The 72,089-nt window shown below is 31.3% G+C and overlaps 6 protein-coding genes and 1 long non-coding RNA gene across 13 annotated transcripts in view; 2 read left to right on the plus strand and 5 right to left on the minus strand.

Annotated features, from left to right (window-relative positions):
- The window catches only part of LOC126838060 (odorant receptor coreceptor), a 14,008-nt gene extending 12,336 nt beyond the window's left edge, over positions 1-1,672 (minus strand). For 3 of the 4 annotated variants that reach the window (XM_050572167.1, XM_050572182.1, XM_050572190.1), the window contains exon 1: positions 829-894. In XM_050572167.1, coding sequence (XP_050428124.1) covers positions 829-848 — 20 coding nt within the window. In that variant the 5' untranslated portion in view covers positions 849-894. Of the gene's footprint in view, positions 1-828; positions 895-1,538 lie in introns of those variants that run through there. The other variant, XM_050572175.1, reaches the window with a different exon arrangement.
- An 8,729-nt stretch (positions 1,673-10,401) lies between these two features.
- On the minus strand, positions 10,402-16,179 carry LOC126839934 (specificity protein transcription factor 3-like). Its single transcript, XM_050575405.1, has 11 exons — positions 15,635-16,179; positions 13,839-14,054; positions 13,623-13,767; positions 13,157-13,548; positions 12,954-13,074; positions 12,291-12,388; positions 12,051-12,207; positions 11,812-11,983; positions 11,554-11,722; positions 11,347-11,466; positions 10,402-10,978 (listed from the first exon to the last, which is right to left on the minus strand). The coding sequence occupies exons 1-11, from the start codon at positions 15,725-15,727 to the stop codon at positions 10,817-10,819; spliced, it is 1,845 nt and encodes a 614-aa protein (XP_050431362.1). The 5' UTR covers positions 15,728-16,179; the 3' UTR covers positions 10,402-10,816.
- A 10,393-nt stretch (positions 16,180-26,572) lies between these two features.
- On the minus strand, positions 26,573-28,668 carry LOC126844799 (uncharacterized). Of its 2 annotated transcripts, XR_007686625.1 has the most exons (3): positions 28,245-28,536; positions 28,103-28,171; positions 26,573-27,028 (listed from the first exon to the last, which is right to left on the minus strand). XR_007686625.1 is itself a non-coding variant. In XM_050583214.1 (2 exons), exons 1-2 carry the CDS (start codon positions 28,618-28,620, stop codon positions 26,655-26,657), a joined length of 417 nt encoding a protein of 138 aa, XP_050439171.1. In that variant the 5' UTR covers positions 28,621-28,668; the 3' UTR covers positions 26,573-26,654. The 2 variants fall into 2 exon arrangements, 1 of the variants encoding a protein (XP_050439171.1); XM_050583214.1 differs by lacking the exons at positions 28,103-28,171; positions 28,245-28,536 and adding an exon at positions 28,578-28,668.
- Positions 28,669-28,991: 323 nt separating this feature from the next.
- Positions 28,992-32,436, plus strand: LOC126847354 (uncharacterized). The gene is made up of 3 exons (XR_007687055.1): positions 28,992-29,092; positions 31,672-31,727; positions 32,267-32,436. It is a non-coding gene; the product is annotated as an uncharacterized LOC126847354 (long non-coding RNA).
- LOC126847353 (chromatin complexes subunit BAP18) lies at positions 30,929-32,934 on the minus strand. Its single transcript, XM_050587501.1, has 4 exons — positions 32,620-32,934; positions 32,422-32,519; positions 31,961-32,059; positions 30,929-31,690 (listed from the first exon to the last, which is right to left on the minus strand). The coding sequence occupies exons 1-4, from the start codon at positions 32,644-32,646 to the stop codon at positions 31,444-31,446; spliced, it is 471 nt and encodes a 156-aa protein (XP_050443458.1). The 5' UTR covers positions 32,647-32,934; the 3' UTR covers positions 30,929-31,443.
- A 426-nt stretch (positions 32,935-33,360) lies between these two features.
- On the plus strand, positions 33,361-47,929 carry LOC126847351 (spectrin alpha chain). Of its 2 annotated transcripts, XM_050587499.1 has the most exons (39): positions 33,361-33,571; positions 35,079-35,239; positions 35,329-35,424; positions 35,529-35,664; positions 35,825-35,955; positions 36,081-36,269; positions 36,335-36,523; positions 36,643-36,981; positions 37,069-37,305; positions 37,701-37,889; positions 37,968-38,123; positions 38,396-38,528; positions 38,594-38,778; positions 38,898-39,050; positions 39,134-39,293; positions 39,372-39,577; positions 39,650-39,877; positions 39,957-40,091; positions 40,179-40,442; positions 40,535-40,726; positions 40,792-41,028; positions 41,094-41,375; positions 41,527-41,568; positions 42,876-43,024; positions 43,113-43,308; positions 43,369-43,767; positions 43,856-44,111; positions 44,350-44,545; positions 44,621-44,807; positions 44,871-45,001; positions 45,074-45,278; positions 45,347-45,551; positions 45,635-45,755; positions 45,856-46,075; positions 46,148-46,410; positions 46,483-46,537; positions 46,607-46,985; positions 47,085-47,251; positions 47,350-47,929. In XM_050587499.1, the coding sequence occupies exons 2-39, from the start codon at positions 35,090-35,092 to the stop codon at positions 47,476-47,478; spliced, it is 7,287 nt and encodes a 2,428-aa protein (XP_050443456.1). In that variant the 5' UTR covers positions 33,361-33,571; positions 35,079-35,089; the 3' UTR covers positions 47,479-47,929. The 2 variants fall into 2 exon arrangements, with proteins under 2 accessions (XP_050443456.1, XP_050443457.1); XM_050587500.1 differs by lacking the exon at positions 41,527-41,568.
- Positions 47,930-48,024: 95 nt separating this feature from the next.
- LOC126843940 (iron-sulfur protein NUBPL) lies at positions 48,025-49,795 on the minus strand. 2 transcript variants are annotated; one of them, XM_050581760.1, is made up of 8 exons: positions 49,604-49,795; positions 49,322-49,487; positions 49,130-49,255; positions 49,011-49,050; positions 48,773-48,957; positions 48,523-48,711; positions 48,364-48,461; positions 48,025-48,287 (listed from the first exon to the last, which is right to left on the minus strand). In XM_050581760.1, exons 2-8 carry the CDS (start codon positions 49,419-49,421, stop codon positions 48,204-48,206), a joined length of 822 nt encoding a protein of 273 aa, XP_050437717.1. In that variant the 5' UTR covers positions 49,422-49,487; positions 49,604-49,795; the 3' UTR covers positions 48,025-48,203. The 2 variants fall into 2 exon arrangements, with proteins under 2 accessions (XP_050437717.1, XP_050437709.1); XM_050581752.1 differs by having other exon boundaries at positions 49,563-49,795.
- Positions 49,796-72,089: the final 22,294 nt, after the last annotated feature.

Consider the following 72,089-nt stretch of genomic DNA (forward strand, 5'->3'; position numbering starts at 1 on the left):
ATTGATTGCGAACACCAAATACCGACATCTATAATGTAGTGGCGACACTGATTAAAATACTAATTTTATTATAGACAGGTTTGTAACTACGTCACATGACAGCAAAAATTTGTATTTTATTCTTAGTCTTTTAAACATAAGAGTTGCAAATTGTGTTAAAATAAATAATAATAATTGAAAATGTATTGGACATAGTAATGTCTTAGTATATAAAGAAACTTGTCAATTTATAATTTATTTTTATTTTTTTGTATAAGTGATAATTAAAAATTGTAATTACATTTCCTTACATTAACCACAACTACTATAATAATGTGCGTTTCTTGTAAATTACCACTGCCCCTATGTATTCTCACTTAATTATTCTATAAGCTGTTCTATTCTCCTTAGCTAACAACAATTGTGATAATTTGATGTTTTAAGTTTTGCATAACCATTTTCTTTTTCTTTGCCTAATCACATTTGACAAGTCACAAGAGTGGAACATCCGTGCTCTTTTACAGCAATATGATCTATCCGTAACCAGCTGACCTAACCATGTTAACTCTATCAACTTCAGTGAAATTACTTCACCTTCGTTTTCTGTAAATTCTGTACTTTTACAACACTTATTAATAACGTTAATGTTTAACACATACTTATATTAATCACAATAACTGCCGGTAATTAGTGTTCGTAATTTTTAAAAAAAATTAAATATTAAACGTTAAATTTATAAGGCCGAAGAGAATATCAACACTAGAATAACATACAGTGTTTTTAAAAACAATCTATTGACTTTGTCCTTGATTTTTTTTTTTGTGCTTCTTATTTAAACAGATTATTAACCTTGTACAACAATTAAACATCTTGACTATTACTAGTAGAGATTCGCCTAAGTAGCATTTTTTTAAATGCATTTTTAAATGAATTCATTCGAAGGCCGACCTTTTGTTTTCGGTAAGCTTTGCGTTGATCAATGGACGATAACCGATTTTCTCGCTGTGTGGAAATCGTTCATTAACCGACATAGTTTATAAAACATAATTTGTATAAAAAAAATGCTTGGCCTTTTGATGAATGAAAATCCGTTAACCGTGTCAAGGTCGAGAGAATTTCTAAACTTAGCTCCCACAAAGTTTTAATTAAAAACCAGAGGGTTTTTTTTTAAATTGCGATTAAACATTTTGATAATACCAACTCAATTAAACAGACAACGCGAAAGTTTAATGAAACCCGACGATTTCATTGACAAATGATAATGAAAGTTTTATTGTATTTAAAAAAAAAAATGAATGACAAGTTAGCTTTAAATCTTTTTTAAACTGCATTGGTATAATAAATTCTAATTGAACTCGATTTTGCAGTCTTATCTGCAACGCGCCAACCACTCGAGTCCATTCAGTAAGTGTGTATTCAAGTAAAAAACTCAAAAGTTATTTGCTAATTAATCAGATTGAAATTCCAACGTAGGTAGGTATAATATTATGAGCTTAAGTGCTTAACTGTGTCTAAACAATTTAAATCAACTCGAAGACTTTTTCATTTTTTAGTCTTACCTTTTTCTGTATGTCTTACACGCCGAAACTACCAAACACACGTAGTGAAACACTTAAAAATGTTTGCAGAGCAAGACCTTGTATCCATGTACAGTTCTATTTGACGTTCCACACCAACTTCTTAGCAAGCTTCAAAGATACTGAACCGTAAACACAATCAGAAAATGTGTGACCCATAGTGGTCGTACTGGGTCAAACAATGGGAGGATCTTTTTGCCATGACCTACCTGTTTGGGGGATGATACCGTTTTAAATATTAAAGTCATTTATACACCGTAACTTTTTTTTTTCTCAAAAGACTATACCTGTATATTTTTTATTGCATTTATGAGAAAATTCCCACGGCCCTACGGAAACGGCGACGTTTCTCCTATTGTAATAATAGGTTCGGATACAGAAAATTAGCTGAAGAAATCAATATTATTTACTTATGTACACGGTGAAATTAGTAACCAACCCTCAACGCTCAACACGAAGGTACAGGACAAAAGTCCACGTGAACTAGGTTAGATAATAATAATATTATGTGGATCTTATTTGAAATTTGGCGCTCAAACGGAGTTCAGGGCCGAAGCAGTTGCCACCCCTGAATGTCAGGCAACCAAAATCGGTTTTAATTATTCATCGCTGTTGGATATACATTATGATATTATATTATATGACAATTAAAACACCTACTTATTAATTACGTGACATTCGTTTGCTTAATAGTCTATATTTACCTTGTCGAAACCTTTTATTTGGACTATTATAAAATATATAAGTAAAAGGAATTTTCCCAATTCTTCAAACAAATATCATTGCCCGATTACAAAGTTGGTACTTGTTTCAAACAAGTTGATAAAAAAAATGTATTAAAAAATAATCACTTACCTGTAAATAAGTTGTGAAAAACCAAACTTCCACAACGCATATGAATAAATTAAACATAGAATACGTTTTGCGAGTGTCAATTACATGCACACTGTGCGCTACTTCATAATTTAGAATAAGAGTCTGTGGTGTCAATATTTTTATCTCTTATCAGCTTTTAATCCCTCATCAATTAACTTCCTTATCACTATTAAATCTCTTATAAAATAAACTTTTAAAAAAACAATAATGATCAAAAATTATAAATGGTAAAAATTGGTATTTTTATAAATAATAATGAAAAGGGGTTGCCATACACTTTAACTAGTATATAACATAACTATAATTATAATAGCGGTTATAGATTTAAAACAATCCTCGATTTAAATGATATTAAAATGATAAATGATCTAATGGTATTTAATTGTATAAGTATATAATAATACATATAATTACCTATCGTGGTAATAAATATAAATGTTTGAAAATTGTAAGATATTGTGAAACATCATAGCCAATTATGTTTTCAAAAAGAAATCTACCAAATCGCAACTGATTTCTTATTTCAAAATAATGAGCGTCTTGCTTTAAGTTGGATACCTACCTACCCTCTCTGTGTATAAGATATTGGATGCTCTGAATACCGATATCGATTCAAATAGCAAAATGTTTTACACGTTTCTTTAATAGAATCTACAATTGATTGACCAAAAACGTAGATGACTATTTAAGACCAATGACCATATTACTATATATGCCGTTTCGAGCTCTTGCCGTAGGCAGTAAATCTGTAAAGCGTACTATGTAGTTTCATAATCTCGCAATAATATAATAATAATAATAATGATTAATGATAATTAAAAATCAATAAATCATTATGACTATGACAGTTTGAAGCAATGATAATGCTGTTATTCACTGTAGGAGTGGACTAGTTCCGCGTTCAAGAATCGTGCCAAGGTGTTTACTGTTGACATAATAGTAGTATGTAATATTATAATATTGTTATGAAAAACATAATATTATGACAGCCAACAAGGAAATTAGAAGCTGTCAATCATTATAGTGTTATAAATTAATTACCGGGAGGAGAAGAACTATAAAGTTTGCCTAAAATGTAAAAATATAGTTTGGGTTTTTTTATAAAGAAACATAAATTAATTTACGAAAATAATAGTGGTCACTTTTTTTTATATTGTATACAGTATTTTATTATAATATTCCATATTTTAAATAATATGAAAGATTATTCGAATTTGTTTTTTTTTATTATTATTATAGGCCGCGATAACACAGCTCTGTTGTCGAGACAATAAAATTATTTGTCATTACATGTACTCAAAAATAATAATATAATATATAATTAAGTATCATAATATAATTTTATCATAATATAAAATGAATAGGGCGAAGTGCGTCGCATTATTATGATGAAATTAATAACACGTCCATTTAATAATTTTCTAGAAAAAAACAACCAATTTTTATAGTAATTTTTTAATTATCTTTGTAACGCATTAACATCACACGATTCAACATGTTGAATTAAAATTAAATGAACCGTTAATATTTAGTATTAACCTATCTTTAATTGGAGTTCTAAGTCGAAAGTATGAACTAATGTTGACCATTGAAATGTATTTTCAGATTAATTCGTACAACCTTTAAGGTATTATTTTTAACATATACAATTTGTTTTATTTTCGTTTTTCCTATCTAGCAAAAACACCAATTAAAAATAAAAAAACCATAGGTATCCTCTGCCGAAAAATTATAAATAACTGAAAAGAAAGATAACAGATACAAAAACTATTTTATACTTTCAATTGAACGTGTACAAATACGGTATAAATATTTTATTCTTATTTTTAATTATCAATGAATATAACTATATTACTCATGTAAAAGCCACTTTGATGGTAAAAAATGGTTTAGATGTGACAAACTTGTAAGATTTTAGCTGGTCCGATTTCAATTCTATAAAAAGAGATAACAATTAAAATATACATAAATACGCGTGACAATTGTACAGCAAATTATGCTGTGATCTAATAGTATTATATAAGTATAGCTTATGGTGCAGAAATATACTTCTAAATATTAAATTATGAAAGCCTAATTTTGGAAGTATTGTATTTTATGGCGATTTTCCTTAATTCCTGTTATCTTATTGTTATTTTAGTCGGATTAATAATATATTTTTTTCAATTAAAACTTCGACTTTTTAATTAAAAAAGTATTTGTGCAATTAACATGCCTGCCGAATTAAGACAACGGCAGAATTTGACAAGTCCCCAAATTTTGTAGTTATTCTTAAAGTTAAATTGAACTTTATAATATGACCTAAGTACGATTTTATTGGGGATTATTTTGCTAACGCGCCTATATAATATCAAAAAATATGCGGTTTCTTTATAATTAGAAAATTATTTAGTGTTATGTAAAAAAAATTCTATTGGTTCAACACTGACCGAATTAGGAAAAAGGTCTTAAGTCCAAAAATTACAAAAACGGGGTTAAATACATTAAAAAGGAATAAATTGTTTTTTTTCTCGTGTAAAAGTATTTTATACAACATTTTATGTGAATTGTAAAAGTCATTAAAATACAAATGTTTTTCTCGAGTTTTATTCAAAGTTTAAATTTCATTTACAAAATTATTTTGAACATAAAAACCTTTTACCCGAGCTCCAATTACTTAATTATTAGCTATTTATTATATAAATGTTCTTGACCCAAAAAATACCACAACTTTAAATAGATTTTTTTCAGTTCTGTGAATTTGTAAAAGCTCTCGTGCCTTGCATACTTAAATTATTAAGCATTCTGAATTATTAGGTGTAAAAAATATAACCCGCCAGTAGTGGTCACAAGAAATTCCCAAATAATAACGTTATTATATAAATAATATAACGTTATTATTTTTATTTTACTCGACTTTTTTTTTATTATTATAAAATGCGAATCAATTAAGTTTATTAAATAAATTAGTTCCACAATGTTGTAGCTTGTTACAGAGCAGACTACCAATAAAATGACTAAATATAGGTGACCAGTGCTGCAGCCTGTAAAAAACATAAAAACTTAAGATAAATAAAATGTCAATATTTTATTTTATGTTTACCATTGTTTACTGTTAAACTGTTAGAAAACTTGTTATTTTCATTTGTCTACTGTTATTTGTTACTATTTTGAAATTTATGTTCATTTAAAGCTGTTAACGCTTAGTTTTTTATTTTCAGACTTTCAAGAAAATAATTTATATATTTATATGTTTTATTATTTTATACATTGTTATTTGATGCATTTAAACAACATTTTTTAGCTAAGGTTTAATAAAAAAAAACATATTTCGACCAGACAAAATCTGGTCAATATTGTCCAGGAAAGATTTTGACCAGACAAGAGCCCAACCCTTCAGTTGGAATTATAATGTATAGTTCATATTATATTTTTACACTATTGGCTCACAAATATTTTATTATTCGTGTGGCGTTTAAATTGAAGTGGTCGAAAAGAGAAAAGAGGTCGTTATCGGGTTTGGCCAAACGGGGATGCAATTCGTATGGAAATTAAGGTCTTACCCCTGGCCTGGGTTCGCAACTAGTATGCTTTATCACACACAGCGTTATTGATCTACATTTAATGCAATTTTGAACTGTGTCAGAACTCGGGTCGAATATAAATGTTACATTAAAAATATTATACAGGTTACGGTCAGGTCAAACCCGTCACCATTGTGCAGCTGCAATTGTATAGATTATAGGGGATGAAGTCCCTCGCTCCCCTCGTGTACAACTGTATGCTTTCAATGTGTATTTAATTTACCTATATACTTAAATATTAAACACAAAGGTACATTAAAATAAATAGTAGACTCTGAAATGTAATTAGGAAAAAATTTAAGGTCTCGCCATCCAATTTGACCTAGATCTACCAGCTGTTAACAGATGTGGGATACTCTGGTCAGAGTGCTGAAAATTATGGCAAAATGATTAACATTAAAAAAAAAATAAAACCAAACAAACAATTATCTGCTGAAAAACATTATGTACATTACACAACATCTAGCAAAATAATATACATTATTGGTTTTATTTTAACACCGTTTGTGGGCGATCGGAATTTTTTCAACGCATTATATAGACAAATAATTATATAATTAACGTTTTTTTAACGCACAAATTTGGCGAATCTCCGAGACCTTGAAAACCTGTTAACTGTCATGCGATTATATTATAAACCTATGTAGAAATTATGAGTCGGCCCCATAGCGTGGGACGACAAAGACGAGGTACACATTGATGTACACGAAAAGTTCTATTTATACAGACTACATTACGAACTAAGTTTTAGCTTCGATGCAAAGCAGAGATGCTATAGGTTTTACCATGACGTGGGCTTTTTAATACTGGACCAAAGTCCTTCGAGTAGCAATTCTATAAATCACACATTTCATCTAGCTGGTACTTTGGGGGGGGGGGGGGTGTAAACGTTTTGGGGTGGAGTTTTTAATTTTGTTGAATCAAGTTAACCTCAGTGTTTTCCAGTTTTAAATAACTAATGTAAGTTTTTGATTGGACGTTATGAAGACATCGTGTGAAAATTGCATCTATTGCGGTTCCTGACATAGTTGTCGGAGTTTTTGGATCATTATTTATTGATAAATTGACTTTTCACGCAAAAATTGTTTTAATGGTTCTAATCTATCCTATGAAAAATGAACATTAAAGCCTCCACTCAGAATCATAGTGACGCGGTCGCATGATTTTATTCACTTTTATCGCTTTCAAATTAACGCTCTGATGCTTATTTGTAAATACGCAGCACCTCAATTTAATACTTTCTAACTTTGCTGGTTTACACTGTGCTTGGTTTGGACTGTCCTGGCTTGAAAATACTAACTGCTGGTTTGCATCGAAGCGTTTATTCGAAAGTGATTTTATCACTTTCAGATTTAAAAATTCCTGTAAATCTGTGACCTACCCGTCCCCACCATTCCGCGACAACACTGTTCTGGCTTTTTTTTTAAATAAATATTTACATAAAAGGATTTTAAAGTTAAACGGAAACTATTTTTGGACAAAATCGCATGTCACAATAACGGTAACAGATAAAAAAAAACATTGTGTTGGTATATTTTTAATTGCTCGACTAAACATTTTATTAATTGTGATAACTTATCACTGTTAACATATCAGTTATCATAAATCTATAAAATATACTATAATATATTTATTATTTTTTTATACTCAAAGATCCAATTTTTAACCAATACCTATCGTTCGGAGAATACGACGACGATTATTTAAATATATATAATATGAATATTTAAATGTATTATTAATTATATTGAAAACAAGCAGAACGTTTATTGTTTGACATTGACCTTTATGTGCAGGTACAATTAAAAAAACCTTGTCCGCCTACCACACGAACAATATACAAACCGTTTAAATGAAATATCAAGCACAATATATTATAATCACAATAATATTGAGGTGGCCAATTAAAAATTGAGTGACCAGATTGTTATGTAAAATGCGTGAAATAATATTTATAAATCTATTGTGAACCCAAACCGACGGTTCGCAGACAAACTTTCAGAGTTTTGACATAAAAACAATGTACAAAACTGGAGTAGGTATATAATATATAATTATTTGTACCTATATAACAAATAACAATGTAATATTATTATTCACATTTCGGCATAGTCACTACCCGTCAGTTGTGTGTTTACATTAAGTTGCCGTCAACGAGTGGGATTCATATAATATATATATATATATTTATATATTATATAAATACTAGGTATAGATATTTTTTTAATTAGATTAAAACAGATTTAAGTTATTTTAAGTAACTCAGGAATCCGGTTAAGCCTCTCAAGTCTTAATTCCAGTACGACGAAAACAAAACAAACAAATATATACAGGGTGATCGTGTTATCGTGAACCACTCAATATCTCTTTGGATTTAAAAAGAAATGATTTTTTTTTTTTGCAGTTCTTATACAACGTGATCTCAATTTTTCACAATTTTAATTAATTTTCAAAAGTCGCTATCAAAAAAACTAAATTAGGACGGGGTAAAACAAAAAAGATTGTGAAATATTGAGATCACGTTGTACAAAAATATAGTGGGGAAAAAATCAAATTTCTCATTAAAGCCAATCAGATATTGAGTGGTTCACGATAAAATGATCACCCTGTATTGTATGTATGTATACTTTTTATTTATTCGAAATAAGTTATTTTAAAATCTCTAATAAGCACAAACAATATATACATTTTTGGTGACAAGTAAAATACAATGACAGGACGGGGGTTGGGTGTCTAGTGAATACCACTTCAAACACAAAAAGTATATACTATGATTTATTTATTTTTAAATAAAAAAACATTGTTTATACATATACAGTAACTATAATATTATAATTAGTAATAAACATAAGAAGGGAAAATTATAAATATGTTTCGACGTTAAAAATCGTGACCGACCCAAATTAGCTCTGCAAATTATAAGTATTACAAAAACATTTGAAATGTGCTAAAAGTGCTAAGCCTGAACCGTAACCTCCTGGTGACCTTCTCCAGTGTCAAGTCTGATGGGGTTTTTATAAGCATCAATACTAATGCTTTACACCGGGGCGTTCCGGTTTGTCGATAATAATAACTACGAAGAACTGTTGGCGGAGTCGCCAAAAATTTGTTTATTACAATATTACAAGTAGGTACTACTGAAATTATTATTAATAACATTATGTGGTAGACGAATGGTAGTTAACACCGAGACCTTGGAAACCGAGTGTTGCAGCTTCTAGTCTGACAGATAATCCGTTTCTAAAGAAAGAAAAATACTTGCAATTAATCACAAAAAAAAGATCCACAGCGTGTTGCATTAAAGTTTATTCTCAAAATTCAATAAACCAAACAAACTGCCATTTTTTTGGGGGGGAGGGGTCCTATGCTAACGGCGCCGTTTTTATTTCACTTTTTCATTCAAAGTTTTAGAGATTTAGGTCTGAATATTAGAACGAAGGTAGATTCTTAAGGGACCCCCCCCCCTAAAAAAAATAAAAAGGGGAAATTACCCTTTGGCCGTAGCCAGCCGTGCGAGTATTTTTTGCCACCAAGGACAACTACTTCCTATGCAGTTATTTTTTGACCTCATTTTCATATTAAAAAATAACGTAGTAAGTCAATTATGGGTTGTATTGTTTTATTGATTTATATGGTTAAAGGTATAATATTTAAGAACTATGAATACCGCGTTTACTAAAAAATCAATGAACAAATAGAAGAAACAATAAAATAAGTTATAAGTTCAATTTCTTTAATAATGAAGTCGTTTACTGTTAATGTAATTTTCCGGCTACTGCTCATAGAAAACTATATATTTGATCAAAGAATACCTTTATACATATTTTATTACCTAAATTCCAAACACTTTTTTAACAATATTTGCCACAACTATAAAATTCGTTTAAAAAAAAAAAAATTATCAAACAGCCTATATTGTACCCATCAATGACATAAATACTACAAAACAGTTTTTTTTTTTATGAATAATTCAATTTGATACAATACGCCACAAAATAAACAGCTACTTTAATAATAATATACATTGACTACCAGTTTAGACCAAAGTCTAATTTCAACAGTCTTAAACGTTTTCTTTGTACTATTATACTAAACGAATACACAGCGTAAAAAATATTTACCTTATTGTCATGTACGGGTTAAATTAGTATACCGCAACAAATTGTGTAATAACATTTTGTTCGAAAAGAATGTCCAAACACGACGGTTTGGTCAGTTTTCTTTAGATACAAAGTACATTTCTACTTGTAATAAACTACAAAAAAAAAAAAACAATACATCCAATTGGCAAGCTTATTTATTTTTTAAAAACTATATTTTATTATAAAATTGTTAGATTTCTCTTAAATTATATTTAAATTGAATTACTTAATTAATTTGATTATAACTTATGGAATATGTTCGTATAAAAACAGTACACATAATTGTCGAAATGTAAAACATTATAGAAAATATATTATTATAACTATACACAAGGAAGTAACAATGATTAGTGTATAACATAGGCACAAATATTAGGCTAAGAAGGGTAACAATATTTGTAATGGAGTACAAAAATTTAAAAATAATTTATACATGAAATACAATTATATATATATATACACACACACACACATACATCCATATTACACATAATATGTCTTAAAATAAAACATAATAATGATTAAAAAAAAAAGAGGCACTACAATAATACAGTAAAATTATAAAACAATAAAAGTTATAACAGAGTAAATGCAACGCAAACAAAATAATTAAAGCAACGTCGATTCTTGTCGACAACCGTTTTGCGTTGTACACACACACACGTTGGCGTACAACCGATTACACGGTTTCATCGTGCAAAATAATCATTTTATTTTCACAAGACGACGAACTGTCTTCGTCCTCTGGATCTAAAATAATACTATCCATGTGTTGTTCTTTTTGATCCATATCGTCGTCGACCTCTGAATCTTGTTTCGAGATGACTCCGTTGTTACTCTCCTAAACGCACCAGTTTAAAAAAAAAAATATTTATGTTAAAATGTATTTAAATATATTTTTTTATTCTACTAAGTAATAAAAGAAAATTCAATTTTTACAGCATCTACTCTTAATGAACCCAAAACTCGACAAAGGCAAATTTTGGAATATTTTAAAAATAACAAAAGAAAGATGGCGTTTGTGGAAAAAAATGGTCTAAAGGAACGCGTTAAATTTGTGCGAGAACCTAAACGCGTTAATTTCGAGAGAAAAAAATGAGTGTGAACGGGTTAGTTAATTTTGGCATTGAACGTGTTTAACCTTTTAGTGAACGCTCCAAGTGCAAAGTCAAAAGTCAAATTAATTTAATACACAAATGTTGTTCATACCAGTAATTTTTGTTTCTGATGAGTTCTCACGTGCTTTTGCAAATGGTCACTACGCATAAACCGTTTGGGACACTCTGTGCACTGGAATCTCTTTTCTCCTGTATGCGTTCTGTTGTGTCTCTGTAATCAACCGTCGCCAATGGTTAATAAATCACAAATTTAAATGGGGTTTTCTTTCTTTAACAAATGTATAAGTCATTTGTGTACCTGTAGTTCGTCAGATCGAGTGAATCGTTTGCCACAGTGTTGCCAATTACAAACAAATGGTCTTTCGCCGGTGTGCCATCTCAAATGGGCTCGCAAGTGAGACGTCTTACCGTACATTTTGTTACAACCGGGTACATGACAAATATGTACTCTTTTGCCGGCGCCATTACTATAAAATTTCAAATTTTACTTTATTATAATAGATGTATTATTATAATATATTATAAACAATTAATATTGTTTTTTTTTTTTACAAACCGTTTCTCGCCGTCGCAACAGTTTGGACAAGTACAGGCAACTCTTCTTGTCCGTGGCTTTTCTTCACCCGGAGAATCGTACTCCGTACTCGCGCTCCCGTCTTGGAACACTGTTCCTGAGATAGGAATTATTTGCCACTTCTGGTCTAAATTTTCTATCGGCTGTCCAGAAGCTAAAACAACAAATTAAAAAACATCAATCATTGTCGCCCACGAGTTACAGACAACACAAATACTTACAGGCATTAATAACTTGTATATTTTGCAAGCCGGGTGGTAACGTTTGCGTTGCGTTTGTGGTATTTTGCTGTGCTCCGAGGGAAGTTATGATTTGAACCGTTCCGATCCCGGGTATATTTACGGTCTGCGGTTGGTTTGTGTTTTGAGCTGCTGGCATCTGTCAATATGAAAAATTATTAGTAAAAAATACCCTTGTTAAAAGTTCCAACACTATTGATGGTGAAAATGAAGCAATCTTACCTGAACGACATTGTTTCCTCTTATAGTAACACCATTGTTATTTTGTAAAAATTGAGGAATATTATTTGCAGGTATCACCGTAAGTTGTTGATGGTTGTCTAAAATAAAAACAGAACATTAGGCAAGAGAAAAAAACTTCAAACTATAAGCCCAATTTTCTAACATAAAAACTCAACTGAGCAGAATGATTTTTACTCGGGTCACGATTGTTTTAGAGCAAAAAAACAAATAATTGAAGATTACAAAATTTTGGAGACAATGACGGATCCATTTAACGAAATAATCCTTAGGAAAGTTATTACTATTTTTAAAAATTTGTCTTTTTTCAATATCAAGTATACTTTAACTAATGAATATATTGAAAAAAGGATACGTCATTTACTTAAAAATGCCATCATGTTTCGATTTGGTAATTGGTATTTCTGTTCTTCTAAGACCTTCCCAGATCGAGTAAATCGCATTCTGCGTAGCTTTGTTTAGGTTAGTAAAATAGTTAAAAATGTTACCCATGATGGTCAGATAGAATAATTGGTTACCAATAAAGAGTCATCATGACTAGTATAGACTAATGAATAAACATAACTGTTTTCGCTTAAAATTAATATTTTGCTAACAATTGCCTAAAGAGTGCTCCTAATTAAACAGAGGGCATAACGTCCTTACTTCCGATTAACTGCTGAGGTATGAGTTGTAGCGTTTGTCCAGATTGTGTTTGAATTGTAACTGGTTGTTGCTGCGAGCCACTCTCGTTACTACTCCCCGATGAATTTGGCGATGAATTCGCCTGAAAATGAAAGGGAAAAAAATTGAATAAAAACCAGTAGCCAAAATCCATTTTATACAAAAAAAAGAAACATTCAACTCACATGTATGATGTTTGGCGAACTAGCGGGAGAACTGGCATTCTGATACTGGTTATTAGGAGCATTGGACGTCGTGTTGACAATCTGTATTTGTTGTCCGTTGCCAATCGGTGATGCCAACTGCACCGTTTGTATTTGACCGTTTCCGGTAACAATTTGTGCCATTTGCGGAGACTGAGTCATTTGTGTCAACTGCGGAATTTGCATCAATTGGCCCTGGTTGCCTTGTATAATGTTTGGTATGGACGACGCAAATGACTGGAGAGGCAAATGCATGGTCTGATAAATAGTTTGCCCGTTCGACGATATCGGTACTTGTACGGATATAGTTTGTTGGACCTGAGGAAGCTGTACGACTTGTGGCATGTTGGATTGTCGCACGGATATGTTTTGACCTACAAATATGTTTAAATAGTTTAACATTATCAATTGACGTTTTAAACGTTTTTAATTTCTTAACAAGACATACCCGATTGCAATTGTATAGTTTGGAGTGGTCGGACAATCTGGCCGGTAGGTGTAAATATAGTCGGTGCCCCTTGGCCATGGTTTGAACCGCCTGGAATAAACAGCGCTTCTTGGCCATCGACTGTAATAGTTTGATTATTTTGTTGCTGAAAACATAATATTTTATTTTTTACACTGAATAATATAACGTGAAAATTGAAATTGAAATTAAACACACTTGAACAAACTGGCCGGGTAACCCTTGAACCGAGAAAATAGGTTGGATGGTCGTTCCGTTTGACGTGATTGTTTTTATTCCCTGGTTTTGTTGTGTCTGTGTCAATTGTTGTACTTGTTGGAGAGGTAACAAATTTTGTAGATTCGCCAGAGTGATAATTTGGGGTTGGCCACCGTGCACTTGGACAATAGTCTGATGTTGATCCTGCTGTTGTTCCTATAAACAAAATAGGAAACATTAGATTTGTATAATACTAAACAAAGATCTACTATTGGTACTCGAAGATTTGATTTTTTCAAAACTGAATACAACTTGGAACATATTAGACAGCTGGGAAAATCTATCATTATATTGTTGTTTAATTATTTTATAATTTACATACTGAAGCAACCCCCAAATTCTACAAATGAACTATATTGTAGTTGTTCTTAAACTGGAAATATAACTCTGGCTTGTCTATCTATCAAGTTTAGTTCAGCTTAACTGCAACTCTTCGAGGAAATTTCATTCTTTGAGCTTAATTTACAATTTTTTTCTAAATATTATCATGTGATAAGAGATTATATAATCGGTCTTAAATTAGTAGTTTATCATTAGATAGTTTTCCAAATAACTGTAATAGATTACAAAGCAGAGACATCATAACTATTCGGCTAACATGTCATTTCTACAAAATATAACAACATTGTCAACTGTATTCGTTTAAGACCCTTCGTATGGTAACAATTCCCCAACCAATCACAATGTCACTATTCTCTTGTTTCCTAATCAAGGAAACCTACCTAACTGTATATATCTATTTATCTTTAACAGTAAATACTTTCTGTTGAATAAAATTTAAAAACAATTTCTTTGTTATAAACATCATATTATGGCCAAATCAATTTTAGTTTACTATGTTCATTTCATTACTACGGTAAATAATTACTGCCAATGGTCTAAAAATTGAGCAGTTTAGGTTTAATTAGAATAACAACGAAATATAAATTTTTATCATATTATAACGATACAAAGTCAAAACTGAATAAATGAACATACAAGTGCGCTGTTTTCGGTCACTTGTTTGTGTTAAAATGATTTAAATAAAACATTTTAAATTTAAAATATCAAAATGTTTTATTAAAATCATTTTAACACAAACAAGATGGTCATCGTTGGCCTCTTGTTTGTCAATTTTTTTCTATAGGTATATTATCATTGATAAATAATAATAATTAATGATATTATCGCTGACCGACAACTGTTCGGTAAATCTACTCGACCTACGGACTACGGTGTCTTATCTGTCCAAAGTATTTTTTTTTTTCCAAAACCAATTTAACAAGATAAAATTACAACTACAAGAGATGATAATTTAAAATTTTTTCCGATTCGCCTACAGGTAAAGGTAGTAGCAGTCTATTCGGATTTGGGCATAATATAATAAACAACATGAATGAAAAAGTTTGATTTTTGAAAAGCCCAAGTCTGGGCCGTAACCGCGAAGGGGGGAGGGGGACACGGCTCGTACCCTAAGGCAGGTCGTTGGAGCGTGTCCCGTCCTTAAACGACGCCCCCCGTCCAAAGGTTTTCCCAACCTTCGAGACCGCGAACCAAAATCATAGCTCCTCCCTCTCATTAATACACACACACACGCGTACATACAAAATTTGGCGGGCTCTTGTCGATTTTCCAAAGACACGCATAATATCTTATCAATGTAATTAATAAAAATAATAATATACTCGACGTTTTGTTTACAGTTAATAATTATTATCTTTGAAAACGTCTACTTTCCGATAGGTAGGCAGGCTTACCTTGGGACTCTTGCACGGCGAGTTGCCGTCGTCGCTGCTGTCGCTCATCGATTCTTTGATTTCGGTATTTTGCTGATGTTCGTTCGAGTCCATTGCGTTCAACGATAATAATATAATATAATATATTATAAAAAAAAAAAATCTATAATATAATATAATATTTTTCTTTTCAGTCTAATATCGATTGGTGCGCGGCGATTGCCTCAACATTGCCATTGCACCGTGTAAACACATATAATGCGACGCACACGCACACTGCACGTACACACACACACACACACAGACACACACCAGAAATTCGATAATAATAATTAAACGATGATCGTGGAAAACGTATTAGATATTATTATACAACAAAAATAACAAACAACGGACGATAATAATAATAATATTATTATTTTATTATCAATCGACGGATACCGAAAAAAAAAAATCACCGATTTATTACCTTTTTTATTGTTATTATGAAAAACGACGTGAGGCGGTGTCGAAAAGCGGAGCCAGATATTGCGGACCAAACCCAAATGTCGCCCATTGGCAGTAGGCCTTGCTCGCCCTACCCTACCGACCGACGGTGGCACGCGTAAAAGGCGGCCGCTACGATAATAGACCGCGTACGGTATTTATCGTGCACGATAAAAAAAAAAACGTACACCATGCACACAGCAGCTGCCCGAGTTGCACCGCGTTTTTGAAACAACGCAAGTATTTTTTTTTTACATCACATCACGATTACCGTTGTAGGGTCGTCGGTGACGACGGCCAAAATATCTGCGTTATTATTTTGTAGGTATTGAAAATATGGAAAACGAAAAATAATTTCTTCCGATAAAATATCGAACCACGCCCGGATTCCGGAAGCGATGTTGGCAGCCCCGCCGAGCTGTGCTCGCGCACGATCACCGCGCCGCCGCACGGCACGCCAGCACTCGGCGGCCCTCGACCCGACTGCGGCGCGCATTGGTTCCCAACGTTGGTACTCTTGGTAGTAGTATAGTAGCTGATGTTTTCTACCCGAGAAACCCATCCAGTCCACGTGATAGAAACGCCAACACAACGCACAACACAATTTTGTGGACATTAGTAGAGGCATAGAAAAAACAATAATATCTACCGAGCAAAATTATTACAATTTATTTATACAGCCCAATCCTATAATTTTCGTATTTTCGTTAATATTTCAAACGGCATTTGTTTTCGAATTGAAACCGTACGGCTAACGAAAAATAGTTAGTTGAAAAAAAAAATTCCGACGAATTTGTAGATGTTTTAATCACTTTTGTCTTTATTTGATGTACCGTTATATTTGATCCGTAGACCGTCCAAACAGTCAACGGTCTTTTTCTTTTTTAAACTTGCGTTGTAAGCAATGCGTACAGTAATCATTAATAGTATGTATACAGCCGTTCACCAGTCACGACGTTCGACAATAATAAAAACCCATTTACAGCGTATTATTATAATGAGTGTTGTCCGTCGACTGTGGGCACCGTTATAGAATAAATATTTGGAAACCATTGTCGGGCCGCATCAGGTTGGCAACAGTGCGGTCGGCTTTCTAAAAAATTACCGACTCGACGGCCGACAACTGGCTGGTGGGCGGGGGCGCGGAGGCGGTCAACGTCACGCAATGCACACGGCCCCGGTCGCCCTTTCGCCGGCGTCTATGCCCCGGGTGACCCACACCCACGGGTGTGTGCCTAAACGCGCCGACCACCCACCGCCCTTTGCCACCGCACCGTAGATGGGAGGGAATATTGTTCGCGAGGCGTTTCCCGGGACCCCGGTGTGTGTGTGTGTGTGCTGTAAGCAAGGGAACCGGAGTACATGCCGTCGCGTCGTGTGATTTTATTCGGCGTTCGGCCACCTGGCGCCGACGACGCTTGTCGGCGGCTCGGCGAGCCACTTGCCGAACGTCCCGTTTTTCTCGAGCCTCAATGGTACACACTCGCCTTCGACTTTCGTGCAGTATACTTGTCTATGCTTCCGAGTCCAGATAAGCCTCTAAACAGTTTTAGTGTCTAATCCAATACAAATTCGTGTTAGTCGTAATTGTTATTTGTTCCAAATTTTAATTATATTTTCAGTACCTAGCAAATTTAATGAAGTGCATAATTAGATTTTTTCTTAAGGGAGAGTATATATGCATTGACAAACATTTCATGGACCTCAATTTAATTTCCCTCCCTCACCCCAACCCATCACTGACACATCTAAACCAGAGTTGGTATTCTAAATTAGAAAACAGGTGGACATCAAAGACATATTATATTAAGTAAACAGTTAATTAAGTACGGAAAACAGCTTTCTAGATGAACCCCTCTCTCTCTAAATACGCCACTGCCATGGGACGGAGTAAATCTCTAAATGATACTTTTACGTTGGTAATAACTTATATAATTATATATACATTACCTATTTTGAAAACAGGATTCAAAATAGTTTTAGTTTTTTTTTTAACATGCAAAGGCTTGAGCACAGAACACTTGATAGGTAATAAATAATGTCTAAAAAAAATGTGTATATATTTATTTACTATATACCTAATAACAACATTACTACAGCGCTTCAATCATAATAATACACGATGTATTGTTATTTAGAGGATTGGTGAAATAAGATGGGGGGGAGGGGGAACAATGATGTAATGAAATTATGATAAATCAAACTTTTGTCAAAATCGTTTTCAAATAATTAAATAATGTACTTACTATCTTTCAGAGGGGGAGCACATTCGTTCCCCACCAAAACCCCGATGGCCCTATGTTCTATATAAACCTTTTTTCATGATAGAATGGTTTGTACCTATAGTGTTAAGTGTTGACATCAATCTTTAACCAGGACTGTGTGTACATTCTCCCCTACATAACAACTCGTTTGCCTTTCACCGTTGACAAATAAAAATATATTCGATTACCTACCTAAAAATGGACTAGAGAAATTAGGCACAAAAAAATGAACATTCAATGGACATTATTGTACCTATAACAATTTCTAAATATCATATGGATAATAAAAAAATTCCTCAAGTCATTTTTTCAACATATTCACAAGAAAAAAACATACAATTTCTAAATCTAGTAGGTACTTTACTTTCGCTGCGTTAGCCTGAGAACTGAGAAGGTATACCTAAGTTTTACAATAATGTGTTTTTTTTTGTCTGAAGTCACGATCATTTTTTTTCCAGTGGACAGATTTTTTTATGTATCTACGTATTGTTCTCTATTGGGCCAAACATTTTTAAATCTCACCTCTTCCCCTTCGAAATCAAGAAAAACACCCAAAAAATTTGAATATTTTTAAACTTAAAACCACGGAAAAAATTACAAAATAGTCGAATCCGACGGATTGAGTAAACGAAAATTTAAAAAAACGCTCAGGCACAGATTAAGTTTTTGGAAAAATTTGGTGATTTTCACAACCATAATTCAAGTCACTTTGGTTTTTATTCGCGCACATCTATTTTGATGGAAAACAGTTGTAATTTGACAACAACTGGTACAATAGTCATTACTGTATTTATAAGAATACACTACAGTTTTTAAGCTCTAAATTAGGATTTTGCCAGTTAATGGGTGCGTACCATCGTCTTAAGACAATTTTATATTTTTTTTAATACCGTATAACGCATATTTTTATACAGTACACTCTGAAATAATCATTACACGGATAGATCGATTAATAAGTGAGTTATGACAATATAGGAAGTAATCAAAATAATTTGTAAATGGTATGGGTACTTTTAAAAACAAATTTAAATAATAGTTATAGTTTTTACCTGGATGAAATAAATTATTTTTTATTTTCCGATGGAAAATTCTAAACAATGCTTTAAAATTGAATGAGTTCTTATTTGTAAATTATATAATTTACCAATATTTGTACCTTTCATTAGAATATTGTCCAACGTTTTATTTTCTAAGTAAATATAATATAGATAGGTACGCATCTTTGATGTGGATATTCAAGTTCAGCCTTATGAATTTTTCAAAAATATTACATTTTTCTAGTTAAAAAAAACCGATTACACTTAGTTGTAGGAAAACCACGAGCTCCTTAAGGTGTGCTATGAGTAATAACTAATGAATATACTTACCTTTATAAAATAGTTGCCCATTTTCAACGTCTGAGAAACAACTTTTACTCCCACTAACTTGTTCTCTAACGATACTGGTTTGTATTGTGCACCTTTAAACCGAGTTATTCTTTTGGCACTCATTTACAAAAAAAAAAAAACAAAAAAAAATGTCCAAATTACAACTTGCACATCCACTCGTGAAACACTGTATTATGGGGCAATTCACGATGAAAGAATGAAGAATCGCTGGGCATTAGTATATAAGAATAAAAATAGATGTTTTCTTTGATAATATCATTTTTTTGAAAACAACCGTTGTGTTCTATGAATGCCATTAGGGGTGGGTTAACAATTGATACACATAGTTTTGCTGTTGATAAATAATTGTTATCAAAATAATATGTCACAATTATAAATGACATCCTGTGAACCGGTATCCGCGGGCTAAATTTAGATTTAAACTGAATTAAAGTCATCAAAATAAACCTAGGTAAGTAGATAATATAGAGATAATGTAAAATTACCCACCCGTGTTTCTTGTAATCCTTTTTTGTTTGGAGGTCCTAAAATATGATTGCATCGATACCTTTATTGATTATTATAGACTACAAATGTAATTAACGAATATACCTATAACACCCAAATAATAGTGTATAATATCTGTATTGATTCTGAAACGAAAATTTGAAACATGCAAATAACCTAATCAAAGTAGTATTAAAGTAAGTTATTGGACGTCTTTATCATTAAAATATAATTAGTATTTTATTCGTTTTCATTAAATATTAGATATTATGATATTTGTATTGATTTTAGATTCTGAAATAAAGATTTAAAACTTGTACCTAACTAATTAAATTCACATTTAAAGTTCTTCGATGGACGGATTAGGTATGAAAAAATAAGAATTAATATTCGACTATTTTTCATTAAATTATGTTAAATACCATAAAAGATACATTAAATGGGATTTACAAATTAACATATTTTTAAAACATTTAAATTTTATACTAAATCTCCAATTATGCTTTTAACCCTACCCCAGACAGCATAATGATTAATTACCAATGCTGATACAATATATACATTTATATTCACATATTATCACAATTAATTATCTTATAATATATGTGTAAACTTCACAAAAATGCTTTACCCGTTACCTGTTGAATTTTTTATCAATATAGATAGTAGCACACATGACTGCAGCAATAAAACATTGGAAAATAATGTGATGTCTGTTTAGTTTATTATAAAAACACCTTACTTTATTAATTTGTTTTTTTCATGAACCTGCATGACCTTTAAAAGGGCATCAACTAACTAGTCTTTTACAAGTTTATGATAATAGATTTTTTTTATTGAGATTTTTCATAAACACAATAATTCAACTCTAGGATTATATGACAAATTTAAACAAACAAAAATAGATTGGAACATAAAATTACAATAGTATTTAGTACAACAGTATACTTAAATGTAATTAAACATAATTAGGAATAATAAGAGAACTATATACCTAACTGAACAAATTATGTGAAGAAGTGCAACAATTGTTCCAATTAAAAAGCCAAGTGATTCAATGATTCTACAACTTGTAGAAACTGGTATTGTCAACAGGGCCGCAATTTCACCGACAATTTTTCAATTTTTCAAGAATATACGGTTAAAATATGCTAATACTTCGTTTGTTAATTAAGAGGAGGTTATACATCTAATGTTCGATGAGTAGTAACATAAGAAGGTTCACATTGGTTTTACAATGCTGTTTTCTTTTTTTAAACCACTGAAACAATCTCTTAGGGTTTACAGCCTCTATAGATTAACATCAAAGGTCCTTGTTAGGCCAACAGCTTACGATTTTCCTATAAGAACAAAGAAAAACGCACGAAAATTATACTTCTATCCTCATCTTGGACAAGTTGGACTCATTCTCTAAAATATACTGAATATCGCACAATAATCGTTAATTAGCACAGCATTTGAATTCTCAGACAAAACAATTATTATTGTAGATAGGTACAATAAGTACATTAAACAATATTGTCTATTGACCAAGGACCAAGGTTATTAGTAAATAACGAAATATATTTTTTGAATAAAATTATATTTGATAAAATTACTTGATACTCTCAAATTACAAACACTTAAATCATGTAAAATAATAATAATAATATATTTTGGCCAAATCAGTATACAGTATTTTTTTTTTTTTTACAAAATATATACCGGTGACTAGTAACTATGATCCAGTCAATAACTTAGAAGAAATTATACTTTTTTTATATTTTAAAGTTATTAGCTGGGACAAATTTAATATATTTTTAAAAAAATGTAACCTCATCCCTTATATGTTAAAATCGTATGAACTTAAGTTTTTCAAATGGTAACTTATATATTCTATTAACTTTTTAAATTAATTATAATTTGCTGAATAATTTGACTGGTCGATAAACAGTTATCATTCATATTTAAAAAAAAAATGATTATTTTAAGTGGAATAACCAAATCAACAAGCACATAGGTACTGTAAGAACCCTAGGGTCAAGGTGTAGGTACCCATAGGTGTGTGTTGTGTGAAAAAAAATGCCACACTACTAAACTGTTAAGAAATGACCATATTATAATGGGTAGGTATAAGTACATCAATAAAAAATATCAAAGCGGTGTACCTTTAGGCTTTATAGTCGATAATTTAACACGTATACCGATGTACCTACCTTTCAGTAATATCATACTACGTCTATGCTTATTATAGATTTGCAGGTAAATTCAGAGGGTACAAAACAAGTTTATAGGGACTGAGGCGAACTACGAGAAACCACAAAACTCTTCGCCTAATTACATTATAATACACAAAACAGATTATAAAAAACCTACTTCCACTTATATTTCAGAATTTTCTAAGCAGTATTTGAAATTCAATAACCATGAAAAATCTCCGATGAAAAAATCTCTGAAAAAAAGTATCCGATAAAGTCCGATGGTCTATAAATTATATTATTTACCTACTTGCAAGGCGAATGGCGACGACAGTTTACTATAAACTGTACATTTTAAATGAGTTGCTGGTACATCTTTTTTAATATTTCTAACCTTAAAATTAAGGGTTGACAATAGTCCTGTAACTCGTGCTATGGAAAAGGCCGATTTATAGTTATTGATCGATGGTTTTGACACAGGCATTTGAGCGATACAGTAAGTTACTATTGTAGTACAGCTATTGTGCTATGTGAAATGTGAATCATTTAGGGTTGATGTCGAACCGTTTTTTTTAGAGCTGCAGGAGGTAGGTATAACTATAAGTTTGAATATAATATCTATAGTGTTTGAAATTGTTTAATGAAATATAAAATTTTGAAGTATCAGTGAAATATTTCAATATTTGTATTGTTATTATTTTTTTTTTTTTGTCTTGTCAAATAATTAAATATTACACTGGCATATTGTTTTTCTCATTTTTAATTTATAATATGTTATATTATATAAAACTTGTATTTAGACAATACGAAAAATTTTAATAATTTATTTCAGCTTGTACACGTAGTATAATGAGGCAAAATATAAAATGTCATTATCCTGTATCAAGTAGGTACATCCACTCAAAGCATTTAAAACAAACAGTTTAAAAACAGTCCAAACCTAAATATTATTAGATAATCGTAAATAATAATTAGTTTAATTCTTTGTTTTTATTGTTAAAACTTTTTTTTTACATTTTTATATGGTTCTAGTATTTACAGACATTATAGATTCGCATTTGATGTCTATGCTCGATTCTTACTTCGCACACACAGGAAAGAGTACAAAAATTGGAGAAGAACACGTGTGTAAACAAATCAACGTTACATTAAACACAGGCACGTAGCCAGTGGGGAGGCCATCGGTTCCGCCCCGTGGATTTTTTTAAAAAATACCTGCCCATAAAGGACTAGGTATCAGTCGATGAAAATGCAATGGGCCATTTGTTTTTATAGTGAAAGATAAAAAATGTATACGATTATCTGGTACAAAATATATTATGTCTCACGAGACATCTTTTATTTTAATCAATGCAATCTTTGCTGATGAAACCGGCGGCGAAGACAGATTTTGCCATCTGACTCCATCAATCGCACTAGACTTATTATCTAGGTAGTCTACAGTCTTATAACTTCAAAAGTAACTATGATATCTGACAAAAAAATTGAAAAAAGTTAATTTTAACAAAGCTATTTCATTTTGAAATATATGCCTATAATACCTTCTTTGAAAGTCGATTGGATTTTTTTTTTGTGAGGTGGAGCTTAAGTTCTTAAAGAGCATGGTAAATATTATTCGGACACATAGTTATCAAAGCCAACAAGATATTGAAAAAATTCTAAGTTGAAGTTCTTAAGTTAAATCCTAAGCGTGGCGATTTTCTTGGCACTTTCCCACAGGAAACGTTCTTCGGCCGACGGACTGTAAGCGTACATTTTGCCGTTGGCCGTGACCACAGCGTTGGGAGGAACCATGGCCAGGTACTTTCTCACGTCCTTGGCGTACGTCTCGGGTTCCTTGACACCGCAGCAGAACAGTTCGTGACAAAACCCGAACGCGGCCCACAAGACGGCCACGGACCCGCCGACGAGCAGCGTCCAGAAACGCGCCAACCGCTTTAACCGTTCGCGGACAACGCTCAATTCCGGTTCGGCCAATTCCGGGTTGCGGTACCGACTCCATAAGCACCGCGCGCCGTGCCAGCCCATGTTTACCACGTACTCGTCGATCCGACGGCCCTTTTTTTGGCCGCAGAACGTTGCCGCTATGTCGCCACTGACTTTCGACGCAGCAGTAGCGTTGCCGACCGCGCTGACATTAAGGCGACCCGCAGAGCCCCAGTCTCTTTTTTTGGACGATAGAAATAATTTATCTTCTTCCGGTGCGGACCGACGGCCGTCGTTCGCGGAGTGCACCGGAAGTCCGGCTGGCGACACGGTGTTCTGGTTGTGGCTGCTGCTGACGTCCGACCACAGAGGCTTTTTCGTCGACGTCCGCCCATTCTGCTGGCGTTGCCGGTCGCGCAACGAACTCAGCTTTGCGTAGAAAACGGCCATTTTTTCTGCCGGCACGTCGTACCCGCCGTCACGGTACGCACCGTTGTCGTCGCCGTCCGGCCAGTTGAACATGAGGCCGCCGTCGTCTTCGCCGACCGAGCAATGTGTCAGACGCAACACCGAACACACCGCCAACGTTGCAACATGAATGCTGCGACGACAATGTCGTCCGGTCATTCTTGTATATTGCGCAGAGAAAATGTTTTTAACACAAATTTTACACGTTTGTAAGTCAATATGTTTACTTTTGATTTTTGTCTCGATGACGTCATTTATAATGTTATAATATAAATAGTTTATATGTTTTAGCTTGTTTAATAAATAAATAAATTAACGGTGTATCAGTTAACTTGATACACTCTGTATAGGCTATTATTTTTAACCGTTTCCCAGTATTAATTACGAGTTTATAATATTGATGAGTTGCCATGTCGATTAATAGAATAGGATTCATGATCATGCAGGAGTCATTATTCTAAGACTAGAGTATCCCCCTATTAAATCTCTGCGTGGGCTGTTATTTTAAAAACCAGCTCGTCAAAATTGTTCATCTATTCTGTAAACATTTCTATTTTCTTATCAAATCCAGCCCGTCAAACCCAGCGCATATCGTTGCCTGTAACGCAATTACCAACAGATGTATAAAATAATAATAGTACTTATAACATTGGCGGAGATCAGGAGGAGGCGGGGGCTTGGGATTAAAAAAACTATAAAACTTAAAATTAGTGCTATATTTATTATTATTTTAACAAATATCTCATTAAAAAATAAATGTAGGGATTTTGAAAAGCTCTAGTTTTAAGTTTTTTAGTATTCCAAGCCCCCCCCCCCCCAATGACCTATTATAATATAATAGTGTTAATTTTAGTACTCATTGCATATGGGTAGAGTAGATAAAACCATGTGTACTTAATTGGCACAAACACTTATAAATTTCACCCTTTTCCTTCAAAATCAAGAAAAATACCAAACACATTTGAATATTTTTAAACTTAAAATTACAAACTAAATAAATATCATAGATCCTTCCCTAGAAGGGGTAAAATTATTCATCTGGACCTGTGACCTCTCCGGTCCCCACTATACTAGCTTTTTAAATATTTTTCCTTAATCTAAATAAAACATTAATTGAAGAATACTCAACTTGGTAAACAGAGTTGTCGATTTAACGTAAGACATTATTGTTCTCTTAAAATAATTGTAATTTTGTTTATAAATACTTTTTCAGGATGTAATTTTACTATTGTAAATAACGTTCAAGTATATGCTTTATTAGTACATTTTCTGACCTCTTATTACCTTTTGAAAATTAAATAGTGATGTAACTACGTAACGTCAAGCACTTTATTATTCAATAACTTATTATAGTTATACCTATACTTACCTATATTACTTAGGAATAGTCTGGCAACAGAAAGTATACAGCCATAGTCGAGATAATGTTATGATAAGTTATGACTTATGATCCGTTGTTGGTACAATAAACTTTATTCATCGACGAACATAGTTTTGGTTCGCGACATCAGTTAACCAAGGGAAAATAAAGCAATTTATTGCAAATTTAATTAAAAAAATATTCAGACTAGTTTGTAAAAAAAAAAAAATTGTATTTGATTACATTATGTTATATATTTTAAATTATGTATAGGCGTGATTAAAATTAATCTCACACTGAAAAACATTTTATATAAAAGTAAAAAATCAATAACATTAAATATTACATTTCATTAGATGTTAACAAGTTACTTAATACTTTGTACACATTTAAATAGACTATAATATTATTAATATTATAATGTTCACATACATAATAGATTTTGTTGTAAGATATTATAAAGTTTTTTGTTTTTATTAAATTTCTTTAGTTGAGATTACACATACGTTTTTTCTTTTTTATTATATTTTTAAACTTTTTAAAAAACAATTTTTTTAGTTGAGATTTTGTAAAAATATTTATTTCATCTAGTTCAAAAAATTGTTTTAATTTATTATTTAATGGTTCTACTTTAATCCAATCAACTTTAGATAGTAAATTTTCTATGTAACATAATTTGAGGGCTTGAGCCATGCCCTTCTTTTGGCTTATTGCGTCCGATTTAATATCGTAGTCCATTAAAAGTTGGTCGTCTTCTATTATAGTGTTAACAATTTTGGTTGATTTCATGCGTTTTTGAGTTATATATTGTTGATTTCTTTTTCTTCCTTCGGTTATGTTTATGGTTTTGGAAATTTTACCTGCAAAAAAATGAAACTAATAAATAATAATGTAATTATATATTTGGAAATAAATTAGCATAGGACAGAAAGATATTTGGATAGAGTATAGACCATTATAAGGAATATTTTGAAGCAAAAGAAGCTTAGCGACGCATGGTTTATTTTATTGGAAAATGCTAACTCCAGTATAGCTATTTTAAAACGAATAACTGAATTTTTAATTTAGCTAACAGACTTGTTAAAACATAAGCATCCAATACAAAAAATAAAAATACAAAACTAAGAGCTTAGGCAATTGGCATTACATAACAATACAACAAGGTATACCAGTAACCAGAATATAAAAGATTATCAATTTTAGTCAACTTATGAGTAAAAACGTAGTTTGGAGAGAGTATGAGCTTTGGTGTGCACCTACATTTGAATTCAGCAACCCCCAAATAGTCTATGTTAAATACCTAAAGTTATATGTGTAAGGGATTCTATAATAATGTTAATGTTAAGTAAGAACCTTGGGTAAGACGTGGACAAGAGCTAAAATCAGTCAACAGCCGTTAAATATAATATTGATTTAATAAGAGGAAAATATCAGTAAACATGCTTTATTCAGATAGCATTTTTTTTTAATGGGGCTCCATACAGACCATTTTTAAGGAGTTTTGTATTGGCAATATTTAAGAAAAAATTGGTTTAAAAAAATTTCGACCATGTCAATAAATTTACCGGTTAATTTGTATAAGCTTCAAGGTAATATTTTTAATTTAAATCATTTTGTCTATGAGTAAAAGCCATTTTAGTTAATATAACATACATTTTTTGTTCCATTGCACAGGCTTAACCAGTGATCCGATAAGTAATATAAAAACAGACCGATCCTAAGTAAACTTCATGACGAATTCAAATCTGTTTTAAGATTGCTTATTGGATCACTGGTTAGGCCTGTGCGATGGAATGAAAATGATGTGTTTTGGCTGAAAAAATGATCTGTTGGAGCCCCTTAAGTCAATAGTGTCTATGACACTAGAGTAGTGCGTTTTGGTTACTACGCTGCTTACTAATATTAAGCCAAATTTAAATTACAAAAAAACTTACAATATTATAAAACATTATCTGATCAATTTATTAAGGACTTGTTGAATAGGGCCCACGTTTTTTTTTTTACTAAAAAAACAATATATAAATAATTGATTGGCTTTATTTCAATATGAATATAATATTTAAATGTACGATGTACCTGATCAAACTCCATCGCCTTCTCTCTTAATTTTTCGACTTAAATATATAAATGTGATGCGTAGAAAATGATTTCAAAATAAAAATATATTGAAATTTGAATTATTGATATGATAACTGATAAGACGAATTCAGATAAGGATAACCTCTGAATCGTTAACAATAAACCATGGTGTTGCTTCCAAAGCCAATATAAAATAAAAGAGGGAATTAGGGATTGACTCGAGCGAATCACCCACCTAACACACAGGCGTATACCACAATGTATGCAGTTTATACACCTGCGAAGTGATCCGAGTGCATCCACTCGACGGGAGAGCACCTATCAACTTACCGGCAACCGGTTCCACTCCCTCAGACGTTTCTGGAAGCCACATCGTGGTCAACGGCGGTATGTGGTCAGAACGAGATACAATTACTCGGCCTAATTGGTCAATTATATCAATATTTTTTCTGTTAATTCCACGCAGACTCCACAGTCCAGGTCCGACGAATTGTGATTAACCGATTTCGTATTGCCGCCAAATTCGTTCATAAAAACCCGATTAATTATAAAACATTTTGTAGAGACAAGTCGATTTAAATGAGCTCTTTAATGGGTTGTCATGATTAATCATATAAAAATGAATACTACAGGGGTTGATTGAAACGTCCACCGCGAGAACGCCATCTGTGATGAACCGGTTTCACTATTTATAATTAGATTGATACGGTCGTTGATTAAGTAATCAATTAATTGTCCACTACATAAACAATGATACGGTCAATTAACGCACAATTAATAATAATTTAACAACCATCAATTAGCACATAAGTATTTTGAAAGAAAAAACATTAATTTTACCTACAGTAAGTTATATTAATATGTTAATTATTAACTAGTAACTACCTATTCTATGACAATATTTATGATAAAGGAAAAAAGTTCATACGGTCATATCCACCCACTAAATTTTTGAGATGGAACGTGAATTGTACCTTTGTCAACATATTATAATACAATATGTAATAGTATATTATAGTATTACATATTGACATTTGCCATACAAAGCACTAATAATATAATATAAACTGGTGAATGTAGACATAGGTAGCAGGTACACGAGTGACTGTCAATATTTACCTATTACCTAATATACACATTCCCAGTAACATAATATGTATATATTATATACAATTAGTATATGGCATTAAAAAGTTCTATTGACAAAAAAAGCTATTATTATATTTCATAATTTGTCAAATCATTACCACAGAGTAAATTACCTAGAAATTAGAATATTGTAAAAATAATGTTTTAGTAGATATTTGGTGGTTAATAGGTTTGGTACCAACTCATGATCGTTTAATTGTTAAGTTTAAGAATAAGTACACACTACATATAGGAAGTCTTTAGACTGGTACTCATAAATACACATTATATTCATTGTCGTGTCATTAATGATACTAACATTAATTATAGTCATTACTCATTGCACGTCATGGTTAAGATTATTAAAAATCGAATAACTGTGTGTTAAGTGTAAATAGTTAAATTAACAAGTGTTAGCCATATGTACAATTGTTATTAATGATAAATATGGAATACCATCTACCTACGCAGTGATAAATCCATATTACTAATATATTTAGAACTTCATTCTAATTTAAATTCATTCAACTATGTCCACAATTTTTTTTTACTAAAAATTGTGGTTATAATAAATAGTTTATAATAAGTAAAGCTAGTAGCGTAGCGGTACTGGAATAGTTAATTGAATACAATTACTTACATGTAATGACTAATGAACAAATATTTCAAAAGCCGGTATTTTGATAAGATGTTTATAGTATGTAGAACACTTACTTTTGTTCAAAATAGCGATTACCATAATTATATATCAAATACCGGTTAGGTTCAAATTTCGAATAGATACCTTCAACCAAAAACCCATTACGGATTATTCTTGTATTATTATTTAATCATTACTTAGTTTGAATAGACATAGGTTAGGTTTTATAACGATATATACGTATTCCATAATAAGAAATCGTCGCAGTTGCAATTCGTAATATTACATCCAAATAAATACATTTTTTTAAAAAATGGTAAGATGTAGAATTACTAGTGATCATTAAAAGAGCGACCAAAACGGGGCAATTGCCCCCTCCTCCTGAAAATTTTTTTTTTACTTTACTTATTAAAATGCATTTAGTTATACCTCTGTGTAAAATTATGACGAATCCTGCAACTGTATTTTATTTTTCGTTTGTTTAAAAAATATTAAATATATTCAATTTTGTTGACTTGATTAGTACGTACTAGAGTTCATTTAAAATACAGATAGCTCGTTTAAGTACACTTATAAGTATATAATATCATTCATATGAAACTGCTAATACCTGTTAGTTTTTAATAAAACTATACATTTTTATATTGAACGCAACACATAAATCAGTAACATGTCTGAGTTAAGGAAGGGTACTAAATATGTGAATATATAATATGATTTATAAACATACACACTAGATTATTCTTTTCAATACTTTTTTTTTTAAAAGAAAACTTTCTTTTGTACATTATTCACGTGTCCAACAACTATAACACAACATACACCACATTATTTAAATACCAAAACAAATTTAAATATAAATGTATATCATTATTATATGAATGTACAGACAGTGAATTTAATATTTTACAATCAATACAAAATGAATTATAATAGTTATACATGTAATGTATAAATGTCTACATAATTTTTTACACAAATTCTTTTCAAAATTTTAAATTTGGTTTTTACATTAAAAAAAAAATTGTGGTAATAAATAATAGTCAGTTAAATTATAATAAATTATTTACAAATAATATATACATATATTTTGTACACGTCTCCACTTTTGGTTTTCGTAGGTATTCAAATGAAGTGCGCTATAAAACAGCACAAGTTACTTTCAGTAATCAAATTTAATAAAATATGTTCAAATGTCTAGTAGAGTATAATACATAGATATATAAACAGTATATAATACAAGTTGGATGAATATAAAAATAAAAATAAATTACAAATTTTGGTATAAATAGAAAATTAATGACCTAGTTGGTAGAGGTGGAAAAAAAGAGACCATTATAAAAATAGGTATCAAGTTAGGACCAAAATTCGTCCATTAAACCGTACGAATGTCGTTTATGTAAAATATGTATGCACATTTATACATTGTTACTCTATGTCGATATCACAGCTGAAATTGTGTCGGACATTTTCACTGGGTATGTCATCTGATCCAGAGCCTTGTTCTTGAGGAGCGTTTAACATATTTAATGTTACATCAGCAGAGTTGCATTTTGCGCTCAGTATATTTGTAGTTATTGGTGATGCCAAGCTCAACTGTGGTCTTGACATTACTGAAGGATTGATTGCTCTGCTCTCATAAGATTTTCTTTTCAGAGTTGTATGTATTTGTGATCTGGAAAGTTTAATTCATGAATTGGAAGGCAGGCAAGGTGAGTAATACTACTTTTTTTTTTAAATTATTTTTTTAATACGATATCACAACAAAATACAATTAAAAATAATTTAACATTGAATATATAACACTACTATTTGAGTAATTATGAAAATATCACTCGTCTACTATAAAACTATTAATATAAAATACATAAATTTGATAAAAAGTAACAAAAATAATAAAAAAAACCATAAGTTTAGACTAAATTATTGAATATTATATAATTACACTGTGCGCTGTTTGATTTGGTCGCAGATTACAGCCAGGTCATCGGTAAATTTTTTTACAGCACTTTGTAGCATTTCAATATCATCATCAGTCCATTTACTAAAATAATAAAACAAGCTTGTTATGGAAGAATAATAAATTACTCGGTCCCTATAGCTATTTATCATTGTCCATTGTCTATTTGACAATGAATAAATAAAAGAACATTTGTCTTTCTTTGCAAGTAGCCGTTTCTAATATCTAGTTGAGTTTTAGCCAAGTCCCGAACAAATATTGGCCATCACTTTACTTTTAAAATATTTACAGACAATTGGCGGGAAATGAACAACTGAAAAATAATTGCACAAGTACGCTATTCTTATATGATTTGGTAAATATATAGCTATGATGAATATCAATTGTAACAGCTGTGGGAACCTTGACTTATGGTAAATATATATAGCACGTTTTGATTAAATTACCTGTTGGGTGTAGGGCTATCGTTTGTTGGTTGTAACGTTAATGTAAGTTCTCCTAACCTGCTAAAAGCTGTGCCTGCCGCACTGAATATTTCTCCGACCTAAAACACATTTACATTTATTGGTTTACACTGACTATATTATGTTTTCATCAAAGCAGACTAGGCACTGAAAAATGATTTGCTTAACATAATAATTTACTTTGGCTGCTGAACTCTGGTTGCTCATATTGTCGACGAGTAAGTTTACTTTTTTTATAAATTATACTGTTTGTACGACACTAAAAAGTACTTTTAAACAAAAAATTCATTTAAACAAATTATCGTACCAAAATGCCGATTTTTAGAAAGCCGATTATAATTATTTTTATTATTAAAATTTTAATGTTATGGAAACTCAAATGTTGTTGTTGTCTTGAAATATTATGATAACATTTTGTTTCGAAATGGAAGTTGTATATTCCGGGCAGGTTTGCTGAAGTTTGGAGGTAATTTCAGAAAAATAATTTTTATTTGTTAGTAGTCTTTTGATAATAATTTCACTAGTAAATTTATAGTATTATGGAAAACAAATTTAAATATATAATTATTATCATCCGGTTTGTTAATGTTTACCGGAAGTATTCGTTATTTTTGCGTAAACAACAAATATAAACAGTAATTCGATTGGCAACCGTGGCTACACTGGTTTCGGTATTTATTAATCATGCACGGCTCAACAATGTAGGTGGGGGAATAGTCTGGGCCGGCGGAACCGTGACAACAAAATAGGTATGTCGACAACAGCTTGTGATAATCACAAAATGGCTGCCGCCGTTCTGGGGCGGCCGTGTATTTATTACAGGAGTACAACCGCAGCAGCCATTTTACGAAAATTGATAACAAAAAATGTTAGTCTACCTGTTTGTTTTGCCATCAGCGGAACCCTCCTCTCTCTGTAGTCTGTACTGTACCCTCCTATGCGTTCCAATTCTGTCGGTGACGAAGTTTATTGAACGGAAATCGGAATTTGTTTATTATTATTATTATTATATACGATTTTGTTTTGCCGATATTGAATGCGTTTGTGTGACCGGTTTGGATATTGTGAAATGACAATTTGTGTTTGAACATTTTGAAGCCCAAACACTCGTAAGCGGCGCACGGCCAACGAGGTTAGTCAATGTACAGTATTATTTTTAAAGTCGTTCAAACGAAAAATATCGATTGCGGCACCCAAATGCCGTCCGGTCGTCCTAATGTTTGCCACACCCTGCAGCGTTTGCGTGTAATTTCACTGTATTGCCCGGTCCTATAGACTGTGTTACTCCATTAGGCTAATTGCTGATGAATTCTTGTCAAAATAAATAAAATACTTTTGGTATTTGGATTATTAGTCTGAGCACCCATTAACAATATTATAGTTTTTCTTGTAAATCACTATGTGAGTACTACCTGTCAAGTATCGCCATTTATTTCCGTCGTTCCGTTTGGACATCGTTGAATGGTTCTATAAAATCTGGTATATTAATTATTTGTTGGTTGTTAGCTTAAATTTACTTTTTTCTCAGCGTGTAGGAGGATGACTCTGTGAAGGTTAAATGTAATACTATTTTTTACAAACTGGTATTCATTGGGTAAAAAATAAATATGACTAATTGCTTTTAGTTAGGCCGCCCCTTAAATAAATAAAACTGTATACCTTGTAATTCTAATATGCTCTCATTGTGTATCAGTGTCAAATTACATTGACAATAATACTTGTGGGAACCATTGATTAAACTCCTAATTTTTTATTTTCGCATGCATTCTTTATTTTTATAAAAGTTTCTGTCCATTGACAGCAAAGTAGTATTTTGAATCATATAATTATTATTCTAATGATAGTGTTCTTAAATATATAATTTATTATAAATAAATAATTATATAATAATAAAAAATTAACCAAGGAGTCAGTACAGTTTAAATGATGTTTGTTAAATAATAAGTATTAGGTGGTCTATAATTTATTAAGTTTGAAATGCATTACAAATCATTTTGTAATCACAAATATATATATATATATATATATATATATCTTATGATGGCATTACATTAGCCACTGGCATGAAATCAAGTGGAGAAGTTCAAATATTTAAGTATCTTTTAGGAATTGCATAATAAATATTACAAGGAACTGTAGAGTAAATCGTTTTGTAAAACTATTTTTTTATTAACTAACATTTTCCATTTAGATTTCATAAGACAAATTTGTATTATTATGTTTTAAGTTTAATCTCATTTATCACATCTCGTAAACCAAAATCATTATTATTATATTTTTTTAATTAAAAATATTGAGTAAAATATGTTTCATAACAAAAAAATTACAATTGAATAATAATAATATAATCTTATTTACAATTATTAGATGTTTGATTATCTTATGAATGTAGTCCATAACCTTGTCCAAAGTCCGAATTTAATCTTGAAATGTTTTTGTATGTTAAAATGTTCAACGTTTACTGTTGTCATTATGCATACATTATATTCAGGGCTATGATCCAGTAATTAGTATATTCTTGAAAAAAGTAGTAGGTAAATAGTTATATTTTGAGTAAAAATCAAAAATAATTTTACAGTACATAAATATGGTATAAACATATATTAATAAGTTGTAATAAAACCATTTGTTCATTTTAGACAAACTCAAAATGGATCCATTAATACCAAAAGAGGTGAAAATCCTCGAAACAGCTGACGATATTCAAAATCGGCGTTTGCAAGTGCTTGGTCGTTACAGCGAATTCAAAGCTGAAGCTCGTTTGAAAAGAGAAAAACTTGAAGATTCCAGAAGGTTCCAAGTAAGTTAACTTATAGTTTTTCATTAGGCTTATTAGTTTTAATCAAATCATATTTTTTTAATTACATTAACTCATTCATTTTATTTTAGTATTTCAAACGAGATGCAGATGAACTTGAATCTTGGATACTTGAGAAAACGCAAGCCGCATCGGATGAGAGCTACAAAGATCCTACAAACTTACAGGTTAACTTCTAAAAAATTATCATTCTTATTTAAAAATATCCATTTTTTATTTCATTTATGATTTGTAATTATAATATTGACCTAATAATAATTTCTATTTACAGGCGAAAATACAAAAACATCAAGCTTTTGAAGCAGAGGTAGCAGCACACAGTAACGCTATTGTAGTGTTAGATAATACTGGAATGGGAATGATTAATCAAAATCACTTTGCTTCTTCGGAAATTAGACAGAGACTCGGTAATATATTTATATCCCATTTAATAAGTATAGCAATAAGTTATAAATACATTTAAATAAATAAAAGACTATCATATTTTTAATTTGCCAAAATTTGTGTTATTTTATATTTTTTTGTTAGCTTTGATGATTCAAATTATATTTTTCTCTTTATTTCTAGAACAATTACACAAGGATTGGGATTTGCTTTTGTCAAAATTGGCTGAAAAAGGAGTAAAATTGCAACAAGCTCTTGTTTTGGTTCAATTTTTGAGACAATGTGATGAAGTGATGTTTTGGATTAACGATAAGGTATTATTTATTAGTACTTCTTCAATAAAGTTTATTGTATTAATAGATAAATTTATTAAAAATTAAGAAAGCAACTATCCATATTTTAGTGTAAAATGAATTGTAATAATTTTGTATAATATTAGGAAACTTTTGTGACTACTGATGAATTTGGCGCTGATTTGGAACATGTAGAAGTATTGCAACGTAAATTTGATGAATTTCAAAAGGACATGACATCACAAGAGTATCGTGTAACTGAAGTAAATGATTTAGCATCCAAATTAGTATTGGAAGGACATCCTGAAAGAGAAACTATTCTAAAGAAAAAAGAAGTAATGTTTAGTATTCAAATTTTTCCTATAATATTTTATTTAATCGTCTTTCGTCATATCTCTAGGAATTAAATGAGGCATGGACTAGGCTTAAACAGTTAACATTAATGAGACAAGAACGATTGTTTGGAGCTCATGAGATCCAACGTTTCAATCGTGATGCTGATGAAACAGTTGCTTGGATATCTGAAAAAGATGGAATATTGTCTTCTGAAGATTACGGAAGAGACCTGGCTAGTGTTCAAACGCTTCAGGTAAATTATATTTGTTTAAAAATAATATACATAATTAATTTAAAATTGGATATATATATAATGAAATATTTTTGATCCAAGTTAAAGAATGTGTGTAACTGTTATTAATTTGTCTGTAGAGGAAGCACGAAGGAGTCGAGAGAGATCTTGCAGCATTAGAAGATAAAGTATCTATTTTGGGACAAGAAGCCGATCGTTTGTGTGGAATTCATGCTGACCATAGTTCGCAAATACAAAATAAACGCGGTGAAATCGTGGCTTACTGGGAGCATCTTACTGCCAAAGCAAAAGAACGTAGACAAAAATTGGATGAATCACACTTACTCCAGCGGTTCTTGGCCGATTATCGGGACTTGACTTCTTGGATAAATGACATGAAAGCTATAATCTATTCAGATGAATTAGCTAAGGATGTGGCTGGTGCCGAAGCTTTATTAGAACGACACCAAGAGCACAAGGTTAATAATAATAATAATAATAATCAATAGAATTTTCAAACATGTTTATTGTTGTCATTTATATTTTTGCTTGTATATTTTCATTAGGGAGAAATCGATGCTCGAGAAGATAGTTTCCGATTGACAATGGAGTCGGGCCAACATATTTTGAAGGGTGAAAATGTTCCATCCTTGGTGAATGAAAATTTGGGCAATTTAACTAGCGAAAAAAGTTCATTACTTGCGTTATGGGAAGAACGTCGCGTACTCTATGAACAGTGTATGGATTTGCAATTATTTTACCGCGACACAGAGCAAGCTGACACATGGATGGCTAAACAAGAGGTAATATATTTTAATGTAGTAAAATATTATGAACTCATTCCATTCAATGCCAAATTAATAAACACGTTCTTGGTTACGTTAATTTTTTTTCTCAAAATAAATGCGTTTATGTTCACTTACATAAAATGAGCGCATTTACTCGCTTTTATTTTTAAGATTTCCAATTTAAAATAAAACAAATATATGGCAGAACATTTTGTTATATACAGAAAAAAATAATAATTATTACAGATGAATGTTATTTGAGAGAACAAAAATCGTTCACAATAATTCAAAAACTGAATTTTGTATATTTTTCTTTTTAACAAATATTTTTACTGATAATTATTATGGCTCCTGTTAATACTATTAATTCTGACCTCTAAAATGAAATACTAAAATTTAAATTCAAATAGGCCTTCTTGTCCAATGAAGATCTGGGTGACTCGTTGGATAGCGTTGAAGCTCTAATTAAGAAACATGAAGATTTCGAAAAATCATTGGCTGCCCAAGAAGAAAAAATTAAAGCTCTCGATGAATTTGCTACAAAATTAATTGAAGGACAGCACTACGCCACTGAAGACGTTGCACAACGCCGAGAATCTGTAAGTATTTAATTTTTTTTTGAGCTTTTAGTTTAACCATCATAACTATATAATAATTATGTTTTGGTTTTAATTTAGCTTTTGGAAAGACGTACAGCATTACTCGAAAAATCATCGCAAAGACGTAGTGTACTCGAAGACTCGTATAGACTTCAACAATTTGAAAGAGATTGTGATGAAACTAAAGGATGGATAAACGAAAAACTTAAATTCGCCAATGATGACAGTTATCTTGTAAGTTTTTAAATTTTATTCTGTTACCTACTTCGTCTTCTTTAGGTTTTTCAGTCTTCTGACTAGTTATTGCCTTTCCCCAACTCTTCTCTATTCTTTGCTGTGTTCCATTTTTCATTTAATATCTACATACTTAGGCCTAATTCCTTACAGGTAGTGCAATAGGCCATACATATGTCTGAAATCCCTCAGTATTTCTGTGTGAAATGTTTATTTTTTTTTTATACCTAATTTTTAAATTAAAAAAAAACTAATACTTTTTTTTATTTTAGGATCCAACTAATCTGAACGGAAAGGTACAAAAACATCAAAACTTTGAACAAGAACTTAATGCTAACAAGTCTCGCATGGAAGAAATCACCTCTACTGGCCATGAACTCACTGAAGCCAAACACTATGCATTGAGTAAGTTATATTTTGTCTATGATTATAAAAATAACATAGTTTAATTATTGATTTGTATTTTACAGATCGTATTCAAACAAGAATGGATGAAATTGTTCATCTTTGGGAAAATTTGGTAACTGCCTCTGGACATAAAGGATCTAAATTACTTGAAGCTGCTCAGCAACAACAGTTTAATCGTACAGTTGAAGATATTGAATTGTGGTTGTCTGAACTCGAAGGACAATTGCTTAGTGAAGACTATGGAAAAGTAAATAAATACATTTTATAGTAATTTACGTGATACAAAACTTTTATCAATAATATTTTACTAAAATAATAAATAATGTTGTGTAATAATATTAATGCCTAATTATAATTAATTTTTAGGATTTAACGAGTGTTCAGAATTTGCAAAAGAAACATACTCTGTTGGAGGCTGATGTAGCTTCACATCAAGACAGAATTGAAGGTGTGAAAATTACGGCTGATCAGTTTGTCGATGGAGGTCATTTTGATGCCAACAATATACGCTCTAAACAGGTAATTCTCGTATTAAAAATTATATGTTAAAATACACTTGGAAAATAGCGAATCAATTTTATTGATTTTACTGAATAAATAAGGCGGCGTTGTGTGATCGCTATTCATCATTGAAACGTCCAATGGAAACTCGTAGACAACGTTTAGCTGACTCGCTGCTTGCACAGCAATTATTCAGAGACATTGAAGACGAAGAAGCTTGGATTCGTGAAAAAGAGCCAGTTGCAGCGTCAACCAATCGAGGTACGATGATAATAATTGAAAACTATAATATAATTTAAACTTATAAATAATGTTTTTTATATTACAATCCTATTTAAGGACGTGATTTGATCGGTGTACAAAACTTGATGAAGAAACACCAAGCAGTTGTAGCTGAAATCAATAACCATGAATCCCGCATTGTTAGTGTAACTCAGTCGGGTCAAAAAATGGTCGATGACAAACATTTTGCCACTGACGACATCAAACAACGTTTGGCTAATCTAAACAAACATTGGAATCATCTCAAAGACAAAGCACTCCAGGTATGAGTTGATTGATTATAAGTATTATAAATGTTTATGTATTTTTAAAAAAAATTGTGTGGTTTATTTCAGCGTAAACAAGACTTGGAAGATTCTCTTCAAGCGCATCAGTATTTTGCTGACGCTAACGAAGCCGAATCATGGGTAAAGGAAAAGGAACCAATGGTTTTAAGTCAAGATTACGGAAGAGATGAAGATTCGTCCGAAGCGTTGTTAAAAAAGCACGAAGCATTGTTGTCAGATCTGGAAGCATTTAAAACAACAATTGAATCACTTTCTGAACAAGCTGCTGTTTGTCGGGTACTACAAACAACATTAATGTTGCATCTAAAAATTATTTAGCATAATTATAATGATTTATATTATGTGTTTTCTTTAGCAACAAGAAACTCCTGTTGTTGATGTAAGTGGAAAAGAATGTGTTATGGCTCTGTTCGATTACACTGAAAAGTCTCCGAGAGAAGTTTCGATGAAGAAAGGCGATGTTTTGATTTTGTTAAATTCCAATAATAAGGTATACGTCATCACTTTATTGTTGTTGTAACTGTATTACAAAGTTTAACTCTGTACTTACTGTTTTTAATATTTTGGTTTTTATCAGGAATGGTGGAAGGTTGAAGTGAACGATCGCCAAGGATTTGTCCCCGCTCCGTATGTGAAGCGTCTTGAAGTGACTGGTTTGAGTGCGTCCCAACAACATTTAGCTTCCGGAGGATCTATTGCAGCTAGACATGCACAAATTGAAGCTCAGTACACGAGATTATTGAACTTGGCTAAAGAACGTCAGACTAAACTTGCAGAGACCGTCAAAGCCTATGTATTGGTTAGAGAAGCTGCCGAATTAGCTACATGGATCAAAGACAAGGTTTGTACTGGTATATTGTATTGGCAAATGCAACTAATGTTTAATGTTTACTATAGTTCTTGTCTGGTATTTAATCTTTGTAACTTACATAGGAAAATCATGCGCAAGTGCAAGATGTCGGTGAAGATTTGGAACAAGTAGAAGTGATGCAAAAGAAATTCGACGACTTCCAATCAGATTTGAAGGCCAATGAAGTGCGTTTAGCTGAAATGAATGAAATCGCTATGCAACTGATGAGTTTGGGTCAAACGGAAGCTGCATTGAAAATCAATACACAAATTCAGGTTGGTACCATTTCTTCTTCTTCACATGAAATAGCTTTTATTTTCGTGTTTATGCTTGCATAAAGGATTTGAATGAAAAATGGACGTCTCTCCAACAACTTACACAAGCAAGAGCTACTCAGTTAGGTTCAGCGCACGAAGTACAAAGATTCCATAGGGACGTCGATGAAACACGTGACTGGATTCGGGAGAAAGATGACGCCCTTAACAACGATGACCTTGGCAAGGATTTGCGTAGCGTGCAAGCACTGCAACGTAAGCATGAAGGTCTGGAACGTGATCTGGCTGCTTTACAAGATAAGGTAATCAAACATGTTCTGTTAGTTATATCTTTGTATAATTTTCATATTTGTGGCTGATTTATTAGATACGTCAATTGGACGAAACTGCCAATCGCTTGATGAATACTCATCCCGAGTCACGAGACAATACTTACATGAAGCAAAGAGAAATCAATGAGGAATGGACACAGTTGACAGCTAAAGCAAATTCAAGAAAAGAAAAACTTTTGGACTCTTACGATCTGCAAAGATTTTTATCTGACTACCGTGATTTGATGTCATGGATCAACTCGATGATGGGTTTGGTTTCTAGTGATGATTTAGCCTCCGATGTTACCGGTGCCGAGGCATTGTTGGAACGACACCAGGTAAATTATTTGTTTACTTGTTGATATTTTACAGCTAATAAGCTGTAAGTAATTTTTTATTTTTTGAAAGCATAAGTCTTGCCAATTATGGTAAAATCTATTTGTATGTTAAAAAATATTTACACATTATTTTCTCCTATGGTTTTTGTAGAGTTTGAGAGCAGAAATAGACTATCGTTATGGTATAGCTCAGGTATAGAAAGAAGTATTGGTTTTTGTTTAAACGTCATTACAAACTTGCACTACATTGACACTATTAAATATTTTTTTAAAACATTTTTTGTATTTTGTTTTCACATTCTAAAAACAAATTAATATTTACTTTAACACCAGAATTTTTTTTTGACGTCTTCAATAATAAGTTGTGATTTTAAAATTAAAATAATAGGTTATTATTTCTACACTTGTACATACACAATCAAATAATATGTATAGATTTAATAGTAAGATAAACTAGTACAGTGGGGTCGAGGCATAGTGGGATCAGGGAAGTCACAGGTTTTCAGGAATTATTATAGTTGAAAGTGATGCAATCGCTTTGATGTGAATTGGTGAATAATAGAATTATTAAATATAAATAAAAACATGAAAGTGTATTTAAAACTGTATTTCTAGTATTAGGGTGAATACGATTAAGGTTGTCTTAGAATCTTGATCTGTCTTTCCTAATAACTCGTTGCCGTTGTTACCAATAGGCAAATTAACAACATAATGAAGAAATGTTTTATTGTTCTGTTAATAAATTCTATCAACCTGAAAATTTAATGCTCAAGAGTTATTGTTTGTTTTTCTTTATTAAAAATAAAGTTTTGACTACAGATTTTAAAGAAATTGTTTAGGCTACAACTCCACTATAGACCTACCTTTTGTATTATTTTCAGACCTTGAGTCCTAAAATTACACTTGAAAAAGGGAAATAAAGGAAAACTTTCCTGCCCTTCTAGGTGAAAGGGTTTTTAATATTATTTTTTGGTTTGTCAACATTTTATTCATAGTACTTAATTAAAAGAGTATTGTATTCCATACAAATTTGGAACTAATTTGATTGTTTTTTAAAAATTTATAGTGTTCCATTGTTGTTTTAAGTTTAAAAATAAATTACTGTTTGGGTGTTTTAAAATCAAATCTAGGCCCTAAAAACATAGTACTACCATTATTAACTCATATAAATTGAATTTTTTTTTATACATAGAAATAATTTAACACATACAGTATGTTGCAGCTCTTTTGTGAATGTCTATTGTTAATACTATGTTAAATGGTTTTTGTAAAAAATGTGTATACTAATAAAATATTATCACTGCAAAACTTAATTTTATAATTTTGTTTGGATTTTGTAACTAATACTAGCAATACTTTTGTAAGCATTTGCACAGATAAACATTTTCTGTGTAATTAGTTACTTTTAATATTCTTATTCACTTTTTATTCACATTATTATTTTAGATACGACATATTTGTATGATTTGTTCAAACTAATGTTTAAATGTCTTATTAAAGGAACATCGTACAGAAATTGATGCTCGCACTGGAACTTTCCAAACATTTGAAATGTTTGGACAACAGTTGCTTCAATCCAATCATTATGCAAGTGTAGAAATTCAAGAAAAACTGGAAAGTATGACTGAAGCGAGACAAGAATTAGAAGAGTATGTTAGATATTTATTATTAAATGATAATAATTTCTTTGTTTTAGTTTCAGTGTTTTGTGATCTTATGTTAACAATTTTTTTTTAGGGCCTGGATAAATCGAAGAGTGCAATTGGATCAATGTTTGGAACTGCAATTGTTCTATCGTGACTGTGAACAAGCTGAAAACTGGATGTCTGCTCGTGAAGCATTCCTTGCATCGGAGGAAGTTGATTCCAAAGGAGATAATGTAGAAGCGCTGATTAAAAAACATGAAGATTTTGATAAAGCAATTAATGCACATGTATGTATAGCTACACCAAAAAATAAATCTTTTTACATCTTTCATGTTTTTTATTATTAGGAAGAAAAAATAGCCGCATTGCAAACATTAGCCGACCAACTGATGGCTGCCCAACACTATGCTGCCACTCCGATTGACGAAAAGAGACAACAAGTTTTGAACAGATGGCGTCATTTGAAGGAAGCTTTAATTGAAAAGCGATCCAAACTGGGTGAATCACAAACTTTGCAACAATTCAGCAGAGATGCCGATGAAATCGAAAACTGGATTGCTGAAAAACTTCAATTGGCCACCGAGGAAAGTTACAAGGACCCCGCTAATATTCAGTCCAAGCACCAAAAGCATCAGGCATTTGAAGCCGAGCTGGCGGCCAATGCTGATCGTATTCAAAGTGTACTTGGCATGGGACAAAATTTGATCGATAAGCGTCAATGTGCCGGATCTGAAGAACCAGTTCAGGTAATTATAAATTCAAGTTAAAACAATTTTTTGATTATTTTTTTTATATGTATATATTTATAATTTTATGTTATTTTCAAAAATACAGTCAAGATTAGTATCAATTGCTGATCAATGGGAATTCTTGACACAAAAAACTACCGAAAAATCATTGAAACTCAAAGAAGCAAATAAACAACGGACATACATTGCAGCTGTTAAGGATTTGGACTTCTGGTTGGGCGAAGTGGAATCCCTTCTAACTTCAGAAGACTCGGGAAAAGATTTGGCGTCTGTTCAGAATCTAATTAAAAAACATCAACTAGTTGAAGCTGATATCCAAGCTCACGAAGATCGTATACGAGGTAGTACATTTGATTTTTTATTTTTATGAAATATAAGATTGAAAGAACAAAAAAATTTACTTTTTTTTCTGACAATTTTCGATATTGATTGATCAAATTCAAATACTGAAATATTTTATTGTTGATATATTTCTTACTCTGATATTGCGATTAAAAATTGGAAAATTTCATTAATATTGTTATTTAATAAGTTGTCGTTAAAAGCTCCTAAATCATTTTGAAATAATTTGTATTTTAGATATGAACGGACAAGCTGATTCCTTAATTGAAAGTGGTCAATTTGAGGCTGGAAGCATTCAAGAACGTCGTAGTTCTATCAATGAAAGGTACGAGAGGATCAGAAATTTGGCAGCACACCGTCAAGCACGTCTAAATGAAGCCAATACTCTACATCAATTCTTCAGGGACATTGCAGATGAGGAATCTTGGATAAAGTCAGTAAAAACGATAATTAATAACTTTCAAAGTACACATATTTACATGAGCAATTTAAATTTGTATACCATTAGAGAGAAAAAGTTGTTAGTGGGCTCTGACGATTATGGTCGGGACTTAACTGGCGTTCAAAACTTAAAAAAGAAACACAAGCGTCTTGAAGCAGAATTGGCGTCCCACGAACCAGCTATTCAGTCGGTGCAAGAAGCCGGTGAAAAACTGATGGACGTTTCCAATTTAGGTGTTCCAGAAATTGAACAAGTAAGAGGAAATTATATTGACTAAATAAGATAGATTAATTAACAAACTTATGTATGTTTAAAGCGATTGAAATTGCTGAACCAAGCCTGGGATGAACTGAAACAAATGGCGTCGACAAGAGGCAAAAAGTTGGATGAATCATTGACATATCAACAGTTCTTGGCTAAAGTTGAAGAAGAAGAAGCATGGATCAGGTAAACATATTTATTTAGACTAATTGCTTAAATTGGTGTCCAGGTGTCTAATTTTTTGTTTTTTATTTCAAGTGAAAAACACCAGTTGCTATCGGTAGAAGACTTTGGTGATACAATGGCTGCTGTTCAAGGTCTTTTAAAAAAACACGACGCATTTGAAACTGACTTTGCCGTTCATCGTGATCGATGTGAAGAGATCAGCCACGGTGGTATGGATCTTGCCGATTCCAAAAACCATCATGCGGACAGCATTATGCAGCGTTGCCAACAACTCCAGGTGAAGAAGCAATTATTTTACACTCGTTAAAGCTTACAAAATGACAATACAATATTTATTTTTATTAGATTAAGTTGGACAATTTATCCGCTTTGGCCGCCAAACGCAAGTCTAAGCTGATGGACAACTCGGCATACTTGCAGTTCATGTGGAAAGCTGATGTGGTTGAGTCATGGATTGCCGACAAAGAAACGCACGTTCGATCCGAAGAATACGGAAGAGATTTGTCTACTGTCCAGACTTTACTGACTAAACAAGAGACATTTGACGCAGGTATGAGCAAATATAAAACAACATATATGCTTCTTACAATAACAAATTATATGAATTAAAACCCAAACTTAAATTGTTATTAGGATTACACGCTTTTGAACATGAGGGAATACAGAATATCACTGCTCTTAAAGATCAACTGATTGCAGCCAATCACGACCAATCTGAAGCAATATTGAAACGACACAATGATGTTATTACAAGGTAATATATTATTTAAACTCGAGTCTTCTCATTAGAATAACTATAAATTACAATTTTTTTTAGAAAATAGCGTGAAATATTTATTACTTTATATTTTTAGATGGCAAAAATTGTTGGGTGATTCAGATGGTCGCAAACAACAATTGTTGCGCATGCAAAACCAATTCCGTCAAATCGAGGAACTTTACTTGACGTTTGCTAAGAAAGCATCTGCATTCAATTCATGGTTTGAAAACGCCGAAGAAGATTTGACAGATCCAGTACGATGTAATTCTATTGAAGAAATAAGAGCTCTACGTGAAGCACACGCACAATTCCAAGTTAGTGACATGCCATACACTGGATCAGTCTTAATTGTTTTCTTTGGTGTTTTATTAAAAAATCTTTTATAGGCTTCTTTGACGTCGGCTCAAGCAGACTTTGAAGCCTTGGCTGCATTGGACCATCAAATCAAAAGTTTCAACGTTGGCCCTAATCCGTACACGTGGTTTACAATGGAAGCTTTGGAAGACACATGGAGAAACCTACAGAAAATCATTAAAGAGCGAGACATTGAATTGACAAAGGAAGCGCAAAGACAAGATGAAAACGATACATTGAGAAAAGAATTCGCCAAACATGCCAACACATTCCATCAATGGCTAACTGAAACTAGGTAATTGTGAATTTTATTTTATTCACTATTAATTTTGCTGTATTAATGTACTTATCAATTTTTTTTTTTAAGAACATCTATGATGGAAGGTTCTGGATCGTTAGAACAACAACTTGAAGCTATTAAAGTAAGTTTTAATATTTGTAATAAGTATTAAACTTTTTGTATTAATTAAATTTATTGTTTTTAATATCAGCGAAAGGCAACTGAAGTTCGCTCTCGTCGATCAGATTTGAAGAAAATCGAAGACCTTGGGGCTATTCTTGAAGAGCATTTGATTTTGGACAATAGATACACTGAACACAGTACCGTGGGTCTAGCGCAGCAGTGGGATCAATTGGACCAACTGGGCATGAGAATGCAACACAACCTCGAGCAACAAATTCAGGCGAGAAATCAATCGGGCGTCAGCGAAGATGCCCTGAAAGAATTCTCGATGATGTTCAAACACTTTGACAAAGATCGTTCTGGTCGACTCGATAAAACAGAATTTAAATCATGTCTCAGAGCTCTCGGCTACGATCTACCGATGGTTGAAGAAGGACAACCTGACCCCGAATTCGAGGCCATCCTTGGTATGCTATTTTTGCAGCAAATAATGAAACCTACTACAAATTTTCTACGTTTTTTTTTGGTATTATAAATATAAATCATGACTACTTGAAATTTTTTAGATGTCGTCGATCCTAATCGTGACGGTTATGTATCGCTACAAGAATACATGGCGTTCATGATCAGCAAAGAAACTGAAAACGTCCAGAGTTCAGAAGAAATCGAAAACGCTTTCAGAGCCATTACAGCGGGCGATCGACCATATGTCACCAAAGAAGAACTATACGCTGTAAGTATAACGACAAAAGAAAATAATATGTTAACTGTTTTTCATCAATATTAACCAATGACACATTTTTTAAAATTAAATAATGTTTTTATTTTCAGAACCTTACTAAAGATATGGCCGACTATTGTGTCAATCGTATGAAACCATTCGTCGATGCTAAAACCGAAAGGCCAATTACTGGCGCACTAGATTATATTGAGTTTACTAAAACACTTTTCCAAAATTAAATAAATCATCATTATACACGATGAAACATTTAAAAAACGCACGCAGCTACATCAGAGTTTTTAGAAATATATTTATTTATGTATACCTAACTAATTATTAGCTTAATAACTATAAATTATTTATTTGTGAGCAATATAAGTTTAACTTTCATGTTTGAATTTCACACGTTAATTGATAAAAAAAGTTTTATTTTTTATTTGAGTGTTAAACATTTTTATAAATGTGGGTAGATTTTTTTCCAAAATGTATTTTTGTGTTAAAACATTTTATTTTGCTTTGAAATTTAACTACCTATGTGTATTAACAACATTTTTATTTTATTTATTTTTATTTTAACAAATATTTAAGAGAATTTTATTATTATATTTATTGAATCGCTTGTGCTTTGTGAGTTTTAGCGATTTTGTTTTTATTTATTTTTCACAATAAAACTCGTCAAGTATAATCACAGTGGAAATAGATTTTTTTTAATTATCTCATCAACCAATATAAATTTGTTTACAAATTTGGTACAATTTTACCAAAAAATGGTTACAATTAATTTCTAATCTAATATTTAAGTAAAATACAAAAAAGTGACATAAACAGAACCAAAACAGCACACAACTAAATACATATTTAAACATCGAGATTGTTTTTTTTATAAACTGCATACTTAACTGACACAATTAATAACATGAAAAAAAATTTCCAAAATGTGTAGTATCCGTTAATTATATGAAATTTAAAATGACGTTACTATTTTGTTCGAGCTAGATTTTTTCAAAAATTCTATCACATGTCGCGCCAAGTTATTGAAAATCGTAGCCTGTTAAAATATATAATTAAATATTAATCAGGTTTGAAAAGTGAACTTAAACAAAGAAAAAGAAGAGAAATGTTACTTGTGATGATTCAGGGTGAGATATAACAACGGGCTGACCGGTATCGCATCCTTCAGTTATAGATTGTTCCATTGGAATGGAAAATAATGAATTAATTCCTGTAAAAAAAAAAACAAACTTTAAAAATAATCAAACGGATTGTAAAATAACCTTTAATACCTTCATTAGTTGCTACTTCTTGGATGGTGTTGCCAAATATTTGGTTTATGTGAGAACAATTTGAGCATTTTACACCACTCATATTTTGCACCAGCCCGACAATAGGTAAGTTTAATTTTTTGAACATTGTTATACCTCTTTTGGTTACGTCGACTGCAGCTTTTTGACCGGTAGTGACGATCACAACACCTATACAGCAAATGTCTACTACAACAGGGTTCGAGTGTATTCTATTAAATATTAATATTACCGTCAATTGGTAAATTTTGGGCCAGGGACAGATGCGTATCTCCAGTTCCGGGTGGTGTGTCCACAATCAAATAGTCTGTTCTGTCCCAGTTAACGCCTCTGATCAATTTGTCAATAGCGGCCATTACCATCAGCCCTCTCCAGATTGCTGCCGAGTTATTCGTCATCAGGTTACCCATGGACATACTGCAACTAGCAAAATTAGATTCATTCCTTACATGGTCGTTCAAACAATTTACCATTTCACGCCGTAGTTGACGAGAGGAACCATTAAGTTATCTATAAATTAAAAAAATAGGATCGAATAATTAAAATATTCTAGGGCAACCATTGAACAATTCAATAAATGTAAACAAACCGTCATCGAGTAGTGGCGTTTCATGTAAATTCATCATAAGAGGTACTGATGGACCAAAAACGTCCGCATCTAATAAACCGACTTCTTTTTCGGGTGCTATACTTTTTAGAGCCGTCGCTAAGTTTACTGAACAAAACCCAAAGCACACATAGAGAATGCAGTTGAAATGAAATAGACAAAAGTCTCACTTACCGGAAACTGTCGACTTGCCAACACCTCCTTTACCGGACGCCACTAGAATAATATGACCTACTCCTTTGATTGGCTTCTTTTTCGGTAGCTTTTTTCTCATTAGCTCCTCTTGTTTTTCTGTCAGTCGAGACAAATTTCTGACGAGTAGCCATCTCAAATGGTTGTTCTGTAAAATATGAATTAGATAAGTAATAACATCAATTTTATGTTTGTTATCAAATGCAACAATATTTTTTCTGACTTTTAACACAAAGTTACTACTGCAGCTGTTGTTTAACGTACAACTTAGACTTCTTTTCAACATAATAGTTTAATTTCTATCACAATGGACGCATTAATAACACGAGTGCCTACCACAGTGTGAAGCATTAATTAGATTTGGTAAAATATAAATAACACAAAACCAATTACTATTTTATTTCGGAACTTTAAATATTAAAGAATTTTATTTTAAATAAATAAAAAGAGTTTCAATACGGTATGCCGGCAAATAAAAATGATAACATATTATCAAACATAAACACGTTTTGAGATGAGATCACAGAATAACTAGAAGGGAAACTTCAAAAAAAAAAATACATGGGTTCTTATGAGCTGCCGAAAAAGCCCGTCTGTCATAAGATTTATGAGGCTGGGAGAGCCAGACTATAGTCTATAATAGATGGATAATATAATAATTATAGGTAATTACAAACAAAAAATTATGATAATTGTACATAATCCCCAAAAACAAAACGTCGGAGACTTATCAGTCTCGGTCTGGGCTTCCCTTCTGGTTATTCAGTGATAAGATTACGATTTATCATTATCTAAAGAGGACATCATCTCCTATTTATTAAAGAGTTGGGTGTAGGCAATTTTTTAAAGGTAAAACTGTAATGTGTAGTTATTAGTTCAATAATTAGGACTTTTTTTTTTTTGGTAGTTAATTTATTTTTGGACTATATCAACATCCTTGAAAGTGATTTAAAAAATTCCAAAAAAGGGGAAAATAACACTTTGACCGAAGTAAATTTCTAGACTGATATGTGTAAGTGAATCAACTATTAATCAATTAGTCAACCCCTAGTCTAATCTAATCGAATTCATCCTAATACGAAAAATACAAATGACTTGTGTTAATCATTAATACTATTTATTTTTGTTATTCAAGTAAATCAGTTTTGATTTTAGATGATTTCAAGTTAAATATATGAATACAAATATAGTTAAAAAAAAAATGTTTTAATACTTTATTAATTATTTGTTTAGTCTTTAACATAGGTACAAATACCGAGTTGAAATTGTTTTTAGTGTTAATTATTGATAAAAATCATCATATACAATTGTTGTAGTATAGAACCTTTTTTTTTATTGAATTTATTATTATCCGAAGTGTGTCACAAAAATACATGTGCAATTTTAAAATCCTACTGCAAATATGGCTTTTGCAGTAAACACCTACGTTCTAGATCTTATAACCCGAATCGTTGTTTACCGGTTCGAATATGAAGAAGTGTGCTATGTACATAAAAAACAACTGGGTTTCGAGAAAAACAAGTTGCTAAGCATAAACAAATTTCCTAAATCGAAACATATATTATACTTATAGTTAAAAGTCATCATAGAACTAGGTCGCAGTATAGAAACTTGTTTTTATTTATGTATTATTTTTTGAAATAATATTGAAATACATATTTCCCAAATGTTATTCAGTGTACAAGTACACGTCATCAGTTTCGCACAAGAGGACAACAATAATTAAAGACATGGTTTCGAGTTGTAGTTATCAGGTATCGATACTTTTGTGTTTATTTTTGTTTTCATCGATACATTTTTCGGAATCGAACGATGAATCCTTAATTGACTTGTTCAAAGTGTCGCCGAACCTGAAAAAGTTAAGCAACGTTGGCGTTTTGTGGGACAACGAGGTGACTTCTCTGAGCGAGATACTTGGACCAAAAGTAGACGAATGGGAAGTCAGAGAAGACAATGCCGAACAAATTGCTCAAATAACATCCATCGCATTGGCTTGTAATAACTCTAAAATAATTACACGGCTGGTTGATAAATCCAGCGAATTTCTTTCCGCATTCGCGCATTTCACATTAGGCCATAAAGTGCAATTTCCAAATTTAGACGACTACAGAAACGCCGTCTTAGATATATTGTCTTTGACGTTGTTTTACTCGAAACGTTTGCGGGTGGTCGTAAACAAGACGTTTTTTATGGCGGCACTGGCGACCCATATTTTTTTCAACAAAACTCTACCTTTTGAACTATCGTCTAACTTGGCTGTAGTCACTACAGAGTTTAGTCGCAGGAGTTCGTACATAGAATATTCCTTAGAATTGTTTACGACGGAGTTTTGCGTCCCTTCCACATACAAGAGAAGCGACTTGACGATTGTAAGACAATGTTTTGCTTCCGGTAAACACGGCCAAGATGGTTCGACCGAGTGCGCGAAACCCACGCTGGAACCAAACTTGTACGACGAAGCGTTGCGTTTGTCGGACTTGGAATCTGCCGAAAAAGAATATAACCGCCATTTATTTAGCATTGACAGCTTAATGTTGTCGGAATTAATGGAAACCGAACTGATACAAGGTAAATATTCGTCGCGCATTAAACATCTTCATGTTGATTTTTACGACAAGCATATAAATCTCGATACCCTTAAGGAACACGTTGTTAGCGGGTATAATTCTGAAAATATCGCGAAATACCAATCCCTAATGATCGACTGTATAGGCGCTATAGCGTTATATTTGATATGGAATATTATCCTAGCAAATCAAATTTCGGCAACGACAAGCCACGAATGTCGAGTACATGACGCTATAGACAACGCGTTGAGTGCATTAGAGAGTTTAAGTTCTAAAGGAAATTTGAGATGGGCGTTGAAAAATATTGAATTTAAACAAATGAGAAAAAATAGCCAACGAGGTATGCTGAAAGAAATCGGTGTTTTTTTTAAACATTCAAATATCGAACACAAATCAGTGGATAAATTATTCCAGATCGGGGCGATCGTTAATAACTCTGTTGAATTTATTAAGATATTGAATAATTTTGTCAAAAATATTAAACAGTTCAAACAATTATTATTCGTTGCAACAGAAATTGGCAACGAACCGTATGATATGCCTTTCGAAGGTCGTTTTCAATTTTTCGAACCAAATGTTGAATTGCGCTCGTCAGCCGGCAGTCTATCGTCGTCGAACTTCCAAATTTACCATTTTTCGTTGTTTATGACTAAACACTTTATGCTAAGCGATGTCTTATTAATGGAATGTGAGCAATTGGCGGAGGAAACATGGAACTCGGATAAAACTCAAGTAGTCGAATGCTTTTCTTCTATAGAAAATTACAGTATCAAATCGATCAAACCGATTTTCAAATTGTTTTATGGCGATTTAATTAATTCGTTTTTGGTGCACCCCGTTGTTGTTGGAAGGTACCACGAAATATTTGAGGCCATGTATTCTCTGCTGTTGTATCTGAACAATTCCGGGTTGTACAATGTTTTCGATAGCAAAGATTCCAGTGCGTCCGGCATAGAGCATATACGCGTTAAAGTCAATAACCTGTTGGGGTTCAATCTAGTGATAGGCAACCTATTTAAAAGCTATATCAAACGACGTTATGTAACCCCAGATTTCGAGTTAGTCATCCATTTGGACTGTAGAAAAGAGAGCAACCGTCTTATAATCGTCGATTACATAGTTGGAAAAATTAAACTTAATCTTGATGATTATAATTATTTTTTCAACAAGCACCGCGGCAAGTTATTTGATAACGTTGGCGAATCGGACGACAAAGGCATATGGACTGACGTTGGCGAATACGGTGACGATTGCGTTAGCAAAGGCTTTGGCGGAATTGACGTAGCCGACTGCGGCAACCATGACGATGACGAATGTAACTCCGACGTTGATTGTGACTTTAATGACACTGACCCCGGCGTTAATGGTGCGGTCCACGAGGTTAACGTCGCTAACCCCGACGTTAATGTCGCTGACGATACCGTCAATGGCAACGACGATAAGAAAATATCTGATGACAATTCTAATGCCGTTAAAAAAAACGAGTGCCATGATCATCATGATGAATGTGCCGTTAACGTCGCTAACCCCGACGTTAATGTCGCTGACGATACCGTCAATGGCAACGACGATAAGAAAATATGTGATGACAACTCTAATGTTGTTAAAAAAAACGAGTGTCATTATCTTCAAGGCGAATGTGATGACAGCGAAAAGTGCAATGACGATGACGAATGCAGTGACGGTTGGGATACCGACTTTGAATTCGATAGTGAGAGTGAGTTTGGAAGCGAAAATGGAAGTTCTAAAGACGGTGGAAAACTTGAGCGTTTTTCAAATTTAGTCGACTATGAATTCCTCGAGCTCGGTTCGTTTTTGTACGAAGACATTGTTAATAATATCGACGTTTACGGTTATTATTGTACGTTGATCAACGAAGTCAGTGTGGCCTGGGTCGACGGTAGGTATTGGGCCGTAAAAACATTGTACGAAATGGTTAAACAGAAAATGCATTCTCATCACGTTTACTATTTTACTAAAGCAATACAGAGAGTACTTGTTTTTACAGTGTCCGAAAAGGTCAAAGATATCGTTAAAATCATAAAAAAAACCGAACACATGACGATTAGTGTAGATGATATGATTTCTATTGTGAAATCGTTAGACACCATTCGGATGCTAAAGCACGATAGCTTTTATGGTTACACCGCCATGGTAAAGTATTACCTGTCAAAAATAAACTATCACAAAAATGATATGGATTCGTGCGATCTTCTTATTGACATTATCGAGAAACAGCAAGACGAGTTAGGTGTTCAATTGCCAAGCGTAGCGTCATCAAGAACTGAAGAATTTAATACAAGACACAGTCTACACGAAAGTGTTGTACATTTTAATATTTTTACTATGCATATAGACAACATTGAAAAGCAGTTTTCCCCTGGTTTTATTACAGAATGGAAAAACCTAGGTGACCGCACTTTTGTATAATTTTGATTTATTTGAATTGGGTTATTATTATATTATATTACTATACAATTTTGGAGCACCTGCGTTATTTGATATTGCACTATTGACATTCCTTTTTTAAAATTATATTTGGGGCTATTTGATTGAACATAAATCGATTAAAATTTAAATGTGATTGGGTTGCATCTAATTAACCAACTTACTTCGAGTTGTATCTCTAATACGAAAGTTTTTATTACAATTTATGTTTTTTCCTACTCATGTTATACCTACTATTATTATTTAAGATAGTGTTACATATTGTGTTATACAATCATTATATTTATTTGAAATCTTAAGTCATGATTTTTTATTTTTACACTATATTTTAATATTTTTACGAATAACCACTTTTTTAAGTTTTGTACGTTTAAATTTAACAAGACGTACGATAAAACTGGAAGACTATGTTTTATATTCGTTATTAATAGTATTCATTTAATACTGACTAATACTGACTTAAGTATTAATTACTTTGGTAAAAAAAGTACTTTGCTTAAATTATTTGAAAAGTTATTTGAACCAACGATTTCAATTATTGTAAACGATACAATTATGTCATGCCAACATGAGTTTCAAAAAAAAAAATGGATTACATTATAAATTTGTAATAGTTTACATATGGTTTCATTTGATATAAATGTTAATTGTTTATGTAAAATCTGTATTGTTGCCTTAACGATGCATGACCGTCAGTGTTCATCAACGGTTTAACAAATTGTTTACAAACATTTTTTTTATTGACATTTTATTGAACTATTATCATACACTTTTAACTTTGAAAAACAGTCAACTATTTTAGAATAATCCACGTCAATCTATAAAACTATAAAATATTTACACTGCGATACTAACGCGTCACTTAACAGCCCCTAAAATACAAAATACAGCTAGTTAGTTATTGAATACAAAATGTTAGATATAAAAACTGTGTAATATTGTATCATATTATTATGATTTAGTCAACTTGTTGTTCTAATTTCTACATGTTTGTACAATGTAACAGACTGCATAATTTACAAAATATGGTTTTATTATTAAACTTGTTCTTCTTAAAAACCGATACAATGATTTTTATGTACTAATGTTTGAACATACCTATTTTTTTGATAAACAAAGCAGTTTAATTTTACTTTATTTTATGGAATTAGATGCCAGTTATTTTAATTAGTAAAAAAAAAATTAATCTAAAAATAACGTTTTTATGCGCTTTAAAAAGTATGAAATAACTTTCCGGGGGTCTTGATAACCAAATAGGACAGGTGAACTAGAAAAACGTGGGGCGCATCTTTCTACTTACAATTAGATATTAAAACCTAAGCTTTCATGCTAATGCATTAAGTTGTCTCTCATAATGCTGTCTCTCTAACCGAACGGATCAGAAAGTGATAGTATGACTTTTTATCGGAAATTAAATTTAATGGATTCTGTGCCACTTGCCTTAAATTTCATTACGAATTGGAAAGACTTAATTGCTATTCTCTCCAAAGTTTGTTTTATGTAGGTTGCTTCAATTTTTTTGTTAACTTCCTACTTGCTTAACATTTAAAGTAATGTGGTGCTTAATTTTACATGACATGTCATTAAGTATTATTTTATTTAGAAGAGAAAAGGTGATTGTGCATGAATTATGAGTTAAGGTAGTTATTAATGAGAAGAGAATGTTATTATATATTCAGACGTGTGAAGTAGTAAAGATGTGCCCCACGTTTTTCTAATTCACCTGTCCTATTTGGTTATCAAGACCCCCGGAAAGTTATTTCATACTTTTTAAAGCGCATAAAAACGTTGTTTTTAGATTAATTTTTTAATCTACTTTAGTTATTTTGTTATTTTTCGTTTTCGTATGTACGTATCTATATATTTAAATGTGCAATGTTATATATTGAATATACATATTATTATACATATATTATACATATATTTTACATATAAATAATATTATTACAATATTATATAATAAAATCCGTCCATTTCGTCTGTAAGCGGTGATTACATTAGAAAAGGCTGCATGGTCAGAAGGATTATAATAAGAATTAGTAATCAATTTAAAAGCTTATAATTTTAGATTTATTATTGTATAAATTATCATAAAAGTTGAAATTATGTTGTAATTACTATATAAATTATCATAAAAGTTGTAAGAAAATGCAAAAAAGTGTAATGATGGGAACGGGTTCGAACCTGGTACCGCTCATATCTGAGCACCGTTCACGCCCAAACGCACCACCCATAATTTTTGCTGGAGGGTGAGAAATAGGTCTTTTTGAATTGCAAGATTCCACCCAGAACGACAGACAAGAAATCGACCCCATTTTAACCCCCTTAGGGGTGGAATTTTCAACCTCTTGTGGTTTAATAATGCATTGTCATCGAATTGTGAGCTACCCTGAAAGTTTCAGCCGGATAGCTAATCGGGAAGTGATCGAAATTTGAGTTGCAAGATTCCACCAGGAACGACAAACAAGATTGTAAGTTCATAAAAACGTTATAATAATTATGTATTATTAACGTAGACATTATATTGTTGTGAATGAAGCTCTAATTGAATTATACCGTTTTGTATTTCATTTTCTAGTTGATATACTTTTGATTAAAACGTGGTTTGTTAAATTACTATAATAGTTTTTTATGGAATTTGTAATAAATCATTAAAATAAAGACTATTGATCAAACAATGACAAATTATACAAATAGTTACATCCCAAAATCTATAACTATACTAGAAGTATTATAAAGATTTTTTTTTTTGAACTAATGAATTACTTTTATATTATTAAGACTTAGATATTACGTATTAAGATATTATATATAAAAACTTGTTTTTATTTATCTATATTATTTTAAAAAATAAAAAAAAATACTTTTAGTGGAAATTTCAAAGCCTAAAACAAACTAGGTAAACCTTAAGCAGTATATTATCCCTACAATCGTATAACGCGAATCATTGTTTACCGGTTTAGTTTTTGAACACGTTGAAATAAAAATAAGCGGTGTGTACATAATACGCAGTTGGAATTCTAGAAAAACAAGTTTTGATGCTTAAACATATTTTATGAAAAAAACTGTTGTTTAGTATTGTAATTGCAACAGGACATAACGATTAACAATGATTTCCAACAGTAATAATCAGGTAGTAGTTTATTTATGTTTATTTTTGTTTTCTTTTACAAATTTTTCAGAATCCAACGATGAATCCTTAATTAACTTGTTCAACGTATCGCCGAATCTGAAAAAGTTAATCAACGTTGAAGTTTTTTTGGACAACGAGGTGACTTCTTTGGGCGAGATACTTGGAGCAAACGAGAAAGCATGGATAATTAGAGAAGACAATGCTAAACAAATTGCTCGAATAACTTCCATTGCGTTGGCTTGTAATTACTCTAAAACTATTATTCATATTGTTCAATCCATCGAATTTATTGTTAAAGCATGCACAATTTTGGAATATCCAAATTTAGAAGGTTATAGAAATGCCGTCTTAGATATATTGTCTTCGACGTTATATTACTGGGAACTTTTACAGGTTGCGACTATTAAGAACTTTTTCATAGCGGTATTGGCAATTCATATTTTTTTACACAAAATTATACAATTAGAACCATCGTCTAATTGGATTGTAAACAATGAAAATTTTGATCGTACAATAACATACATTCACCTGTCCATAGAATTGTTTACGACTGAGTTTTGTAACCATCATTCATTTAATAACGAAGAATTGCCTAATGTAAGTGAATGTCCTACTTCCGATCAAGTCAATCAAATTGATTCTTCTAAATTTGTAAAAGCCACAATAGACAAAATCTTGACGGCAGGAGAGTTGCAGTTGTCACATTTGGGATCTGACGAGAAAAAATATAATCGCGATTTATTTAGCATTGACACTTTAATGATGTCGGAATTAGTGGAAACTGAGCTGGTTCATGGTAAAGATTCCTCGCGTATAAAACACCTCGATATTTCTTTGAGTGATAAGGATATTAATATTAATACCCTAAGAAATCACGTAATTATCGACTATCATTCTGAAAATATCGTTAAATATCAAACCCTATTAATCGATTGTATCGGCTCGATAACATTTTATTTGATATCAAAACTTATCAAGGCAAATGAAGTTCCAGGAGAAACAAGCAATGACGCTCTAGTAAATGAAACTATAGAAAACGCGTTAAGTACATTAGAAAGTTTACGTTCAAAAGGAATTTTGGATTGGACGTTCAGAAGTATTAATTTTAGAAAAATGATAGGATATTACATAACCAACCATCAACATTTGTTGTGTGAAATCGATAAATTTTTTTCAGATTCAAATATTGAAGAAAAATCGATCGATAAATTATTTCAGACCGAGACGATCAGCTCTGATGAACTTATCGTGAAGTTGAATGCATTTACCAAAATGATTGAACCATTCAGATCATCTTATCTCGTTATATCAAGAATTATCAACGAACCATACGATATCTCTTTTGATTGTGGATTTGAATTTTTCGAACTAAATTTATTATCAATGTTGTCAATCAACAGTAACATTTACGATTTTTCTTTCTTCATGATTAAGCACCTTAAGTTAAGCGATGCCTTAGTAACGGAATGCAACCAATTAGCAATGGAAATAACAAACCTGGATGGTAATAATGTTATCGATTGTTTTTCTAAAATAGAAATTTACAGTGTCAAATCGATAACACGGATTTTCAAAATATTTTATGGCGATTTAATTAAAATTTTTTTGACGTATAACCTGTTTGTTGTTGGAGGTTTCTACAAAATATTTGAGGCCATGTATTCCTTATTGTTATATCTGAACAATTCGGAGTTATACAATTTGTTTGATAGTAAAGGTCACAGTATGGTTGACTTAGAAAATATACGTATTAAAGCGAACAACCTGATTCGCTTTCAACGAGTGATAGCCATCCCATTACTATACTATGTTAACCAGCATTATGAAATCGACGCTGTCAGGCCATTAATAAATGTAAGCTATGATGAAAACCAGAATAACCGACTGTTCACCATCCATTCAATAGTTGAAGAAATAAAGCTTAATATTAACGATTATAACTTGAACAGCGGACTTTTGCTAGGCATCGATGACGATACTGATGGCGATGAAGATGACGAATGCGATGACACTGTCATGACGGATATTAACTCGGATGGTATGAGCGACTTTGATGGTGATTCCGATGAAGAATTAGACGAGAACTTACCTTCGCGCTTAGTAGGTTTTGCTGGTTATGAGTACCTCGAACTCGGAAGGTTTTTGTTGGAAGACAATATAACAAATGCCCACATTCACGGTTATTACTGTTCGTTTTTTAATGATGTCCAAGTGGCTTGGGTCGATAGTAGGTATTTGTCCGTAAGGAACATATTGGACATAGTAAAAAAAAAAATGCATTCGCAATACGTTTACAGTTTTATAATTGTTGTGCAGAGAATAATTGTTTTTACGGCCTCTGAAAAGCTTAAGCAAATCGTTAAAAGCATTCAAAAAGACCAAACAGTGTCGATTAGTGACAAGCACGTGGTTTCTATTTTAAAATCGTTTGATGATATTTGGCCACTAAATCATGCTATCTTTAGTATTTACAAAGTTATAATCAAATATTATCTGACTAGAATATACCGTCTCGAAAATGATACAGAGTCGTGTAATCTTTTTATTGACATTATCGAGAAACAGCAAGACGAGCTAGGTGTGCAATTGTCAAGCATAGCGTCTACAGAAACTGAATTGGATATAAAACAGAGTGTTGATAATTTTTTAAGTTTTGTTGTGCGAATAAAACGCATTGAAAAGCAGTTTTATCCTTCCGCTATTAACGAATGGAAAAACATAAGTGATGTTACTTTTGTTTAATTTAATTGATTGGACTATTATTATATTCATTATTGTTACATTTTATTTTACTATACAGTTTACGAGCACCTACGTATTTTTATAGTGTACTATAGACGTTTCCTTTTTTTTATTATACTTATACTGATGTACCAGAAAGTGAATTAAAATAAAAACTTTTTTGGGTTGTATCTAATTAAACAACTTACTCCGAGTTTAGCTTTTAATGTAAATGTTATAATTTGAATTTATGTTTTTGACAGTGTTACATATTGTGTTATACAATCATTATATTTTTTTGAAATCTTAAATCATGATTTTTTTTTTATACAATATATTTCAATACTTAGATGAATTACAACTTCTTAAGTTTAACGAGACTTATGATAAAACTGGAAGACCATGTTTTATATTCTTTAATAATAGTATACATTTTTTATGAACTTTAACAGAAAGTTTAAATTATGATATGTTTATTTAGCGGCATATGAATTTTCCAGCTCGGTACGATAATGTTCTACTGTCCTCTTCATTTATTTTGTTCAAGATGAATGAAATGCTACAGTAAGTCTATGAATTACCACCAAACCCTATCTTAAGTATAATATATATTTTTTTACATTAAATTAAAGTTATAGAACTTTAATTATACTCTAACTACCACAGGGTAGTTAGTTTTAATCTTATCTAGTCAGTAAAGTATTTTTTTTAGATGTATTTAATTATTTTGTTAAGTCAATTAAGTTTTACCTATGTAATTTCTAATATAAAAAAAATAACACTATTTCAAAAACTTGTAGTATTCTGGTAGTTCTTAAACTACACAGAAAAAAATATATATAGTTCAATAATTTTTATATACTCTAGAGCATTGAAAGTTAAATGAAACCTTAAAAATGTTTACTATGCAAAAAAAAACCGAACCAAATACAATGGCAGAGTGCGTAGTCCCTAAAATGGCAAAAATGAATACAATATTTTTGTGATTTTTGAGCTTATGTATAAGCCATATTTTACAATATAACTGAATATTACTATTAATTAATTATTAGTTAATCATCAAAAAGTATAGGTCTAAAGCTATTTTACATAGATGTATACTGTTTTATACATTTCAAAAATTGTATTATTATTATTATTATCGTTTTAGTATTTTTTTTTCTAGTAGATATATTTTTGCTTAAAAAATGTTTTTCTTAAATTTCAATAATATTATTTGTATGTACTTTTTAATATGTTGTGCGAAAAAACCCCAGATTTACTGAGAATAAATAAAACACGTGTAAACGTTTAATATTTGTATAGTACACCTTGTTGATACATGCAGTGAATATTTGTTTTGTTTGTCGAAACTGATCAAACGTTAGTTCTTACTGAATTATAAAGAACTGTATGTTCTTTATAGATACCAAGATAAACATGAGATATGAGATAGGTGTAAGAGATAGGGGATAGGGGGTAAGAGATAGGGGTAGAGGATAGGGGTAAAAGATAGGAGATAGGGGTAGAATATAGGGTGTAGGAGATAGGGGTAAAAGATAGGGAGTGAAATTGATTTGGTAATGAATAAAGAAGATAATTTTTATTAAATTCATGATAATATTAGGGTTTTAATTTAAACAAAATGTATCCAAAATCATATTTACCAATATCTATGTAAATGAGGACAACCGGTGTTCTAACATAGGAAAAAAAATGCACGTGTTGTATGCTCTTGGCGTCAGCGTACCTACGTAAATCATAGTGTACCAAAAAATTAATGCAAACAGAACTTCTTATTGAATTAAAAAAAAACACTTAACGTGTAACGTAATCACATAACTTCTAGTTAAAGATTATTTTAAATTGTAATTATCAGATAATAATTATAGTATTATGTTTGAAAAGACCATTTCAAAATAATCGTAAAAACATGTTAATGGAAAAGCATTTAAGTCAAAACGAAATGGTCATAGAAAATATTGTTGATAACGTTAAAAAGAGACGAACTTTAACTAGGTTCTCTAGTCGGGGTTTTTAGACTACTACAACTTTACGTTAAATACAAGCACTTAAAAAAGTAAAAATGATGAATATTGGATTGATAATATAAAAAAAACCTAAGAGTGAAGCTAGTAAATTTAAAATTAACTACCAAAAAAGAGTCCTAATTCATGAACTAATTGTTACACATCACAGTTTACCTTAAAATAAAGGTTTAGCAAAAAAATTGCTTATATCTAACTCTCTAATAAATAAAAGAATTACAAGGCGGTATAATTCAGTTAAAGCTGATTTCATAATAATATAATGCATTATGCATACATTAATAATACATAGCTATATTTTACTCATAATAATAATTGGCACCCAATTCCATTAGACACAGTAAAACTGAAAATGCCTGACAAATCGAAAAATATCCTTGTTTAAGCATAAGTACACAAACATAATTTTAACTGATATCAAGAAAAACAAGTTTTACTAACAAAACCATATTTTGAAAAATATGCAGTCTGTTACATTGTAGGCAATAAACATGTAGAAATTAGTACAATAAGATGACTAAATCGTAATAATATGTATCGTAATAATAATTTGTCGTATGATCTGTAGTCCTTATTCTAACGATTTATTTAAAATTACATAAAAAAAAATATTATTGGAATTTAAGAAAAACGTGTTTTAAGCAAACATATGTCAACTAGAAAAAAATACTACAAGACGGTTTAATTTAATTAGAGCTACATTCATAATAATAAAATAATGCCTATTGCCTACATTAATATAGATGTCATTTTACTAATAATAATATTTGACAACCAATTATATAAAATAAAGTAAAATTAAACTGCTTTGTTCATCGAAAAAATAAATAGGTATAAACATTAGTACATAAAAATCATTATATCCGGATTTAAAGAAAAATAAGTTTAATAACAAAACCATATTTTGCAAAATATGCAGTCTGTTACATTGTGCAAACATGTAGAAATTAGAGCAACAAGTTGACTAAATCATAATAATATGCTACAATATTATACATTTTTTTATATCTAACATTTTGTATTCAATAACTAACTGGCCGTATTTTGTATTTTAGGGGTTGTAAAGTGACGCGTTAGTATCGGGGTATAAACAGACTGTACAATGTAACAGACTGCATGTCTGTTACATTGTACTCAATGAACATTTATATAGAAAAACAAGATGACTAAATCATAACAGTGTTATAATACTCTTTTAACGATATTATACATTTTTTAAGACAGTATTATTTGTGTTGTGCAATCATTACTTTTTTTGAAATATAGAGTAATTTTTTTTATTTAAACATTACCACACACATACACTCAAACACTCAAAATACTATAATATGAATAAGACATGTTCTTAAAATCATGTTTTTTTGTTTTTCCTCGATAAAAGAAAAGGTTTTAACGCGCACATAAAGTCATTTCTTGTTTTTACAAGTTTGGCCTTACATATTATACAGGGTGTTCCAGCATGAAAGGTAAGTAATAGGTGATTGGACATTTGGGACACCCCCAAATAAGCCCCCCGTTTTTATTTTTTCGATAAGTCAAAAATTGAAGGTTTCGACAGTTAAGTAAAAAAATAATGACCTAAAAAAACAAACAATTATTCCATGTTATTCAGTGCAAAAAGCTTACCTTAAAAGAGGGGCACATCATTTTCAGTCCCTTTCGGCCCCTAACTCAAAAATGATAAGAGAAAAATTATTAGACACCAGAAATAAATAATAAATGATAACAAATAAATGCTAAGACATAAATGATAAGAGATAAAAGAAAAGAGATAATTGGTAAGAGATAAATTATGAGAGATTAGAGATGAGTGATAAGAGATCGGTGCTATATCATAAGAGTTTGGAGATAAATAATTAGAAACAAGAGATAAGAAATAAATAATAAGATATTAGTGATAAGAGATAAATGATTAGAGACTAAAGGAAAGAAAAAAATGATAAGATAAGTAATAAGAGAAGAGTTAGGGGCTGAAAAAGACTGAAAATGATGTGACCTCTCTTTTAAAGTGAGCTTTTTGCACTGAATAACAGGGAATAATTGTTTATTTTTTTAGGTCATTATTTTTTTACTTAACTGTTGAAACCTTCAATTTTTGACTTATCGAAAAAATGAAAACGGAGGGCTTATTTGGGGGTCTTTCAGATGTCCAATCACCTATTAATTACCTTTCATGGTGGAACACCCTGTATAAACCGTAAAATATATTATTGAAATGATTTTGTTTAATAGATAATTTGTAATTGGCAACTGAAGTGAAGTATTGAACTGCGATAGAGTATAGAACTACTGAACGAACCATTCAGAATTATGTGTCTATTTTATGTTCGAGGTACAACACTCTTCTTTACTATCAACAAAACAGTCGAAACTATTAGTTTTCAGTTAACTGAGCTACCTAAAACAAATTGTTTTACTCGCATAAAAATTACGAGTTTAACTTGTAGTACAATCAAGGTTACCATTGAGGGCGCTGGTCTGATAAATAATTTTTATTATATTTTTACAATTTGAAATAGTTTATATGAAGAGGATCATAGTGTTACTTATAGTCAAAAATCATCATAGACCTAGGTGGCTTTAAAGGAATTGTTAATTTATTTTTTATTTTTTGAATAACCTAAAAAAATACGTATTGTGAAATTTTATGAGTGTAATACAAACTAAGTATTGTAGAGCTCTTGCTATAAATTATATCAACATTCTCGATCGTAAAATGGGAATCGTTGTTTACCGGTTTTGGTTATTGAACACGTTCAAATATAAACAAGTGGTGTGTACATAAAGTACAATTGGGATTTGAAAAAAACAATTTTTTAAGGTTAAAAATATTTTATGAAACGAATTGTTGTTTAGTATTGTAATTGCAACAGGGCATAACGATTAACAATGATTTCCAACTATAATAAGGTAGTAGTTTATTTATGTTTATTTTTGTTTTTATCCATACATTTTTCGGAATCAAACGATGAATCCTTAATTAACTTGTTCAACGTATCGCCGAATCTGAAAAAGTTGAGCAACGTTGAAGTTTTTTTGGACAACGAGGTGACTTCTTTGAGCGAGATACTTGGAACAAATGTGGACGAATGGAGAGTTAGAGAAGACAAAGCTAAACAGATTGCTCAAATAACATCCATCGCATTGGGTTGTAATTACTCTAAAATTATTATACATATCGTTCAATCCATCAAACATTTTGCAGAAATGTGTAAAATGATGATACGTCAAAATATAGGCGGCTATAGCAATTCCGTCTTAGATATACTGTCTTCGACGTTATATTACTCGAAACGTCTGCACGTTGTGCCTAATAAGACATTTTTTATGGCGGCATTGGCAACAAATATTTATTTATACAAAATAATACAATTTGGACCATCGTCAAATTGGTTTGAGGTTAATTTAGGGTTTATTACCTCAAATTATATTGAAACTGTAACATCCTACATTAAATTGTCTTTAGAATTGTTCACGACAGAGTTTTGTAACCCTGCCTCATTTCATAGCAGAGAATTGCCCATTGCAATAGAATGTCCTCCTTCCGGTGAAGATAGTCAAGCAGATTTTCCTAAATTTGTGAAAGCCACAACTTTCTTGTCGGCCAAAACGTTGCATTTGTGGGACTTAAAATCTGACGAAAAAGGATATAACCGTGAATTATTTAACATTGCCAATTTAATGATGTCGGAATTAGTGGAAACTGAGCTGGTTCAAGGTAAATCTTGGTCGCGTATTAAAAATCTTGATATCATTTTTCACGGTAAGCATATTAATCACAGTACCATAAGAAAACACGTTATTATCGACTATCATTCTGAAAATATTGTTAAATATCAATCGCTATTAATCAATTGTATCGGCTCGATATCGTTTTATTTGATATCGAAAATTATCCAAGTAAATATTCAAGAATACATTTCGGAAAAAACAAGCGATATCGCTAGATTTTATAAATCTATAGAAAACGCGTTAAGTGCATTAGAAAGTTTACCTTCTAAAGGAATTTTGGATTGGACGTTAAGAAGTATTAATATTAGAAAAATGAAAATAAGGTATTTCCATCAAGATTTGTTGGCAGAGATTGATAATTTTTTTAGATTAAATTCAAATATTAAAAAAAAATCAGTCGAAAAATTATTACAAACCGATACGATAAATTATAACTCTGATGAATTTATTGACATATTGAATACATTAATGAAAAGTATTGAACAATTCAGACAATCGTATGTCGTTATAGCCGATATCACCAATGAACCGTACGACATGACTTTCGAATGTCGATTTGAATTTTTCGAACCAAATCATGAATTATTAAAGCCGTCAATCGCCAGGAAGATTTACTATTTTGCGTTGTTTATGTTAAAACACACTGAGTTAAGCGAAGTTTTGGTATCCGAATGCAACCAATTGGCAACGGACATGATAATCCTGGATAGTACTAATGTAACCAATTGCTTTTTTAAAATAGAAATTTACAGTATCAAATCGATAAAACCGATTTTCAAATTTATTTATGGCGATTTTATTAAATCGTTTTTGACGCACGACGTGCGTTTCGTTGGAGTGTACTACAAGCTTTTCGAAGCTATGTATTCCTTATTGTTGTATCTGAACAATTCCGAGTTATACAGTGTATTTGATAGTAAAGATTCCAGTAAGGCCGACTTGGAAAATATACGTATTAAAGCGAACAACCTGATGCGCTTTCAACGAGTGATAGCCATCCCGTTACAATACTATGTTAGTCAGGTTTTTGGTACCCACGATGTCAAGGAAATCTTGGATGTAAGCTATGTAGAAAACAAGAAAAGCCGACTTTTCACCATCGATTCTATAGTTGAAGAAATAAAATTCAATATTGATCAATATAATAGGAGTATGATAGATATCGATGACGAATGCGACGACGACGAGGAAAGCGATGACGATGACGAAAGCGATGATGAAAAGTGTGATGTAAAATTTGATGTCGTTCACGATGACACTAACGATAACAACTATGACGACGTTGACTTTGACGAGGACGTTATAATGACGGATACCGTCTTCGACTGTCATAGTGAGAGTGAGTCTGATAGTGGTTCTGATGATGACGAGGATTTACCTTTGCGCTTTGCACGTTTTGCTGATTATGAATATCTCGAACTCGATAGGTTTTTGTTCGAAGACATTATAACGAATGCCGACGTTTACGGTTATAGCTTTATTAATGAAGTCCTTGTGGCCTGGGACGACGGCAAGTATTTGGCTGTAAGGGATATATTTGAAATAGTCAAAAATAAAATGCATTCGCAATACATTTACCGATTTAGAAATATCATGCAGAGAGTAATAATTTTTACTGCCTTTGAAAAGCTTAAACATATCGTTCAAAGCATTCAAAAAAGCAAAACAGTGTCGATTAGTGAAAAACTCATTATTTCTATTCAGGAATCGATAGATGGTATTTGGCTGTTTTATCATCCTATCTTGAAAAGTTACAAAATTACATTACAGCATTATCTGAGCAAAATAAGCCGCCGCAAAGATGTCACAATTTCGTGTGTTATTCTTATTTACATGATCATGACACAGCAAGATGGTCTAGGTGTTCAATTGTCAAACGTAGCATCTTCAGAAACGGAATTGAATAGAAGACAGAGTGTAAAGGAAAGTGTAAAAAATTTAAAAAGTTTTGTTAAGCAATCAGAACGCATTGAAAAACAGTTTTCTTTTACCTTGATGATGGAATGGCAAAACGTAGCTGATCTTACATTTATTTAATTTGATTGATTGGGCTATTATTATATTCATTATTGTTACATTATATTACTAAACAATTTTAGAGCACCTACATTGTTTGATATGCACTATTGAAATGCTTTTTATTTTCTATTATATTTAGGGTTATCTGATGTATTAAATAGTTTATTAAAGTGTGTTAGGGTTGTATCTATTTAAACAACTTACTCCGAGTTTACTCTAATGGAAATGTTGTAATTACAATTATTTATGTTTTTCCCTTGATATGTTATACTAGTATTAATTAATTCAGCGTGTCTACATAATTTGTGTAATCAAGACATTTATTTTGAAGTCTTCTGGTTGTCATATACATTATTTGCTAAGTAAGGATCCGAATAAATTGTAGATTTCAACATAATACACGTTTATATCTATCAATGCGTATTCCGATTATTAATTTGTGTTCTGTTCATCTTTTATAGTTATTAGTTAGGACAAATTTAATATATTTTTTAAAAATATACACTTAAGTATTTATATAGTAACATATATACTTTGCTCCGAATCGAAACTAAAAAGTAACCTCTATTATACAGTAAATCTTCTACTAAAATATTATTTGTTTAAATGAAGAACAAATACAAATTTGTTTTTAAACCTTAACTCGAAAACATGTCTTATACAAACATGTCTTGTATATTTTTTTATCTAAAACGTTTGGCTTCGATGCCTGAATCTGTGTAATACATACAGGAATCCTAGTGTATGCTCCACTGAAATATTATTTATTTGAAAAAAAAAACGTATTATTTGTTTATAAATCGAAAACAAGAATTAGACCTTTAAGTCGAAAACAAGTTGTATATTTTTAAATCCAAAATATTTGGGTTCGATGACGAAATCTGTTATTGAAATCATTGTATTCTAATGGTACCCAAACTACAAAAAAAAAAAAATACTACAGATAAATAACTTTGATACCTATACTCTATAGCATTGAAAGGTAAAAAATGAAACCTATTACCGAAATAACCAATCCTAATAGTTTACCACACACAAAAAAAAACTCCGAACCAAATACAATGACAATATTTGTAGCCTTTTAAAAATAACCCGAGGGTCCCTAGAGATGCAGCCCCTAAAATGGTAAAATACATCCTGTTTTGTATTTAAAATGATGTTGGATATAAAAATTGTATTATATTGTTAAAATAGTATCATCATATTATGATTTAGTCATCTTGTTATTCGAATTTCTACATGTTTATTGCCTACAATGTAACAGACATTGTATATTTTTTAAAATATGGTTTTGTTAGTAAAACTTGTTATTCTTGAAATCTGTTACAATAATTTTAATGTACTAATGTTTAAACAAGGAAGTTTTTTAATAAATTAGTTTTAATTTTTTTTATGGAATTGGGTGCCAATTATTATTATGAGAAAAATTAAATTATATATATATATATATATATATATATATATATATGTGTATTATTAATATATGCATTATATTGTTATTAATTCAGCTTTGATTGAGTCTTGTAATTTTTTTGTCTGGTAGATATATTTTTGCTTAAGATAACGCCATATCCCATTTATTACAGAGTTAGGTATAGGCAATTTTTTTTTGAAAACCATTAAAGGTAAAACTGTGATGTGTAGTTATTATTTTAGTAACTAGGATTCTTTTTTGGTAGTTAAATAATTTTTCTGACTACCACAGTATCCTTGACAGCGATTTAAAAATGTATTTTCATCTAAACATGGCTACGCATAATATTCTCTATTACTGACTAAAATATAATAATCGTAGGCATTTTTTTTTACATATTCAGAATAATGAGAAATTTATCTGGATTCTCTTATCGGTTTTTTTTTATATTATTAATCAAAGTTTCACAATTTACATTTTAATTCTGACAGTTTTTTTACTTTGTTAAGTGCTTCCATTTGAGGTAAAATTTAATTTTCTGAAAAACGAATGATATTAATTTTTTCATAAACGCATTTTTACAGTTATTTTTAAAGGGTATGGCGTCTTTAAAAAAAAAACAACATTTTTGTTATTTATTTTTAAACCATACTTTTTGGCGGAAACAAAACGTGATCTATTTTTTTGTATACAATAACTGTTTACTTAATTGAGTACACAAGATAAACGTATATTTTTTTGAAGACATACCTACATCTACATTTTTAGTCAGTATTAACAACTTTAGGTTTGGATGGTATGAATATATTAAATTTATGAATCATAACTATAATTAATACCTTCTAATATAGTTTAACCTTATCACGTACCTATAAAAGTATATTGCGTGTGACCTGAAACTTTGATTTTGAGAGTTATTCAGAAAGACATTTTTAAAAGTCAAACAGGAATGTGTTTTTTATATTAGTCATTGTTAAGCAGAATATCGTTCTACATCTTAACAAAAATTGTATTTTTTAAATATTAAACAAGTCATAATATTCAGTGTACGTACAAACTGTGTAAACATTATCTTAGAATTTGGGACTTGAAAAACATATGGTTAATACTTTAACAGAAAAATAATTTTAAATAATGAATAACATAAACATAGTAACCGTCAATTAAAACAAAGCCAGTACAGTGAGGTTGGGACATATCACATACAAATAAAAGCTTTGGTGCTAATTTGTAAACACTGCTCCTCACTGTAACACTTTCTTACTGTGCTAGTTTCTAGTGTGCTTGGTTTGGTCTGTATTGGCTTGAACACTCTGATATCTTATAGGGTTTAATAAGAAATTACATTTTTTTCTCATGGTGGTTTTAAACAATAATATGACCTCAATATCTCATAAATTGTTATGTTTTTAACTCTCTCCCAAACTTAAAATTTGTACATCAACTTTTGAAACTTTTTAAATTAAGAATATTTTACTAAAAATGTTAACTGGTTGATAATCAGTTTTGAACAATTATTTCAAAAGTTTATAAGTTATAACGGCAGAGAAAGTGCGGTTGGAAAGTTTGCGCAGATAAAAATAATACTACACTACACCTTTCCTCCTGCCCTTAACCTGTAAATTCAATAACCTCAATAACCGGGTGGTGTGGCACAGTGGACATCTCAGGTGCCGCATGGCACTTGAGGTTAAACTGTGTCCGTTGATGCTTGATCCCGGATGGGTGACCACCCGGGATTTTTAGCGACGACCCACACTATTAACCCTGGATGCGGCTCAAATACCATGCGCCCCGGCGACCGAACTGGCATAAAGTTAGCCATAGTCACTCCCGGTCAATACATCTATATATATTAATAACTTCAAAATAAGTTATTAAAAAAGGGTTTTCGAAAAGTGCATCAAATATGACTGTGCATGCAAATTACGAGTTTGACTTGTGGTACATTTAAGAATAACCTTTCTAGTGCATTTAGACGGTTGATATGGATAATTTAGTTATTTAAAAAATTTGTGTTTAAAAATTTTTTTTGTAACGGAGATTTTTGATTGTACAATATTTTAAAGGCCATTTTCAGCGGCTATCAAGTTTTCTGAGGACAACGCAAACTATTGAGGGCGCTGGCCTAGTATATCAATCCTATTAATATTATATTATTGATTTTTAGTTGGTAATAAAGTGTAAAAGGTCCCATAGGTCATTTAATTTCTACAATTCGCTGACAACACCGACCTTAGTTGTTCTAACATTTCTCCGTCACCACTATATCCAAACCCCAATGTGCTGGCAATTTGAAATTGATACTTCAATTTGTATTATCTTTTTAACATTTTAATTAGTTTATATGAACACGATCTTTGGTGTAGTATTACATATAATTAATTAAAAATCACCATAGACCTTGGTAGCAGTATAATAATGTGTTTTATTTATCTACTATTTTTTGAAACAGTTAAAGAAATATGTTCCGTGGGATTTTATAAGTGGGGATTTTTTATTTTATACAAACAAGGTACCTATTGTAAGGCTTTTACAGTAAACACCTACGTTCTTGATCGTATAACGCGAATCATTGTTTACCGGTTGAGTTATTGGAACACGTTAAAATATAAATATGTGGTGTGTACATGATAAACAATTGGAATGTGAGAAAAACAAGTTTTTAAGCTTAAACATATTTCATAAA

The sequence above is a fragment of the Adelges cooleyi genome, unplaced genomic scaffold (assembly GCF_023614345.1).
Source record: "Adelges cooleyi isolate 19-005CV unplaced genomic scaffold, UGA_ACOO_1.1 ACOO_flye_CR_arks_rails_tigmint_CR_PRNA_108, whole genome shotgun sequence".
Taxonomy (NCBI): Eukaryota; Metazoa; Arthropoda; class Insecta; order Hemiptera; family Adelgidae; genus Adelges; species Adelges cooleyi.

Coding starts and splice junctions, on each gene's coding strand:
- LOC126839934 (XM_050575405.1), bottom strand. CDS start 15,727: ATGGACTCGAACGAACATCAGCAAAATACCGAAATCAAAGAATCGATG. Junction 13,075..13,156: donor GTTCGCCAAACATCATACAT/GTGAGTTGAATG, acceptor TTTCATTTTCAG/GCGAATTCATCGCCAAATTC. Junction 11,723..11,811: donor TGTTGCGACGGCGAGAAACG/GTTTGTAAAAAA, acceptor GAAATTTTATAG/TAATGGCGCCGGCAAAAGAG.
- LOC126844799 (XM_050583214.1), bottom strand. CDS start 28,620: ATGTGGCTTCCAGAAACGTCTGAGGGAGTGGAACCGGTTGCCG. Junction 27,029..28,577: donor GGGAGTGGAACCGGTTGCCG/GTAAGTTGATAG, acceptor ATTTTTTTGCAG/GTAAAATTTCCAAAACCATA.
- LOC126847353 (XM_050587501.1), bottom strand. CDS start 32,646: ATGAGCAACCAGAGTTCAGCAGCCAAA. Junction 32,060..32,421: donor GATAGCCCTACACCCAACAG/GTAATTTAATCA, acceptor TTATTATTTTAG/TAAATGGACTGATGATGATA. Junction 31,691..31,960: donor CAAATCAAACAGCGCACAGT/GTAATTATATAA, acceptor TAAACTTTCCAG/ATCACAAATACATACAACTC.
- LOC126847351 (XM_050587499.1), top strand. CDS start 35,090: ATGGATCCATTAATACCAAAAGAGGTGAAAATCCTCGAAACAGCTGAC. Junction 39,878..39,956: donor AACAAGCTGCTGTTTGTCGG/GTACTACAAACA, acceptor TGTTTTCTTTAG/CAACAAGAAACTCCTGTTGT. Junction 43,768..43,855: donor GATCTGAAGAACCAGTTCAG/GTAATTATAAAT, acceptor TCAAAAATACAG/TCAAGATTAGTATCAATTGC.
- LOC126843940 (XM_050581752.1), bottom strand. CDS start 49,625: ATGTTGAAAAGAAGTCTAAGTTGTACGTTAAACAACAGCTGCAGTAGT. Junction 49,051..49,129: donor AACGCCACTACTCGATGACG/GTTTGTTTACAT, acceptor TTTAATTTATAG/ATAACTTAATGGTTCCTCTC. Junction 48,712..48,772: donor CCAAAATTTACCAATTGACG/GTAATATTAATA, acceptor TTTGCTGTATAG/GTGTTGTGATCGTCACTACC.